The 72,089-nt window shown below is 43.0% G+C and overlaps 1 protein-coding gene across 1 annotated transcript; it reads left to right on the forward strand.

Annotated features, from left to right (window-relative positions):
* The first annotated feature begins 2,835 nt into the window (after positions 1-2,835).
* GPR182 (G protein-coupled receptor 182) lies at positions 2,836-53,717 on the forward strand. Its single transcript, XM_069230764.1, has 2 exons — positions 2,836-2,970; positions 50,562-53,717. The coding sequence occupies exon 2, from the start codon at positions 50,596-50,598 to the stop codon at positions 51,706-51,708; it is 1,113 nt and encodes a 370-aa protein (XP_069086865.1). The 5' UTR covers positions 2,836-2,970; positions 50,562-50,595; the 3' UTR covers positions 51,709-53,717.
* The last annotated feature ends 18,372 nt before the right edge of the window (positions 53,718-72,089 follow it).

Below are 72,089 nucleotides of genomic sequence, written 5' to 3' on the forward strand. Positions count from 1 at the left end.
CTCTTCAATGACCAAGCCTGACTGGATTCCTTCATTCCATCAACCGGTATGGCAGCAGAAATTGCTACATGCAGCACCCAGGGGGCGACTTTAGTGATACCGAATGAGACAAGCTAAGAGGTGAAAAGCCCAGGATTTTCAGAAAGCTGAAATAAATTGAGATAGGGGGTCATTTGAGCCCATATATTAAACTAGGTGCCTGCTTGGCCCAGAGCTATCATTTAGGACCACTTCTAAAACTGTTGTCATTCCTAGCAACAAGACATTATGCACCCCAATGAGCAAATACCTAAAACTATTAGGACAAACATGATTTCTTTCAGCAGAAATCCTCATTACTAAAGGCCTCACATGACAGAACAGAGGATGAGGGCAGCACAAGGACTGTCCATTTGACCCAAAGTCAGGCACTCACTATGAACTATTTGAAATGCTTGAATGTGTCAATGACAAGAGATGGTGAAAATGGAACATCGTCTCAAAGTTTGCAGGCACCAAAACCAGAGTTGGAACCCTCGAAAGACAGTGACTGCAGTGGAGTGCTTTGGACACGTTTGCCATTATGAATCTCAACTAAATCACACTCTCCTAGACAATGTCGTGTGGTTATAACACATATGGATTCTGAGACTGAGGGCCTAAAAACCCGACTAAGAGATAATAGAAGCCGAGTGTTGGGCTTTGTTCCCCTGAATGAAGTTGAAGCTATAGCAGCCACCCTGCAGATTTTTATACAATCGGAGGTCCTACAAAATGGAGGGGTCCTGAGCTAGTGGATCATAAAGCTACCAGGTTTCCTGTGAGAGTTCTAAAGCAGGAGTTGATAGGACAGGAACCATAATTAGAGAGTTGAGTTCTGCTTCACATACTAGAGAAGGCCAGATGAGCCCTTCATGGACAGCACTCTGCCCCCCTCTTCACAGTATCTACAGTATGACGTTTCAATTTAGCAGTGTACCCATACCTGAATATGGTGAGCGTTAAAGGGAGAACCAATAGGAGGACAGGGACCATCAAGTTTAGAAATATAAGGTCCTTAACCGTGGTTTAAGAAGGTGGGAAGCAGAGGGTTCAGTTAGCAGGAAGAGCGCGGAATTAAATTAAAAATATCAAATGTAGGTTTTTACTCTCTTGGAATATCTATTTCCTATCCAGAAAATTGTGTACTCTGCCTCTTAAATTCAACTCAAGTCGGGATTAGGATTACCAAAACTATACCTTACGCCTTATCCCTGCCTGCTACAACATGGTAAACCAATAAATGTATGTAGCAATCTGTCTCCCTCCCTCACTTCGTAATTACTCATGTTTGTCCAAAACCGTTTTAAATTCTGTTTCTATTTAGCTCCACCACTCTTACAAAAAGTCAGATTAATGAATTCGGAAATTCTTTAAGCAAGAACCTTGTTCTGCTGCTAACTCACCTCACACAAAAATTCCACAGAAATGTTCTTATTAAGGCATTTGCAAAAATTCCATAGGCTTAAGTTGTAGCTTAGTTCTTTACGGACTATTGCCAAATATTTTTTTAAATGGTAAATATGCTGCTATCTTTGGAATATATTGTGTGCTGTGAGGGAACAACACACATTTTGCTTAATCTGTGTGTAAGAGAGTTGTCTACTGTACTAACATTCTATCCTGCAAACAATATAATGTTGTCGCAGGCTGGTAAATGCAGTGTGAATGGAATAACAACTGAAGAACAGTGAGTAACCTGCAGTTTTTCCAAAATCTGATTTGAGTTAAGGCACCTAAACATTGTCTAAAATATTTTATATGAAGTCATATTTGTCCCACTATGCTTTAAAATTCACCATTTGACACTGTCAGCCACAAAACATAAACCCAAAAGTTCACCTTTAACCAGGTCTACAGGATCGATGCCTTAGGATGCAACATTTGTAATTTATTCTGTGAAAAATGATTGAGCAAGATTCCTAAACTCACTGTAAACTTAATTTTTTTGTGATGTTGAGACTAATGTTACTGGTCTAGAGCACTTAAAAAATAAATAAACGCTACATATTGTATTGACAAATCCAATTCATGTTACGTACTACATGGGCACAATGAAGGGATGCCCACAAATAATTTTGACTGGAGCTCAGACGATGGCTCCGCCCTCATTATGCAAAGTGTTAGCCCCCCACCAAAGTACGGTCTAGATGCGCCCCTGCTGTCACTCAGCTCAATGGTACTCCTCTCTTTATTTTGCGCTAAAATGTACGTCAGAGTCGGTGTTCCCAAGAAGCGAATTGGGGACTCTCATATTTGTGTAACCAGAGCATGAATTCCCTGACCTGCTCCATCAGCAATCAGAACAGGGCTGCAGATCCGCGTTGGAGTTCGACCTTCTACTGGGGAGCGCAGGGTTTATGTGTACGAACTTGTGTCAAAACAAGCACTCAGTTCTGATAACCACTTTTACATTTTATATAAAAGATGGGGGGTCTAGTTAGAACCACGTTGTCAAACATCTCACCAACACGTTACAGAGAGCCCTTGCTCGGCCCGAAGCCCTTCTGCATGTGAGAGGCCGCAAACCCCTTACCTTGAGGCCCCACAGCAAACTTTGTGGAAAGTCACATCATTTGCCTCGTCCCTGTGCCCACCGAATTCTAACGCCAAGTCCTGATATAGTGATATAGGTGCAGCTGGAAAGGAAGATCCGTTGAGAAGTCACTCCTAGTAAGAGCCCGGGGAAATGCATGAACGGAGAACCATGCGAAGAGCGACTCGCTGAGAGCGCGGTCAGCTCAGCTCCATTCTAGCAGGATGTCACGTTTCCGGGACGGAAGAGCCTCTTCGCAGGGAGTGGGAAAACAGAAAGTCCGAGCAACTCCAGCCTCAGATCTTGGAAGGCTGGCACTGAGCGCGGGGGCGGCTGTACCGGTCCGCCCTGGAGACTGAACCCAGCGAGCAGAAGTAGCGCCTTGAGCGCCCCGCTCTACACACCCGCAGCCTCAGGTGAGCACTTTTTCTTTCACCAATGTTCTCATTTTTTTCTGGAAACTAAAACGAACATCTTCGGCTTTGTATATGATGTAGCAATACGGGAAAGCAATTCATACATCGAAGCAGTCCCTGTATACCACGCCTAAAGGTGTGGGGAGAAATTTTTAAAAATGCAGTTTCCGGGCAGACGCGGTGTACAGTACACTGACGCATCTCCGCGGTGACCTGCAGCATCCTGTACCGTTCTAGCAGTGGGTCACACGTGCACCTCTGGGGACTCACCCGACATATTCATGTACCCGGGCCTGCACTCCGCTGTGGCAATGCAACGCACCTCGGTCCTGACGAGCAGCGCCCTCTGCCATTGCAGAACTGGCACTCATTGGCATCGCCGCCGATGCCCCTGAACGCACACCCGATGCACTTTGCTTCTCCAAAAGTGGCCCACACACAGCTCTGCCAATGATCCTCAATGCTGACCTGCAGCGCCAGGTTCCCTAGTGCTGACCCCCACTTTAACTCTTCTAATGTCCCTCTTCGTGACCTGCAAACCCCGCCCCATTCTTTTCAGTTGAAAGGACCAACATGAAGGACTTGGATATGCGGCATTATCTGGCATGCACAGGTCATTACCAAAAATAATTTGTTAAAACTTATAAGTTAATTTAAACATAATCTTAAACATGTAAAATCTTTACGTTGTTTAAATAAACATTTACATGCGTGTTCCTTAAAATCATTAGTTAAATATTCCATTGCTTCACTCTTTAAAAAAATGCACAATTGCAACTTCTACTTTTATCAGTTCGTAATACTGATTAATAATTAAAATCCACTACGACTGTTCTACTGAAGGTTCCTGGAAATAAAAACTTCAAAAACATATTTTTCCCTTTCTTGTATTGCAATAGAACATATCAGCAATAAATGCTTCATCCCAGACTGTTGTCTGCTTTTCACAGTTTCTTTTTTCTCTTCTCTCCCACTCTTTTTGTTTCTTTGTCTCTGATCTATTTCTTACTTCTGTTCTACACGGAGTGGCTGTTGTTAATGTATTTATTTGAGTCACGTTATGTGTTTAACCTGCTCTTCTACTTGACACAGTACAGCTGGTTACATAATCACATTATTACTGTACCCTGTATTGCCAGGGCTGTGATAATTCATTGTGTGTTTTTTCAGTGTTTTATGTCTGGTCTGGTTGTGTTCTACTATTGCTTTAGTTGAGCTCTATGCCAAACAGATTTTCGTCAAGGTATGAATGTGCTGTCTTTTACTACTCTGTATTTTATTAATATCTCTCAATAAATTGTTCTGAAAAAAGCAATAAAGGCATCAGTTCATTTCATCCCCTTTTCCCAGACGTGGACATTGAGTCTTTACCAGTGTTTTTCTCTTCTGCATTACGAAACAAAAAACGCCAATTTGAAAGTTCTGGTTTTGGTGGTTAGGGGATTCGCAGCGTATATTCTGCAATGCCCATACCACTTTTACTGAAAGTAAATAAGCTAAGGCTTGAGTTTTTTCTTCGATATATATGTGTTACTGAGTTATAAAGTGAACTCTCCTGTGCTTTCCTTCTCAAATTAATTTTTATCCCAAATTTAAGTCACAACTTTTCAACAAGCATATTGAAGTTGCCCTGTTCTTTTTCACTACCTTACCTTCACTAGTCTGCAGCTCTTTAAGGCAGTAAGGTGCAATCTGTACAACATTGTTGTTCTTAATGTGCATTAGGACATTGGAATGTTGAGAGCCCCATTGAAGACCGTGGAGCAGCTCCGGGCTTATAATGGTTGGTATAAAGTTGGAGCTCAAACATTTCAATGTTTGTCTTCATAGTTCTCCCTTTTTAATTTTCAAAATTTTACCCTTAGTGGGTAGAATGCTCTCATGGTCTTATGGCCCTTTTGCCTCAGGCTATACCAGTTATTAAGGGCACTCTCCCTCGTTATAGTTCCTCACCACAACTTGGGTTCAGGGCCTTTAACAACAGTTATAGCCCTCCACAGCAGACTATATTTCTTTAATAACAAAAATAATTCCAAGGATCTCTCCAGCTATCACAGCCCTTCCTATCCACGTCCACCTTGACTATCAGCACCCCCTGCTTTTCCAGTTCTCGGACCATGCAGATATCTGTCATTGAACCCCAGTCCTCACCTGCAACAACCTCAGAGATTCCAATACTCAAAACAAAAGACATGGTAAAGCCTAAGGACTTCAATATTAATATGCAGCACGCCCTGCTCTCCCAAAACTGCACATGCTAGCTCTTTCAATGCCCATCAAACTTGACCTTCAGCATTCTGTGCCACTTCATAACTAAAACACTCGCAAAGCTCTACTTGTAAACCAGTTCTGGCCTACAGCACCTGCGACTATTGAAACAGAGGTGTACCCCCAGCTCTGCCAGTGCCTCTCAACTGAGTAATGCTGCACTCCATATCTTCCCATACTGCTGCCTAGGGCACAAGTCCGAAGAAAAACTGTGGGGGCACTAATTATCAAATTGCCACAATTCCTCTGTGTCCTTCGTGTGCCAGATTGACGACATGTTTTCCAAGAGCAATGTGAATCACAATTATTGTATTTTGCAGTAGGATGCCTCATGAGGTCGCAGCTAACTCGTTGTATGTATGCAAGAAGAGAGATCATTCTTTGGCATCTACACCTACTGGTAGGTATTCATTGTCAATGTTCCGCCAGGTTAGTTTGTGTCCTTTGCTCGACCACCACGAAGGTGGGGTCAGTTTCAATGGCTTTTAAGATAGCCTGAAGACACATGGACCGGGGTGCTGTTTGACTTGCAACGAAGTTAACGTATTGTTCTGCTGATGTGGTGTTTTTTCGTATTGTGGTTAGAAGGTGTCCAGACAAGCAGCCTGCAGGGCTGCTGCCTTTCCTGGCTTCAGTGTGATGATGTGCGAGTATTCTTGCTGGCAGATTCCCCATCGTTCAATTCACAGAAGCATCTTGGCTATCACATTTCCAAATATTGTTAAAAATGGCCTGAGACTAAGATGAACTTTTTCCCATAAATGAAAATGTGTTCGTGTTTGCACACCCATACTACTGCTTGTCTCTGCTTGTGAATATTCCCTCACAATGTCAGAATGACAGCTGCTGGCTTAGGATACAACGTGGTCAGGTCCAGTCACGGTCCTTTGCCTGAGAATGCGCATACATACCATTTTTGTGGTCTGTGAGAAGTCCACATGTTGCAGTATTCTGAGTTAGGTTTGTATGTAGTAAAGATTGACACACTTGCACTGGAGCGTCATTGTGTTTGTCAACGAAGGCTCCAAAATACTAGGATTTCATAATTGTAGTTCAGTGCATTGATGATGTGGCTAATCATTATACTGATGTGAACATCTCTGAGGCTGATAATTTTCCAAAGCATTCTCTTTTGTTCAAGAACAGACCAAGAAGCATGGTGGATGTTGTGATGTATCGGAATCTGTGCTACTTGATTGATGGCAACCCTTTTTGTTAAGTCCAAATTAGAGACTACTTGGGCCTCACACAGGAGTGAGATCAAGTCCGTTAAAGAGATTCTGGGTGTTGTTCTCATATGGCGATGTTGGGTATTCTCATGTCAACGGAAAGGCATAGCTTACCAGCTATGCTGCCTTGGGGCAGGATCACTAGTGGTTATCTATATAAATCAAGTGTGCAGCTCTGATGAACATGGGAAGCTTCACCGTCCACACTAAGGCTCTAAGAGCTTGTTACTGGTCACACAGCACCCCTTTCAGGATGCACAAGCAGCCACCCACTGAGGGGGCATGCCGCATCTTCGGGCCATGCTCCTCATTGGGAGGGCGTTAGAATGCCAAGTGGGCTCCTGAAGTAGGGCTCTGCTGGAGATATTTTCTTGTACTGTTTGCATGAGGGCTGAGAGCCTTCAGCAAACAACGTATGCCCTCTAGAGTTCTCTAGACACTCGTGGTTATTTCCATTGAATCGGCCCTCAAGATTTTCAGTGGTACCAGCTGGAGTTCCTGATCTACTGTTCTATTTTCAGTGATGTACAGTATATTTTTCAGTATTTTTTTAGTTATATATTTCTGTTTCTCAGTGATATTCACTGTAGTTCGCTGATTGTTTTTTGTACATAAAATGGCACTCTCCTTTGATGATGAGCCACGGGTTGATGTCCTTATCTATGTGCAAGTGTACTTTCAAGACGCTGATCTTTCTTAGCCCTGTGAATAATTTTGGGTTTCATTATAATTAGGGAGGATCTTTGTCCATCATGTATAATATGGAAAATTAATTTTTGTTGTTTAGCCGTGGGCAGGATGAGAAGACAATCAGCCAAGATAGATACGTTCATCACATGTATCTCACCCTCAACTGAATGATCTTTGTAAAGAAGTGTTGCCTTGAATTTGCTAAGGCATGTTAGTGGTTCTTTCGACGTCCATATGCATAACTGAACATCTGTTTGCTTTAGCCTTGGCCTGGGGTTTATCTTCTTGTTCTCAGCAGCACAGACATAATTTAAAGGAGCTCCACTTTCTGGAGCAAAACAAGTGGAATGACTCCCAATTAGATCATTTAAACAGACATGTTTTTGTACTTTATTTATCAGACACCACAAATAGAAAGTCATTATTCACCTGGGAATATAACAACAGTGAGCTTCTGTATGAGTCTTGGATGGTGATCTATGTGATTGTGATTGTGATACTTCATTTGACATTATGTGAGACATGGAAGAACCTCTACTCTTGTCTCTTATAACCCTTGCATAATGCCACCTTGTTGTGATTTGTTCTTTTGGTTGAATTCCTTTATCTGATTCTTAGTAGATTCTCTTAAAGTGATTGCCTTTGCCACATTGTTGACATTCCTGCCTCTTAGCAGCTAACGGGCCATCTATGACTGTCTTTTGATCTGGATTGTTGGGTATGTCCCTTGTGTTGGTTCTTTGGTATGGGAGTTTGTAACCAAAATGCTTGTTTTCACTCCTCTGCTTAACTTGCTTTCATTTTTCTGCTAAATCTTCCGCTTCATAACTGATATGTGTCAGCTGCTTGATTTTTTTGTGTAGCTTTTTATTAACAGTCAGGACCTGCCTGGTTCTGACTGATATCTCTCAATGATTAGCAGTGTGATGGTATGTTCACCAGAACGTGCTGAATTGCACAGTTAAACGAGTTGATGAAGGCAGGCGAATAATTCACTCACAGGTTCCCCTTTCTTCTGTGATACAAAGTTGAACATGTACTATTTATAGTACATAATTCTTGTGGGTAAAAATGTTGCCTTTAGTGTGTCTTGCATCTTTTTGTATGTTGCAGATTGAGAAGGCGATAGTTCCTTAGGTATATTTTTAAAATCTCTGCCTATTAGGTTCTTCATTGTCAGCAATTTTTGATTTTCATCTTTTTCTAGAATGCCTCTATGAAGTCATAAAAGTTATCTAACCATTCTATCTATTTATTCCCCATGTTGCTGGCAGTGATTTTGGGGAGCTCACTGGCGCCAACGTAGGTAGCTCACCTCTTCTTTGATTTTCTGGCAATAGACATATTTCTTTTTGTCTGGATTTTCTTCTCTATTTTTACTATTTGTTTGTTTATTCATATAGTTTATCTATTTTGATGCAGATTTTTAAATATGAAGGTATTTCAGGTGTCTTAATTGATATTAGTGTGGACTGCCTGATTTCAGTATAGCTGTTTAATAGATGTTATGTGCATTTGTAAAGCGCACTATCACCAGGGGTGGCATCCTAGCACTAAACAGGTGTGTGTGCCTAGTCCTACCTATGGTGGGTTGGTTAATTGACAAACCAGGTCTTCAGCTTGTTGTGGAATATAAATTGAGAGCAGGAGGCTCTGATGTGGAGTCGGAGGCCATTGCACACTTTAGGAGCGATGTAGGAGAACCCAATATTGAGGGAAGCCTCTGGGTACTGCTAGGGTCAGGGTATTATTGATCCCCTGATACTCACCATTGATGACCTCTGTCATCATCATCATCATCTTCTTCCCTACTGACTAGAGTAATCTCATTATCCATAAGGGTTGGGTCTGTGCAGGCTGTTTCCCAGGTCTGAGGGCTTTCTCTAGATCAGTGGTTCCCAACCTCTGGTCCGGGGACACCTGGGGGTCCGCGAAGCCTTCTCAGGGTGTCCAAAACTGCTTAGAAAATAAAAAAATCTTAACAGATTAGGTCCTCAGCTTTCAATAAAGACTTGGTGGGGGGTCCCCTGATTCCAATAAGGATTCAGTGGGGGTCCACGGGTTCCAGTAAAGATAAAGTAGGGGTCCACAGAAGTCAAAATGTTGGGAACCAGTGCTATAGATCCTCCTTCTTTGATGAGGCTCCCAAGCTGATCTTCCTGTCCTTGCACATGGCCCTCAATTCTTGATTCTGAGGGTGGACAGGGTGGCAATGTCGATCTCCATGTTTCCTAGTCCTTCTTACGACTTGTAGAAACTTTGCAAAAATGTGGACAAACTTTTCACAAAGCTTTCTAAACTTTCTCAATTAAAAAAAAAAATCTATACATTTTCAGTAAACAGTTACTTACGAGAAGTTAGAACTTAATCACAGGAACTTATTGTTAGGTGGACACTTGGTGCATTTTTGGCCATTTAAAAAAAAGTATGGTACTGTCAAACACAATTTCTCGATCCCAGTGCTAGGCACGCACCAATGTGAGGAAAGAGGTTTATTACATGATGTGGTTGAGCAACTTTACCATGAAGTAAACTCTAGTCAGGCTTGTTTGTAAAACCTTAGCTCAACTCTGAGTAGCTCTGGCTTCCAACAGTCAGGCTTAACAAGTGTAAATCATTTAGAAGTATCAAAACAGCTGAACAAGAAAGAAACACAACACAAATAAAATCTGCCACCACTTTTAAAAAATAGATCTTATTTTTATGAATTTTTGGAGACCAAAATGAGCAAAATCCACCACAGAGTCCTGAAGATATACATTTTTAAGCAAATTGTAAATCACTGCTTTCCAATCAAATCACAAACAAGCACTTGTAACTACGACAGTTAGCGGTTACTTTGAAAACATTTGGAAACATATACAGTTGTGTTCAGCTATTCTTACCCACTTTGGGCAACAGACTCCAACAGGGAGCAAGTCACACTGGACATTAGGGCTTGGTAGTTCAGTTACCTTGCAGTCAAAGCAGTCTGCAGTCCAGTTCCAGGTTTTATGGGCGAACCGTCATAGACTTCAATGGAGTGGTCCTGATGCAAGGGATACAGAATGCTGAAGGATGCTGAGGAGGCTGATCTGGTGACCGGGGTGAGGCCACCCCTCAGTCCACAAACATGGTTGGGTGACTTGGGCCACAAGGATTGATATTCCTCAAGGTCCTGATGAAGTCCAGCCAAAAAACACTTACCGGTCTCTCGTCAGAGCGGAACCAGCAGTGCCCTTTCACTGAGGTTATTGTCCATCTTGGGCAACCAAAGTACACTCTGATGACTCTCCTGGGTCCAGCAGACTTGGGTGCAATTTTTCAGTGTGAAGACTTCGTCTCCTGGGCTGCAATTCTGCAGTCAGGAATAATCAATCAATTGTAGCTACCAGTAGTAATAAAATATATCTAGGTCAAGGTGTAGTTCTTGTGTGGACCACCATTTGCTCATCAAAGGTGGCTTTCCATCTTAAGCTTGCCTTTTGGGCTCACTGAGGTATGGTTAGCAGAACTGAGTGCACTTTCTGAGTTGAAAAACCAGCAACATCATTCAAATTTGCTGAGGGTGATTATGCACAAGCAGGCTTTTCCTTACACCTACTGCTGTCCTCACTACTACATTGGAATGACACATGGCTGGGGAGTAGTTTCCACCAGCTGTGATCTGTTTCAGGTCTCCATCCCCAGCTACTCCTCTGCTTCGTGTGTTTCCTCTCCACAAAAGGAGTGGTGTTGTGTGGCTTGCCTTGCCTGTCCTCGAGATCATATGCTGCACAGCCTGACAACATGACACAATTGTGACAACATTCAAAGGAGGGCCCCTTTAAGCTTTAAACAGAATTGTGAGCCTCTGTCCCCTGAACTAATGCATCCATGGGAGAGATATATGTGCAGATTTATGTCGCATGTCTGGATTCTGGACTAGCCCATACAGCATCTCATCCTTTCAGGTCGATAACACCACTCATCAGCTCATAGAAATCAGTCAGTTCGTAAAGCCTGCCATATTAATGTACTACCTATTGCATCATTTACATTGCTCACCTACAAGTAAATCTAATTGTATTTATATAGCATTTACTAGTGGATATTGCTACAAATTATTGGTTTCAAAATAAACTGAAAAAACTACTGTGCATCTTCCCAGATACGGAGTCTGTCTGATGTTCTATCGTCCTAAATGTAACAGGAGTGCACTTGTTTCAGTGAGGTAACAGAGGCCCTCACAGGGGGGCAAGCTCCAGGGGGCCCACTCATCACTGTCCTCCGGCATGAGAGCTCCTGAGTCTGGAGGGGTGTGTGTGTGTGGGGGGGGGGAATGGGGGGGGGATAATCTTTCGTTACGCCACTTAGTTTTGTTCGCTGCATTCTTCAGGTTCCATTGAGGCGATTTGGTCTTAGAGATAGAAAACAAGAGACCCGAAATCTAGTCACACTTTAAACAATCTCAAAAAAATGTGTAACCCTAATAAAATCCTTATCATCCTCGGTCTCCTTTCACTTTTCTAAACAAAAGGTGCGGGAGTTGATGGGAACACTTCAGTACTGTTCAGGCTGGGGGCATTTCAGTTCTCCGGTGCTCATCGCGTCGCCAGCTGGCGAGATGGCTCCACGAGTTCAACAGTCACCCGCTGTGACCTACAGGTCTGAGGTTTAAATCCGAGCAAGGCCACGTGATCAGGCTGAAATCCGTAAATAAAATAGAAATAAGTCGGGCAGGACTTTATCTACTATTTACTCCGCTTGTAAACGGCACCTGAGTGCAAACGATATTCACACTCACCTTTCTTATAATAAAGATCATAACGTCACTCGCATCATGTTCTTTGCAGTCCGTAACACCAAACTCACTTTTTCCTGCTATTTTTTCCATTCCCAGAGCTGTTAAATTGTGACTCTAGGAATGTGGATATTTTTCCACGAAAGTCAGCATGTAATCCCCTTTCCGCAAATTTAAAACTGAGAGCTGTGCCTAAAAAAACAAAGATAACAAAATGAGTACAGGCATAAAACCACTGCTGAAATGAGATTCTGGAGAAAACAAACCTCCCCTCCGATGACAGGCCCGGCATGGGAGAGGAAGCCGTGATGGATGCTTTTCACTGATAAGAACAATACACAAGTACTGGTTCTTACATCTCACAGTGATGGCAATGCTGCCTGGAAGTCATGGTTTCTGATCCAACTTATGGGGTACAAGAGAAGAAGTCAAGGCTAGACGGTTTTGGGGAGCATATCTATATCATAAACGGGCCTCAGCGTGGATGTGGCTCCCCGACAATAGCTTCAAAAAAGAGAAACTCTACAGTCCGATTTTAAAACCGGCAGTATTTTTAAGGTATTGGACATTGGCCGCTCTTTCTAAGTAGCATTAAATGGTGCTATTAAAAGCAAAATCAAAAAAGAACATTGGGCATGTTCAGTAAATGAGCGTCAAATGGTGGTTTGAAGGCACTTCCGGGCACTAAGATTGATGACTAGAATTTAAAAGCAATTCTATATGGGGTTGCACTTTGGGTGAACTCTGTGGCAGATGCTGCATTTCTATCCATATTTTAATAACGACCATTGATAATAATTGAATGTGTTTTAAGGCAATTTAAAATATGTTTGCGCAGTTATGAGTGCAGGGACATGATGCTTAAAAACATTGACTTGCCTTGTTCCTGCGGGAGAGACAGCTCTGGGACAGTCGGCAGCATAGGAAATGAAGCTACCATTACACACTAATGGGGTTACCCTCAAAGCCAACGGACCTGGGTATAGTGCCATACATACAACAAAAATGGTCCAAACGGACAATCTGGATAACCTAAATCAATGAAGTTATCCGTACACAGTACAGTTTCCACAAGTAATAGACATGTCTCATTTCTCAGAGGGGAAGAGTAAACACAAACACACACATCACAAAAAGACAACTGCAAAGTGAATGCAAATTCTTTGAATTGTATTACAAAACAATAGTATTTATACATTATTCACATACACATGGTTGCTCCATTCAGTATAACATAGAGCTCAGAAGAAGTGTATGTGTAAATATTAAGAAGGAGAAAAGAGAAAGGGGAAAACCCATAACAGAATCACTCTTTCTTTGAAACAATGCCTGTCCATGTATCCAATCAAGCACTTCAATTCTATTCCACACTTAAGAGGTTTTTGCTTGAGTGAATGATGTCCCCTTTTGGATGGTGTGCACAATCCAGTCTGTGAAAGCAGGAAATTGTTGAAGTTTCAACCCGAAAAAAGCACAAAAGGCCAGGTAGGACCTTAAGCACGGGTCTTCATCAGGACCAGATAAAATAATGAAATGGAGGAGCAACCTGGAGCCATTTAACCTCCAGTGTGGCGATAGATGAATGAGTTACTACGACAAAGGCCAGCCGGCTCCTCGTCTAATGGGAACTCTCCTACCTCTTGCACAGTACGTCTCCAAAATTCTGAAAAGCAGCCCTGCGTACATAAATCACAGTCTGCACAAACAACCAGCGTTACTCTATTATGCAGAAGATGAAAAAACCCTTCTTAAATGTATCAATAGTTCCGGTCTCTTAAGTTACTAAGTATCCAGAGTTTACTCTTGGTTAAGAATTCTTGTGGAAATCGTAGTGTCAGGATACGTTAATTGATTTAACTTATTCAGATTGTCTGTTAGGAAATTAAGCTAGGAATAAATTGTTGGGGGAGCATGCACAAATCTATGGGAGTGAGTGAAGCAATGTAGCCACGTCCACTAGTCAAAGGACATAGAACGAGCCAGGCTGTCATACATCCATCGATTAAGAGCCTAAACCCAGTGCCTAATTTGTGCAGGTGGTTGGAGGTGGTAGGCACCAACATTTATTTTCGGGGAGCTAGACCTCATTTTCATCATCAGATTGTGCCCAAACCAAAACACAGAAATTAATACTGAAGTTGCTTCATTTGTAACAGAATATGTATTGGGGCCCTAGGATTTGATGAAAAGCCTGCTGTCTGTGCTACTGGATGACAAGGCTGCCAAATACCAAGGCTGAATAATCTGGATTGCATACCTCATGTCTCTTTAATCCACCATCAGTATTCCCAGCCATTGTCACTGTGGCAGTAACCCTTGGCAGTGTTTCCCTGCCCAGTGTCCATGTCAGTGTCCCGGTATCAGTCCTTGGGTCCCCAGGTCAGTGTACCCGTGTCAGTATCCAAGTTCAGTGACCTATGTCAGTAAAAACAAGCCAGAACCCAGTGTTTTGTCTTTCCAGCCAGTGCACCTTTCCTAAGGTCCCTGTGCCATTTCACTGTCCTGGTATTGTGTCCAAGCATAAATACATTAGATTGAGTATCCTAGTGTCTCTGATTCAATCTCCCAGTGTCACTTCCCCTTTCCATATCCCAGCATGGACGTGTGTGCACCCTTTAGCCATTTCATTATCACTGTTTCCAAGCCAATGCCCCCATGTCAGTGTTGGTGTTCCTGTATCTGTTTCCATTTAGCAATGTTGCCGTGTTATTGCTGGTGCCCCTATGCCAGTATTCCAGTGTCTGGGTTAGCATACCTGTGGCACTCTCCTAATTTCAATGTTTATGACCTTATCAATGTTCCAATTTAATTTTCCCCTATGGGTGAGTTAACCCCTCCAGTGTGTATTCAGGACCCGTGAGGTCAGCGCTGGCAGCTCCTGCCCCAGTGCCATTGGGGCCCCCAGGATCCACTTCTGGATCTGGACCAACGCTGGTTATACCATTTAGACCTTACCTGATGCTGGTCCCGATGCCACCTCCAGCGCCCACTGGCAGCTCCAGTTTAATCCCCAACTCCGATACGGAGCTAGAGGGGCGTCACTCGATGCCATAGCTGGCGCAATCAGGATCCTGAGGCCTATTCCTATGGGCTTGGACTGGTGGAGTAATGGGAAGGGGCTGCTGGACTCTGAAGAAGTACAGCGCTATGAGCAAGATATGGACTAGTTTGAGGAATCGGGAGAAGCTTACGGCCTGGATACTTTCCCAGATGCTGGCATGCTTTCTCCTCTACTGTGGTTACAGAGGAAGAGAGGGCTGTGGAGGTCCTCAACCTTCAGTTGCCGTCAGTAGCAGTCAAGATCACTGTCATGACAGAGGTGCTTCAACCAGGAGTCTCCCCATCTGAACCACTCCTCCCATTTAATGAGCCCCTCACAGATGTCATTTTGGGTTCCTGGCCCAAATCAAACCAAGCATTGGCATAGCCAATAGGTCTCTCCTTTAGGACGTATTGGCAATTGCTTTTTGTGGGACCATATAGCATTGGGACAAACGCTGAGCAGCATCTTTACTCGGATGACCAGTGCCTAAAGGTCACTTGTTTCAGATAGGTGCTAAAGAAATTTACTAACGATCTCACTCAATGCAAATGCTACTTAAAAAAAAGAATACAAGCATTTAGAAACATTCAATCAGTTGCAGATCATAAAGTAATGAACAAGTGTGCTTACATGTTGCCGTGGAGCTATATTTAGTGCATCAGGAGCAGTGGCACCAGGTACCAGGAGTCTTAGGTGGCATCTGAACTCCAGCTACGGCTTTATTTTTATAGTCCACCAGAAGTGCGGGTGTCCATTTTGACTGCTTGCACCAGGGCATCTGTTACACTTACTGCTCTACCGAGAGCTGCCCACAATACAACACAGCGTACTGAATGCCATGACTGATTCAGGGAGCTGTGCCCTGCTGTGCTATCATCATTTCTATTAGAAATGCTTTAGTTATCAGGCATGACGAATCATGTCGAAGAGAGCTGTGGTAAAACATTAAAAAATGTGCGGCAATGTACACGAGGATTGGCATGAAGTTTTTATTAGCGCTCTAAAGAGGTGTCCTGATTTCGTGAGCGCCATACAATTGCAAGACAATCCATCAAATATTATCACACAAAGAGAGGGGAAAACAATACTTAAATTTGTTCTAATTGTTGTAAATCCCATGCACTTGAACTTAAAAACGACTCAGAGTGAAATCTGAAAGTGAACCAGTGGCACGGTTTGTTGTTCTCTTTAAAATGTGCTGTTTCATGACATGCTTTGGAGACTAAGGGCTGATTTAGAGTTTGGCAAATGGGTTACTCTTTCACAAACGTGACGGATATCCCTTCTGCCATATTATGATCTCCATTGGCTATAATGGGATCATAATACGGCGGACGGAACAACCGTCATGTCTGTGATGGAGTAACCCCCTCTGCCAAACTCTAACACAGGGTCTAAGGGGCATATTTATACTCTGTTTGCGCCGAATTTGCATCAAAAACGTTGATGCAAATTTGTCGCAAACCTATCACCATATTTATACTATGACGCCCGACCCCACGAACGTCAAAATTCCTCTGTGTGCGTCATTTTCTGGATGCGGGAAACTGCCTTGCGTTAATCACATGCAAGGTAGGCGTTCTCGTCCAAAAAATTACTTTAAGGCCTGTGTGGCTTATTAATACTGCCACATCATTTTGACGCACAGGAGGGGGTGGACTTTAAAAAATGGCGCACAGCCTGATGTGCGCTGTTTTTTTAACGCCTGAGTGAAGGCAGGCATTAAGGGGCCTGTGGCCTTACTTCAATGGTCTCTGACCATGGAAGCAGTCCACAGGTGCCCTTCCCTGCCCCCCGGGACACCCCCTGCCACCCTCGCCCACTCCTGGAGGACACCTATGGATGGGGGACCCATCCCAGGTAAGTAGAGCTAAGAAGAGGTAAGGATACATTTTTTATTTTTTAAGGTGGCATAGGGGGGCCTAACTTGGGCCCTCCTACATGTCACTGTGCCCAGTGGCCATGCCCAGGGGACAGAAGTCCCCTGGGCATGGCCATTGGGCAAGGGGGCATGACTCCTGTCTTTGCCAAGACAGGAGTCATTTCAATGAGAGTTGTACGTCAAAAAATGGCGCAAGTCCAGTTAGAGCCATGATTTTTTAATCTAACCTGACTTGCTCTATTTATTGACGCACAACCTTCATTTTTCCCTACGCCGGCTCTGCCTGGTTAGAGTCATTTTGTTTTACTCTGACCAGCCCGCAGCGGCGACTAACGTCAATCCATAAATAAGGCACCCGCCTGGCGCGTTGGAATGGTGTTAGCCGGCGGTAAATTTTTTGACGCAAACCAGCGCCGGCGCTGGTTTCCATCAAAAAGTATAAATATGGGCCTAAGTTTTTTATAGAGACATTCCTTAAGTGTTAATGCTCAGATAAGTGTAAGACTGGCTATGGATCCTGTTTGCACAGACCCACATGCAGCCTTTAACCTTGCTAATGGACAGTTAAGCAGCTTCTTTTTGCAGTTTTACACAGCACAAACGTGACCCAAAGGTATTGTATCGCTTTACATGAGCACCAGTTACATTACACAAGAACACAAGTTTATATTACACTGCTTTTACAAGTCCTTTCAGAAATAGATGTCACCTACATTTTCACCTGCACGGGAAGGAGTATCCTTGATATTTTATGCAGGTTTTACCCAGAACCTGACAACAAGACTCCTGGGGACCAATGGGTCTCAGGTTGTCACACAAAGTCACTGCGAAGTAGCTATGTACATATGACTACTGAAATCCTGATGTGGGGCGCTCCACTTTAGATGTTCTGCCGGTAATTGCACCCCTAATAAGGTGGACATCTGATTAGGCGCATGTACAACGCACTTACACAGATACTGCTGAAACATTTGAGCAACAGTAAGTATAGGCCTGCAAACTGGCAGCAGACAACATACAGCTATATTACTTAAGCTGCACAAACTTGTGCAACTAGGAGAACTGGCAGAAAGATGAAGAGTCCTGGAGGAAACCAGGAGGTACCATGGCATTTACAAGAAGGAAAGGGAGTCAACTGGTCCCAAAGACAGCCAGATGGGTGCAGGAACACATTATTTCATTACAAGACCAGAGGCTACCATTATGCATCAACCCTCTTAATTGCTATTCCTGCAGCACCTTTAAAGAATTTACCAACAACTCAAACGGCAGAATCGAATCTTAACAATCCATGAATAACACTGCTGCAGAACACTCTTCCTCTTTTAAATGCTGCTCCTGCCTTACACTTTACCTTATATTTTTTGCTGTTAGTAGTAAAGGATGTATTGGTATCAGGGTCAAGCTTCTAATTTTCAGAAGCACTGTGTCTGATTAGTTTGAGTAGTATATATGTTTATTATAATATTTTCCTATTAATTTGATTTATAAGGGTTTAATTTTTAATGTGTTTTTTTATTGTAGCGACTTTGTATAGGTTAATAACATTTGTGGGCATTTAAAGAGCTTTGAAGCTTAACCCCTTCGCTGCCAGGCCTTTTCCCCCTCAGCTGCCAAGCCTTTTTTTTGCTATTTGGGGCAGTTCGCGTTTAGGCCCTCATAACTTTTTCTCCACATAAGCTACCCACGCCAAATTTGTGTCCTTTTTTTTCCAACATCGTAGGGATTCTAGAGGTCCCCAGACTTTGTGGGTTTCCCTGAAGGAGACCAAGAAATTAGCCAAAATACAGAAATGATTTCGTTTTTCCCCCCCAAAAATGGGAAAAAAGGGCTGCAGAATGCAGCTTGTGATTTTTACCCCTGAAAATGGCATCAACCAAGGGTTTGCAATGCTAAAATCACCATCTTCCCAGCTTTCAGTAACAGGCAGACTTGAATCAGAAAAGTAAATTTTCAACACAATTTTGGCATTTTACTGGGACATACCTCATTTTTACTATTTTTTTGTACTTTAAGCGTCCTTCCAGTTAGTGACAAATGGGTATGAAACCAATGCTGGATCCCAGAAAGCTAAACATTTTTTAAAAGTAGATATAATTCTGAATTCAGCAAGGGGTAATTTGTGTAGATCCTACAAGGTTTTGCTACAGAAAACAACAGCTGAGATAAAAAAATATTGAAATTGAGGTAAAAAACTGCAATTTTTCTCCACGTTTTTCTCTGTAACCTTTTCCTGCGATGTCAGATATTTTAAAGCAATATACCATTACGTCTGCTTTACTCCTCTGGTTGTGGGGATATATATAGGGCTTGCAGGTTAATCAAGAACCCTAGCTACCCAGAGCCAATATATGAGCTGCACCTTGCAATGTGTATTCATTCTGTACCAAGTATACAGCCATTCATTTGCTGAAATATAAAGAGTGAAAAATAGGTACCAAGAAAACCTTGGTATTTCCAAAATGGGCACAGGATAAGGTGTTGAGAAGCAGTGGTTATTTGCAGATCTCTGAATTCCGGGGTGCCCATACTAGCATGTGAATTACAGGGCATTTCTCAAATAGACATCTTTTTTACACATTGTCTTACATTTGGAAGGAAAACATGTAGAGAAAGAGAAGGGGCAATAATACTTGTTTTGCTATTCTGTGTTCCCCCAAGTCTCCCGATAAAAATGGTACCTCACTTGCATGGGTAAGCCTAATGCTCGCGACAACAAACGCAACATGGACACATCACATTTTTACATTGAAATCTGACGTGTTTTTTGCACAGTCCCTAGCTGTAGATTTTGGCCTCTATCTCATCCGGCACATAGGGAAACCTACCAAACCTGTGCATTTTTTTAAACTAGACACCTAGGAGAATCCAGGATGGGGTGACTTGTGGGGCTCTCACCAGGTTATGTTACCCAGAATCCTTTGCAAACCTCAAAATTTGGCTAAAAAAACACTTTTTCCTCATATTTCGTTGACAGAAAGGTCTGGAATCTGAGAGGTGCCACAAATTTCCTTACACATAGCGTTCCCCCAAGTCTTCCGATAAAAATGATACCTCACTTGTGTGGGTGGCTCAGGTGCCTGCACCAGAAAAAGGCCAAAAACCTGTAGAGATTGAGGGGATAGCACACCGAGTTGATAAGCACATACTTTTCTTTTATAAATCTTTAGGCTGACTCTGCTTTGAGGACCCACACAAGTGAGGTATCATTTTACTTGGGAAACTGAGGGGAACGCTGGGTGGTAGGAAAATTGTGCTGGAGGGGTGATCCTACAAAGACAAGTGAGGAAAAAATGCTTTTTTAAGCAAATTATGTGGTTTGCAGAGGAGTCTGGGTGAGAAAATGTTGGGGGATCCAGGCAAACCACACCTCCATGGACTCCTTGGGGTGTCTAGTTGTAAAACATGTCTGGATTTGGTAGGTTTCCCTAGATGAAGGCCGCACCTGGGACCAAAAACATAGGTTGCCCTCCCCACCCCCCCAAACACAGGTAGTTTTGCAATTGATCATTTTGATGTGTTCACGTACTTCTGTGATGTTCCAAACACTAAAAGTGTGAAAAGAAACACACTTAGGTTATGTTAAAAAGACCTGCTAGTGCGCCTGGTCCTTAGTAAGTAAACTTACAAGGGGACTCGTATAGGCCGATGAACCTTTTGGATCTCATGGAGTATCCTAGCTATGTAGTAACTGATGACCATCAATAATCAATGTACTTATCAATAATCAAAACACTACTCATCAATCGGTAACCTCAACATTTCATGAATAACCACAACTCAATTATGCGTTCTATCATTTCTTTTCCCTATTAGTTACAATACTAGTCCATTGGTTAATTCAAATTTTATTCAATCAGCTCAGAATTAGTCCATTAATGACCACCAATAACATAATCTAATCAGAACCTGAGAAAACATATGATCGAATGCTTCAGCATAAGCCAACAAAGATGAATATAACAACATTAATAGCAGAGTTCAGCAATCAGTTTGTCAATGATTTGTCACTGTCAAAGTCACCCAAAGAAACCTTACCTAACCAAGATTAGCATTAGCATGTGGGACTTCATGCGAAAACAATTTAGAACATGAATTTAGAAAACATCTAGCTAAAAGAAAAACGTATTCAAACAGCGCAGTTGGTACTCAGAAAGAAAGGCACAAAGTTAACAGTCACATTGTCATAGCTACCTATCCACAGAATGGATCAACAACAAAGTCAGTCTTTGTCTTCGGGTCATCACTCGATCAGCAACGCATCAGACTCTCAAGAGCATGAGCCCAATGACAGAATCTCGAATCGCATCTTGTGACATCTAATATCTGCATCAGTTCTCCCCTCGCATCGTCTGAAGTTTATACCCTTTGTCATGACTTTTTATTAAGGTTTTCCAGTCCATCCCCTTAATTCCTAGTTGGTCACCCAATCACCAGTTATTACTCTAACCAATAACTCTAATTTTTCAAATCAATGAATTCTAATATTAGCCGTTCTCAGTTCGTTGATTGGTTCACTGTACGATGTCCTCATCATCCGGCTCATCACGTTGCAGAAAATTCTAGCTGAGCAGATTTTATTAACATACGCAGTTCATGGACAGTTCAACGCACCAGCTTCTCTGCAGTGCGCTAGAAATTCAGCTCCTGTATGAGGCCTGGTAACTAGACCACAACTTAAGCTAAGTTAACTCTACAATATAATGCAAAACACACGTTATACATCTCAATATGACACACCACTACATTATTTTGGTACATTTTCAATATTTTATGCATTTTTAATCATTTTAGTACAAGTTCGTATAAATTTGGCTGTCACTCTCCGTGGGCACATTTTCAAACGTGCACATAAATTTCTCTACGTTTAGATTTCTTGTTAATCAAAACACATAAACATTAATTAATAATTTCTAATTAGCATATCTGTGTCAGCAAGCCCTCCTCTGATGACTAAGTATGTCATCACACTATTCTTTCTCACATTTCACAATTCGGTTTCTTCTGTATTCTGTCTCCTCCTCTAGTCTTCTCTATAGATTCTTTTCCTGTTTCGTTCTTCCCTTCTCTGATTGTTTTTAGACCTTTCAATTTAACCTTTTGACACAATTTACATGGACCCCATAATCCTAATATGCAAGCAATCATAATTAATATTCCCTGTACGATTTTTAATAATACCCCATTCCAAATTTGACTAAGCCAATTTCCCACTGAAGCAAATCCTTTTCCATCCTTTTCCCAAACACCCGGTTCTTTCAATTCCTTTAAATCCTTACTTGAGTTAATCAGGTTAGTAAGCAAATCTCTTATCTCCTTACTATTGTTAGGAATGTAAGAACAACAATGTCTAGAATTAATCATCTCACAGACTCTGCCGTCTTTCGCTAAAAGAATGTCTAAAGCAAGCCTATTGTGGAGCATCAAAGCTCTATCCGCGCCTAATTCAGTATCTATCAGGAGTATTGCTCCTGTAAAATTTGTCAGCATGTTATCCACAATAGTAGACAACTTCGTATCTTGATCGAATTCAGGATGACTCCCACTGAAGGAATCACTGCACCAAAGATATCTCCCACAACTGCAGAAGAGGTTTCCCTCCTCTGTCATTTATGATGTAATTCAGTCAATTTTGGAAACTTCTTCAAATCATCTATCTGATAAATCTTTGGGAAAACTATCCCCAAATAACATGTCCCTTACCATCCTCTTGGAAGACGGTAATAAGCATTTAGTCCACAAATATAATAAATCCTAGGGATCGCAGGGTCCTGACCATTCAGCATGAAAGTCCACTTACTCTGAAACAAAAACACATGCCTACATTCAGTCGTTCCCACAAATAAAGTGTCAGTGCATGATTTTGGCCTATATATACGAAACTGCCCTACGTGTAATGCATCTAATGCTAATTTCCCTTGCATTTTAATAGCAGTATAAGCATAATCATTTTTGTAAGTCCTTTTCTCTAAACCTTTTTCTAATTTTTCTTTTAATGCTTTTCTCCTATCATCAGTATGCCCTATGAAGCTCTTCTCTAAAGGTGTAAGCAAGCATGTTAGGTTATTTGTATGCACGTAGGCTGTTCCAAATATTAGTGTAGGCTCAAAGAATCCTCTAACTAATACTATATCATGCTCTTTAGCTACTCTACTCTACTAATTATAGGAACAAATGAAAACACCAAGTCATAGTTAGAATAAAAATACTGTATGTACTCTTGATTATAGAACCTTGTTAGTAGCAAGCTACAGCTTATTTAATAGGTTAAAGATAAGCTGTGGTACGTAACTCCTTCCTCTACTGATGAAGGAATTTGCGTACACACAAGACAATCCCTTGCATCCATCGTTTCAACATACTCACTCAACAAGCGATAGAAGACATTAGAAGAAAGCTCTCCTTGAGCATTAGTATAGTCATGCAAGTACTTCTCATCTAACTTAAACTTCTCCAAAGCCATTAGTGTAGTAGTTTCAGGAGCAGAAATATGATCAGCTCATTTCATATCAAGAACAGACATTCCCACAATCATCACAATGAACAAGATTCCACATATAATTGCCAATCCAACACTCAAATATCTAAAGCGTCTAGTATTTCTACCATGATTATTTAGCTCAGCCATGATCTGTTAAAGAATCAGAAAGCAGAAGTAACTTCTTTTATAAGGTGCAGTAGAAAAAATCAAAAATAAAGAACAATTCTTCTCTCACAGTTGTTTCACATCCTGGAACCCTTTTACTTTGTCAAAATCGATTAGCAGCTTGTCACATCCGGGTTTTATGTCAAATCAGGTTATCAATGTCTTTTCTAGTTTATTTTCAACAGTCTCTTTTAAGGTTTTCCAGATTAGCTCAACAAATCAGCTCTCTGTGCACCTTCAGGTTACATCAAAGTACTGACTTTCTCTACCAAAACAAAAGGACATAAACTCGTGTTGCCATTCATTTGTTGTTGCATACACCCATTCAGGACCTGCGTTCACGCTGACTTGCTATTCTCCTTCTTTTCAACTTTCGATCACCCTTTAGTTCTCCTTCACTCAATTTGTCTTTTCTCGTAGTATCTATTTCTTCCTCTATTGTTTCATTTTTGACCAATTCATTTCTTCTCCCTACTTGCAACTCAGGCCAATTATATCCTTGTCTCGATCCTTCTGTTAGTATTCTTCTCAGGTTTGGACTCTTCTCCTTCTCTTTCTCGATGGTGTTTTCTCTTGATGGACCTGCAACAGACTCAGGAGGAGTTGGTTCACCTTGACTTTGATCCATCTCAACTCTTTCCCCCTCTTGGTCTGGCACTTGCTCTGTCTGCTTTTCAGCACCATCTGCTTCTGGGAGAACATCTTCTGAGCTTGGCTTTTCTGCTGTAGCTAGTGAGATTGATTCTTCTGCAACTTCCTGTAATTCTTCACTATCGTCTCTTACAGGGGTATTAGAACCATCTTCGACAAGCTCTGTCTTTACTTCAGGCTCTCCTGGCTCCTTTTCTGATTCAGGTGCAGCAACCTGTTTTGCTGTTGTTGGTGCTCTCAACAATACCTCTTCATGATCCTGTGGACATACCACTCTCTTGGTATGGCTCGCGTGTATCCAGTATGGAAGTCCTGCACACTTCAAAGCTGTTGTGGTTGTTAGGACCACCTGGTAAGGCCTTCTCCAGCGTGGCTCTAAACACGTCTTGCGCACATGTTTCCGGACAACGACCCAGTCACAGGCTCTAAGATTCTGCCCTGGATCGTGGATGGGTGGCAGGGTGGTGGCCTGCACCTGCTGAGAGAAAGAGCGAACCACATCAGCCAGACCCTTGCAGTAGTCCAACACCATATCATCTGTAATGTTTACAAGTGCATTTGCTGGAACTGCTGGCAGTCTCATTGCTCGGCCCATGAGAATCTCGTGGGGAAACAGCCCTGTCTTCCTGTCAGGTCTATTTCTCATCAATATCAACACCAAAGGCAATGCATCTGGCCATTTCAGATTCGTAGCTTCACACATCTTTGCAATTCTTGATTTCAAGGTACCATTCATCTGTTCCACTGGTCCTGATGCTTCAGGGCGGTAACTACAATGCAACTTGTACTCAATGTTTAGTGCTGCAAATAAGAGTTTAATCACCTCGTTGTTGAAGTGAGTTCCCCTATCTGATTCTAAAGAGATCGGAAACCCGAAACGTGGTATCAACTCCCTAAGTAACAGCTTTACTACTGTGAGACTGTCATTCCTTCTTGTAGGGTATACTTCAATCCAGTGACTAAAAACACACACAATCACCAATACATACTTCAAACCTCCACACGCAGGCATTTAAATGAAATCCAATTGCATTCTGCTGAAAGGACCTCCTGCTCTTCCAATGTGGCTCAAGTTCACCACTGTCCTTTTTCCCACGTTTAGCTGCTGACAAATTATACAGCGATGACATACTGCCTCTGCTGCCTGCCTAAACTTGGGATTAAACCAGTCGATTTTGAACAACCGAACCATGGCATCCCTACCAATGTGTGCCTGACCATGGTAATACCTGGCCATTTGTGACAATAACCTATAGGTCAGGACCATCTGACCTTCCTCAGAAACCCCAATCTCATTGGGAGGTTGGACACATTTTAATTTGGACCAGAGACGTTTCTCTTCTTTGTCAACATTATCTTGAAATGTTTTCAATTCTTCCAAAGTATCGATAACTTTCAATGCAAAACTTGTACATGAGTTATCTTCTTCAGCCATCAGTTCCTACTCATCTGTGAACGATATACAGTTCAATACGCAAAACCTTGCGACTTGATCCGCATATCCATTTCCTAGTGAGATGTAGTCCTGTGTTTTTTTATGTTTACTGCATTTTACCACAGTAATTTCTTCAGGTAACTGTATTGCATACAGCAATTCTTTTATTCTGTCGCCATTTATTACTGGTGAACCAGTAGAGGTCAGGAAACCTCCTTGCGCCCACAACTGACCAAGATCATGAACAATTCCAAATCTATATTGGCTGTCAGTATAGATAGTGACTCTCAGTCTTGCAGAAACATGGCACACCCTAGTAGGAGTTACCAATTCTGCCACTTGTACAGAATATACACCTCGAAGCCAGGAATCTTCTAATGTACCTGTGATTGTGCATACAGCATATCCTGCTCTCAATGTTCCTGTACCATCTCTAAGACATGAGCCATCAACAAAGACAATTTGGTCATTTTCTTCCAATCGTGTATCCCTAATATCAGGTCTTGGTTTTGTGCACAATTCAGTTAACTCAAGACAATCATGCTCAATGTCTTCCTCTTTTTCAATCTCAACAGTATCACTTGGAAGTAACGTTGCTGGATTCAGCACTGTACGTCTTTTCAGTGTTACATTTGGAGCACCTAGAATGCTCGTCTCATACCTTGTCAATCCGGCACCAGCCAAATACTGTGTTTTCGTCCTTGTCAGTAAAATCTCAACAGAGTGAGGAACCATTACTGTTAGAGGGTATCCCATCACTACTCCCTCACATTGAGAAAGGCTTTGACCAACTACAGCAACTGCCCGCAAACAACCTGCTAATGCTGCTGCGACTGGGTCCAAGGTAGCTGAAAAATAGGCTACTGGGCGATAAGCACCTCCATTGACCTGTGTCAAGACAGACAAAGAAAAAGCATCACGTGCATGACAGAACAATGTGAATGGCTTCGTGTAATCAGGCATTCCCAACGCTGGAGCTCTGCACAAGCTCTCTCTCAACTCAGTGAACGCTTTCATCTGATCCTGGTCTAGTGTAATGGGATCTGTGACCTCCTTATGTGTCAGCTGCTGCAATGGTTTGGCAATCTCAGCAAAATTTGGAATCCACTGATGACAATAACCTACCATTCCCAGAAACATCCTGACATCTCTCTGTGAAGTCGGTAGACTTTTCTGCAATATCATTGTAATCCTCTACCTGGAGATTCTCCTCGACCCTTTCTCAATTTGATGTCCCAAGAATTTTACTGACTTCTGACAATACTGCAATTTCAAAGGTGACACTTTGGGGGTTATTACAACTTTGGAGGAGGTGTTAATCCGTCCCAAATGTGACGGATATACCACCAGCCGTATTACGAGTTCCATAGGATATAATGGACTCGTAATACGGCTGGTGGTATATCCGTCACTTTACCGTCACTTTTGGGACGGATTAACACTTCCTCCAAAGTTGTAATAACCCCCTTTATGTCCAAATTTTCCTAAATGATTCAACAGGGCAATCGCGCCGTACTTACACTCATCCCTTGTCTTAGATGTGAACAGCAAATCCTCAATCTACTGCACTAGAGTCGATTGGTACGGTAAGTCCAATGACTCCAGATTCTTTTCCAAATTTGATTGAACAGAAACATGAATCCGTGTACCCTTGAGGAAGCCTGCACCAGCTGTAGACTGTCTAGGAATTTGAAACTTAAAAAGAAACTGTCGTAGTTTGGACTCTTGCTCTGAGCAAGACTGCTGGTCTCAGGATGACAGTACTTTCGTTTGTAGGTGACTATGGGGGTTATTACAACTTTGGAGGAGGTGTTAATCCGTCCCAAAAGTGGCGGTAAAGTGACGGATATACCACCAGCCGTATTACGAGTTCCATAGGATATAATGGACTCGTAATACGGCTGGTGGTATATCCGTCACTTTACCGTCACTTTTGGGACGGATTAACACCTCCTCCAAAGATGTAATAACCCCCTAAGTCTCTTCCTACAACTAGTTGTAACTGTTGTCCAAACCTTACCGGCTTAATAGCAGTACCTCACCAGAAACACAATAGTAAAAGGTGATTTGTAGCAGTCGCTTACGCATGGACTCAAAGTATAATATCTCAGGGTTGTCGTGGTTAAACGGAAATGACCCTTTTCTCACAGATTTATTATGTCTCATTGAAAAAAAAGCAATAACACAGATGCAGTGAAGTTATAATAGTTTTTATTCAACATAACTGCAATTTGTGATAAGTTGCATGAACTGCAATGATTAGGATAATGAATATACCAAGCAACAGTATTGTGAAGAAGAGAGTCATTGTTATAAAGACTCCCACCATTGTGCAATATATGAAAGAAATATTTGTATATGTATAAGATGGAATAAGACCTAATACCCCAAGAAGAATAGGTCTAACCTCCTACCTAAAAGGAGAGCTGGGTTTGTTAAACCTAATCTGCCAAAGCCGTGTCCATGAGAGGAGCCCCCAACCCTCGTTACCTTGGAATGAGTTCTCTATCTCAGACTCCGCAGGGACACGAAGTCTGGGTCAGCGTCAATATGACTGCAGCATCGGTATCAGCGATGGTGGCGATGCCCTCTGGTCGGAATCCCTCTGATTATCTGTCTAAAGTGTGATGTATTTATACAGATCTACAAGGTCCCCTGACATAAGTGTTATTCATAACAATAGATAACAGGCATGCTTGGGACGGCAATTCATATCAACAATCCCTCAAAAGTATAGAGAGGGAAAATCCCTAAGTGTGAATACCTACTGTATGTTTGTCTTTCGTGCTTGATCTTGATGCCTTGGCGCAGTGACACTGATAATAGAACTCATAACAAGTGGCCTAACTATAAACGAGGCCGCCATCTTAAAGGAAATAAATAATTAAATGGACTAAGACAGAGCAAGCTAAGTAGGTTAAAAGTCACTGGGTGACGGGGGCATGAGTTTACAAGCCTACGGCTAAGCTAACTCCTGTTATCCCGTTAAAAAAACTAGGATTCACTACAAAACTGACTATCCTCGTGGAGAGGCACAGAAAAGAAAGCTTGTGACAAATCAACCACCATGAACCACCCAGCATCGCATGGAATCTGAAACTATATTACTGCTGTGTTTAGCACTACAGGACAACACCTGACTACCATATCATTCACTTTTCGCAAATCCTGCACAATGTGCACTTTCCCACACGGCTTCTTTAAGGCCATTATCAGTGAATTACATGGACCTCGCAACACTTCTTTCAAAACTCCTGTTTCAGAAAATCTCCAATTATTTGCGCCACTTTCATCAGAACATCTTGTGCCATGTTATACTGTGGAAGCTGCGGAAACACTACATTTGGCTTCAGAGTGATCTTAATCGGTTCCACTCCCTTGATCAAACCCACTTGTTTACCTGTCAGATCCCACACATTTTCCTGTACTATTCCTTGTAAATCTGCATGCAATTCTTTCACAGTAAACATTGGGAAAAACTCAATCAATGGGTATTCTTCATTAATGCATTCAGTCTCAGTTTCAGGAGTTTGTTCTTCCTTATCTTCACTATTCGTCTGAACTGCTATTCCAGCAGTCAAACAACTAATCGAACATCTGGTTTTGCACAATAAGTCCCTTCCCAATAGGGATACTGAACTTGAGTAGCAGTCTACAAACTTATGCAGTCCCTGGAAGTTGCCAATCTCAACCTGTACTGGATCTGTGATCGGATTTATCAGCTGTCTGTTTGCTACCCCCATAACCTGAACTGTTCTGCCTGATAGAGGTAAGTTTGGAACTTCTGCACGTCTCACTGTAGAGCACGTAGCTCCTGTGTCTACTACAAATGAGACCCTATGACCCATCACCTTTCCTTTTACAAAGGGTCCTCTCTGATCTACCTCTAAGGACGCTGCAAGCATGCATGGCTCTTCATCTGAACTAACACTCATACATTCATCGTTTATTTCATTCTCACTATGTAATGGGAATTGGTGCAGTGTGTCACTACTTCTTTCTTGACTCTGACCTGTGACCTGCTGAGTAAACATCACCTATTGCTGTTCCATCGGGCTTGAGGTATCTGCATTTGCTGTCTAGGTACCATGGGAACCTGCTGCTGCATTGGTTGCATCTGTGTCACTTGTGCACGCAGCATTTGCACCTGGGTTGAAAATTCTGCACGTGATTCTGAAAATTCAGATTAAGTCCTCTCATTCTAGGGACTTTCACAGTTTGAAATGTATTGACATCACCACTTTGCTGAACAACACCATCCTGCACCATCAATGGACACTCCCGCTTCCAGTGTCCAACGTTTCTGCACTGATGACACACTAACATCTTCTTCATCCCTTGCACATCATTCTGAACCACTACAGTACTCAAATCCGGACCACGATTCATGTTGACTCCACGACCCCTACCTCTCACCTGAGGTTGGAATATAACAGTTCCATGCTGCTGCGGTATCTGCTGCACTAAAGCTCCCTGCACTCCTGTTTGAGCTGCCTTGATTTGCATCACCATTGCTTTCTCCTTCAGCTTTTTCTGCTTCAACTCAGTCTCATGACTACAGTATTTCGCATACTGCAACACCTCATCAATCGGTTTTACTTGCCAGCAAGACTTTTAATCATGTGACCTATTTCAGGTCTCAACCCTTCTACAAACCTGAACAAAAAGTGCAACATATCCTTCGGCTCAATTGCTTCCTTACCACTGTACTCCTTTACCACATTCAGCAATCTCTCATAATAGGTATGTATCGACTCCTTTACTTCCTGCACTGTCCTGTCAATCCTCTGCCAATCAATATTTTTAGGTGAGATTCTCGTCTTCAGGAACTCAATCACTTTATAATAATGTTTCATCACTTCAGGTGATGGGGCACCTGTAACTCTATCCCTTTCTGGTTCACTCCTCAGCCAGTCCACTGCTCTCATGCACTCAACCCACAAATCAGCTAGAACCACTACCTCCAACAGAATATTAAAGTCTTCCCTCAGGCATTTCGAGAGCTTCACAAATCTATCTGTCTTCTGGTACCACTCAACTGGTTTCTCTCTCAATTTTGGATAATCATTTGTGAATGACAAAATATCACTCCTGTGCCAAGGTACATGAACAAATTGCCCTCCTGGAATTTCCCTCATTGGTAAATGTTTTACTCGATCCTTTTCTGAGCACTCTCAGACTCTTCTTGTGAATCTCGTTTCCGTTTAACCTTCTTCTTCGCCCATCTGCCTTCCCACTTCTCTAATGCTTCGCAAATCTGAGCACTCTGCAATAATTCTCTGAGGTGCGCTTTCATCCCTGCTGACCTCATGTGTTTAAAATCTTTTGCCTCAAAATCTAATCTGTAACTTCATTTCAAATGCTTCGTTTTCTCAATTTCTTTGTCATGTTTATCTGCCAGATCTGCCAATTTCTGATGTATCTTGCCACTTCTTTTGGACACAAGTATCTCAGCTCTTCTTCTGTATAGGATTCTAACCTCTTCACTCCCATCGTTCCTTCAATTAGCTCCATTATCTTTGTAGCCAACCCTACACAATTAATCTGCTCTTCACCCTTAGTTGTGTTTCGGGGAGTATTCAGACTATCCGAGCACTAATTCAATTGCTGTGCTGTCAATCCCTGTAATGAGATGTTACTTGCATTCAGCAATGGCGCCTGTTGTACCATTGCACCTGGAGTTTGCGGTGTCAAAAGCTTCAAGCTCTGACTTGCACTCAGGCCATTTACCGTATCTGGAAGTGCAACAAGTGGACTAAGATCCATTAATGGTCTAGATCCATCAAAGGTCTGACCCATATATGATATTACCTGCACATGATCTCTCATCTCCCTCCCCACGAGGCTTTGTGACATTTCACCCTGTTCTCCTGCAATCGGCTTATTCTGTGCAAATAATGGTACCGCTGGACCAACAGTAATTGGCAACGATATTGAATCTGGTGCCGCTCTAACACCTGCATTTTGTGGAAGGGCTACTCCCATGCTCTGATTCATCACTGGTGTCATGTCTGACAGTGTCCCTGTCACTGATGTGAACTTCGGCAAAACTTGTGGCTGTGCCTGAGGCAACAACATTGGAGTCAGCTCAATCTGAACTAACATTGGCCTCAGAACCACTTGCTCCATCGGCACCACTAAGTTCGAAGTTGTCTCAAGAATTGGTACCTCTGGATACATTCTCTTTATCTGTGGAGGGTGCATCTGCGCTTAAACAACCAAAGTAGTTACAGCATTAGGAGTACTCTGCACTACCTATTGTGCCTGTCCATTTTCTATCTGTACTGGTCCTGCTGTCCCTGACACTTGGGCTGGGGCAGTTGGAACAGAACTAGTACTTGGACCCCACTCCTGCACTGCATATGGTGGAGGTTGGACTCTCAACACCTGAGTAATAAGATCCTCAACATCTGAATCTTCTTCTTCTACATAGGTCTTTTTCTTGCCCCCTGAACTCTTTTCACTCTTACTAGCCACCTCTTTCTCTTCTGACTCATCTTCCTCTGTGCTAGCAGGAAACAACTTTACACCTTGCAATGTCTCAGTTCTCCACTTCTTCTGTTCCCAATCCCATCTTGCCTCTGCTAGAGACTTATCTACCTTCCTTATTCTCCTCTGGAATTTCATTTCTTGCTGTTACAACAGTCTTGCTATGAGCTTCCAAACCACTAAGGCCTCAAACTGTGCTGGTCTTGGAAGTGGCTTTGTTTCATATAATGTCATTCACAACTGATCCAAAATTCTCAAATTGAACGTTCCATTCTCTGGAAACGCTAAAGCTCCCTGTTTCTCTGTCAATTTGCACCACTGCTTTAACCAAAGACATGGCGCAACTCCACGCTCCTCCATCACAATATATGGCGGAGAATTTTCCGGTGGGGTCGGTTCCCCAACTGTCACCTTAATGTAGCTATCGCCCTTCATGGCACTCCTAAACACTTTGAAAAACGTAATTTTCTTTTCTGTATTTATTCGATTCAATGCGGAAATGACTTTTACTCCTGAGATTCCTTTCACCCGCTTACTCAACCAATTGCCTCTTACGGACGGCTGCCAATCTGCTTGCGACTCTCCTCACTAACCAACCTATCCCAGCGTGGCACACTCTGACGTCACACTCACACACTGTGGCTGACAAAGTCTTGCGGCTTGTCCTCCAAATCTTCACCCAAAACTAATACAAAAATATTGCGAGCACTAACCAAAAACCAATAACCAAAACAAATCAGCTGGTTTACTGCAGGAAGGTACACAGTCGCTTCAGAGATCTTACAGATTTTCACTTTCGCTCATGCAGTTATTCTTCTTTCTCAGTCTCCCACATTCGCAAGCAAAATTTGACCTGCGAATTTCACTCTCAACTGATCAATGGGACTGTCCTGGTGCACATAGGACTCGCCAAATCTCGGTCGAAAATTTCCCTTACTCACTTAACTTACACACCGACTTGTACACCAGGCCCGATCAACCTACTAAACCAGACAGTTTACAACATATCACAAAGGGTCTCCTACACTTGTCAAAATACTCCAGAGTCTTATACCATGCAGGGTCCGTACATCACCAACAACCACGTGGACAATTTTTGAGCACAAAGCGCCACACACATATGAAGTTCGACAACTTCCCTACTCTCATAATGCGGAGTATGCACACTCCTTCTAAACCTCAACTGGAGTAAGCAGACTCCCTACTTCCCTCACATACATCACAATTCACCTCCGGTTTGCATAAGCCTCTGTAAGCGCAACCTACTACTTTCATACCATCACTAAAACGCTGAGAACATACCCATCTTTACTAGCGGGATCCAGGATCTGGGAAAGTCATTTCTGGGCTTAAGGGGACATCATCTATGCTACAATTACCATTACAAAAATAAAAATACAAACCTCATAAAATGAACAACTAACCCTAACTTAAACTACCACCAGAACCACCAATCACCACATAACTAGTCCTCCAAAGAAACTAACCATTAAGCTGCTACCAAAAACTGCTAGTGCGCCTGGTCCTTAGTAAGTAAACTTACAGGGGGACGCGTATAGGCCGATGAACCTATTGGATCGCATGGAGTATCCTAGTTATGTAGTAACTGATGACCATCAATAATCAATGTACGTATCAATAATCAATAAGCAAAACACTACTCATCAACCGGTAACATCAACATTTCATGAATAACCACAACTCAATTATGCGTTTTATCAATTTTATTTCCCTATTAGTTACAATACTAGTCCATTGGTTAATTCAAACTTTATTCATTCAGCTCAGAATTAGTTCATTAATGACCACCAATAACATAATCTAATAAGAACTTGAGAAAACATATGCTTGAATGCTTCAGTATAAGCCAACAAAGATGAATATAACAACATTAATCATTAATAGCAGAGTTCAGCAATCAGTTTGTCAATCATTTGTCACTGTCAACGTCACCCAAAGGAACCTTACCTAACCAAGATTTTCATTAGGATGTGGGACTTCATGCGAAAACAAATTTAGAACACAAATTTAGAAAACATCTAGCTAAAAGAAAAACTTATTCAAACAGCGCAGTTGGTACTTAGAAAGAAATGCACAAAGTTAACAGTCACAGTGTCATAGCTACCTATACACAGAATGAATCAGCAACAAAGTCAGTCTTCATCTTCAGGCATCACTCGATCAGCAACGCATCAGGCTCTCAAAAGCATGAGCCCAGTGACAGAATCTCGAATCGCATCTTCTGACATCTAATATCTGCATCAGTTCTCCCCTCGCATCTTCTGACGTTTTTACCCTTTGTCGTGACTTTTTATTAAGGTTTTCCAGTCCATCCCCCTAATTCCTAATTGGTCAGTCAATCACCCGTTATTACTCTAACCAATAACTTTAATTTTTCAAATCAATGAATTCTAATATTACGTCGTTCTCAGTTTGTTGATTGGTTCACTGTACGATGTCCTCATCATCCGGCTCATCAGTTATCGAAAATGTTGCATCTTCTTCTCCAGTTAGTGCTTCTATTGTTCAAGTCCTGGGAAAGTACATTGAGTCTGTCTTACACCAAAATTGTTACATACTCTAGTCCCTCGTCTCCTGTTCGTCAGTACGTTGCAGAAAATTCTAGCTAAGCAGATTTTATTAACATATGCAGTTCATGGACAGTTCAATGCATTCAGCTTCTGCATGAGGCCTGGTAACTAGGCCACAACTTCAGCTAAGTTAATGCTACAATATAATGCAAAACACATATTATACATCTCAATATGACATACTACTACATTATTTTGGTACATTTTCAATATTTTATGCATTTTTAATCATTTTAGTACAAGTTTGTATACATTTGGCTGTCACTCTCCATGGGCACATTTTCAAACGTGCACATTAATTTCTCTATGTTTAGTTTTCTTGATAATCAAAACACATAAACATTCATTAATAATTTCTAATTAGCATATCTGCGTCAGCAGACCCCTCACCCACCAACCAAGTTGGTAGCATGCTTCATCATCGGAGTCCCACCCGAGACACCTAGCGTGTCAAGGGTGTGCTGCGATGTCTGATTACAGCGGAGCAGGTTTTGTCATTTTTACCACACATACTAGTTGGATTTGGCACGAGGGTGAGTGATGGTTCAGGAAATCAAATTTTATTAACAAGAGATTTGACAAAAGTGAAATGCACTGTTAATAACTGAAAGGCCAAAAAACTGAACCAATGGCTCACAGCTCGTGAGCTGTAAAGCCGCGTCAAGGCACCAACCGCTTTACAGTCCATTCACACACCTTTCATACATGACATGCACAAGACCATTCACACCGCCAGCCACGGGCCCAGCACATTACAACACTGGCATCAACAGACAGCGCCATTCAAGGGCCCATCACTTTCATACGCCCACATGCCTGATACAGCAATCACACCAGCTGATGGGAGTGTGCGGACTGGCGTTTGGCTGGCACCACCAGCCAAGCGCCACTCCACGCACACCACCAGCCAAGCACCATCCACACACACCGCCAGCCAAGCGCCACCCCACACACACCGCCAGCCAAGCGCTACCCCACGAACACCGCCAGCCAAGCCCCACCCCACACACACCGCCAGCCAAGTGCCACCCCACACACACCACTAGCCAAGCACTAGTCCATGCACATCATCACTTTTTTTGTTTTTAAACAACAAAGAAACCACAAATTATAAATAAGTACAAAGCTACAAACACAAAAGCTCTAACTGCATACATCACAGTAATGCCAACCGTGAAACTGAACATATGAAAATATAAAACAGCAGTTTATGCTCACTGTATTTTCCAATAATTCTTCTGTGTGTGGTAGCTCCTGAAACAGCCACCCACACACAGCCCAGACTTTGAAGGACAATCATGGCAGTACATCCTAGTCTCCTTCCTGATACCCATTCGAGCACAGACTCTACATCTCTTAGCAGGAAAGTCTTTTTTGGCCGTGGGAGGAATGTGCTCAGCAAAGTGATGATCTTTCAATCTACCCACATCCTCCACCACTGCTTCTCTAGGAACTCTTGCCTGTTCCAGCACAACAGGCTTGCTATGATAGACTCCTGAAATTTCACAAATGTCATCTTTGACTCTGAAAGAATTATCCTTGAACACAACAAAAGCAATAAAAGTTGCCAAGTGGAACAGGTGAACCGCTAACTTCTTATAGCAAACATAAGCCTTACGAGCAGCAGTGTAAGGTTTCAACCTCTGATCTACTCTATCAACACAACCCATGTGCTTATTGTAGTCTAAAATGCACACAGGTTTGCGCACTTCAGCAACTTGACCCCAAACAGCTACAGGTGAAGTACTCTCATCATGGATGATAGTTAGCATGTACACATCCCTCCTGTCTACAAATTTCAGAGCTAGCAGCTCAAGATTCTGCAAGGCACTGCACTGTCCCTTCTCAAGTTTTTTACAGCAAGCTCTCTTGGATAGCCTTTCCAATTAGAGCGGATTGTGCCACAAGCAACAGTGTACACTCTGAACAATTCCTTGAATAACTGAACTCCAGTGTTGAAATTATCTACATATAAATGGTGACCTTTGTTAAACAGTCGTCTACCAAGTTCCCATACAATTTTCTCACTAACTCCAAAAGTGGGCAAACAACCAGGGGGGTCAATACTGGAATCCCTATCAGTGTAGACCCAGAAATTATAAACATATCCTATACTACTTTCAGACAGCATATACAATTTAATTCCATACCGTGCCCTTTTGCTAGGAATGTACTGTCTAAAAATCAAACAACCCTTGAACAGTACCAACGACTTACCTAGATATTTCTTTGCCTGGAACATAGATCTCTGAAAAACGATCTACCAAATGATCAAAGACAGGTCTAATCTTAAAAAGACTGTCAGAATAAGGGTGATATTGTGGCAAGGCTAGAGCATTATCTACAAAATGCAACATCCAATGAAGAAGCTCATACCGGTTACGACTCATGATTGCATGAAATATTGCAGTTGCCATCAAGGGAATAGTAGACCAATATGAAGACAGTGATGGCTTCCTGATCAGCCCCATCAAAAAAGTTAAACCCAAGAACTTTTTCAACTCTTCCAGATTTGTGGGACTCCACCGGCTAGTTCTAGAGTGTGGCCTAAGTCTGGCAACATTGTCCCTCAAATACTGCTCTGCATATAAATTAGTCTGCTCAACAATCTCTTCCAAAAATATATCATCCATAAACAACTAAAAGAAGTTGACAGGCAAAGTGTTTTCTGTATTTACTCTACACCCTGGGAAACCAGTAAATGCAGTTAACTGTGGCTGCTCCATGTTTGGTGCAACCCACGTGTCAGGTCTTCCAGTGGAAAGCCTTTCAGCCGCTGGCTGCTGCACCATTGGCACATTAGTGTCCTCCTCTAAAACAGGCACTTCATCAGCACTGAGAGTGGCTTCATCATCAGATGATTCCTCTCTGACAGAAAATTAACTTCCAGAATCTTGCACTTCCTCCTCTGCCTCAGATGCAGAGTCAGTCTCATAATCATGGTCAGAAGACGACTCAAAAAGCACACCAACAACCTGCTGAGCGATCATCCTATGGCTAGCCATGATCCTTCCTACAAAAAGTAACTGGACAAAGGCACCACCAACAACCAGCACTATGTAAGATAAGTAATAAACAAACTGTAGCTTTATCACTAAGAGTTATAAACTCAAAAACTATTCCGCTCACTTTCCTAAAAAAGCTTGACTCACCAGCAACTACTCTGCACAGCCACAGTAATCACCAATGATGGCCGACTAAAAAGAAAAATGAAAAGCAAATTAGACATAAGACAACACAAAAATCATTGTGCAGAAATCTAAGGACAATTTCACACACAATCCTGCATTTATTTACTTACCTAAAACATGCAATTACGCCAACCGCAGGACAACTACTGCCAATGCCGCAACAAGCCACAGCAAAGGAAGCAAAAGCTTTGAACTAGAACAAAAAGGAGAAATAAACTGTTATATTCACAAATGCAAATACTTCGCCAGTTGACAAACATCCCGCCACCAAACATTTATAAATTCTCCCTGGTGTCTAGTGTTCTCTGCCCCTCTTGGGGGCAGATGGGCCTAAAACAAATAAGCCGAAATGGCATAGAATATACTGCCCCTTTTGGGCGGTGACCCTTGCCCAAGGGGCCACCCCCCCACACAAAGCACACACACACACATGAGTCGTGGAGCTATGTGGATTCTGCCCCCGTTGGTGGCAGATAGGCCTAAATAAAATAGGCTGATCTGCCAACACCAAAAAAAACAAAGGAAAAAAAAAAATCCTTGGCGTCTTTATGGCTTGGCCCCCCCCCCCCCCCGGGGGCAGAAGGGCCTAAAAAAAAATAGGCCGATCTGCCCTCAAGCAGGGCAGAACCGCCAAATAGTGCTTTTTGCCCCTTGGGGGTGACCCTTGCCCAAGGGGCCACACCTCCAACACAAAAAAACTAAGGAAAGAAAAAAATAATCCCTTACGCCAATACATCCAGTAGAAGCTCATTTGAAAGGCTTTATAAATACGTTGGGGTACAGTTAAGAGCCCTAGTGTCACCGGAGCGTCACTTTTCGTGACGCTGTAGTGGTACTATGCCCTGGACTGTATTTACAAGGTGGCGTTAAGTCACTTTTTGTGGTTTAGCACCACCTTGCAAATACGGCCCCTTCACGCACAGCACTTTTTTGCGTGGAAGGGGTGTGCAATGGGTGTTGCTGTGGGCGTGCCATAGCAACACCCATTGCATTTTTAAGCTACCCCAGATTTACAAGTTTTCATAAACCTGAGGCAGCCCCAAAATCTAAAGTCACCCCAGGAATGTTGTTACCAGGGTACAACTAGGAGAAATACTTTTAGTTCTCCTCATTTTTTGCTCTTTCTAGGCGTGCTGCATTCTGCAGCACTCCTAGAAAGAGCAAATCGCCTTTGAAGATTGTTTTTTGTGTAGGAAGGTGTCCCTTCCTGCACAAAAAACAATCTCCCCCTCAACGCAGCCACCCTTGCACTTTGGCGCAAGAGTGGTGTGAGAAAGTAGCCTCTTTCCATCATGTTTACCCCCATTTTCGGCCTGTTTGTCTATGTGTTTTAACTGTGTCACTGGGATCCTGCTAGCCAGGACCCCAGTGCTCATGGTTTGTGGCCTACCTGTCAGTCTGTTTCACTGTTTTTGTCAGTGTGCTTAACTGTGTCACTGGAGTCCTGCTAACCAGAACTCCAGTGTTTATGCTCTCTCTGGTTCCAAATTTGTACTTACATACTGGTAACCCAGTATTGCACTACAAATTGGCATACTGGACCCCCTGAATAAGACCCTATTATATGGTCTATAGGTACCCAGGGCATTGGGGTTCCAGGGGATCCTTATGGGATGCAGCATTTCTTTTCCCACCCATAAGGAGACCAGCCAAAGGCTTCTTCAGGACTGCCATTTCAGCCCGTGTGAAATAGTGCATTCACCATTTTACAGCCATTTTCACTGCACCAGGTCACTTATATATCATACCTTCAGACCCTGAAGGCTGGGTGCACAGTACCTATGTGTGAGGGCACCCCCACGCTAGCAGAGTTGCCCCCATGTTGTCCAGGCCCAATTTCCCAGACTGAGCCAGAGGTAGAGGAAAGAAAAAGAAGGGCCCTTAGGTGTCATGCACACCTGCTCCCAAATCAAGTGCAGTGTAACTTGGCACATAATAAAAACCAAAGAAGGTGTGTGGATGGAAATAAGGGCAGATTAAGTGTAACTATAGTTATTGAGTATAATGACCCACAGTTGAGGAACCGCTTTGAGTCCCTTGTAAACTCCCATGATAATTACAGCGGGGGGAATTGAGGGATGTGGACTAGGAATTAAGCTCTTTGTACAGCCATCAGATTTTTTCCTGGAATTTAGGAGGCTATAAAAAACAATTAAAACAAGATTCATTTAAAGGAGAGCTGGGAAAATGCGATATAATGTGTCTCCAGGAAACCTGGTTGAGTGACGAACCTGGACCAGTAGATGGTTTTATGAGGCTCTTTAGGGGAGCAACTCGGCAAGGTTCAGGAGGCCTAATAACTTTGGCCTCAACTAGAATAGCGAACAGGCTTACAGAGGTAAAAACTAAATGTCGCTGGTTACTCACAGGCCAGATAGATCTTTACAATATAATTGGAGGTTCCAGACAGCTTATGATAAGTAATGTATACATACAACCGGGGAATACGCATGATTATGCCATCCAGTGGGGTTTGTTTGAGGAAGACTTGGGAGCAATATTTATAGGTAAAGCAGGGCGCTTGATTTTAATGCTGGGAGATTTTAACCATAGACTTGACCCCAATAGCAGTGATAAATTGCATAAGGAGCTGCTTGTAGCTATGAATACGGATGGCCAGGCAAAACAGACCTTTTGTATAGGCAATCAGACATGCCCTATTGACTATGCCTTTATAAATACTTGGCATTTTGGAGCAGTATTGGACTTTGGAGTTGCGCATATGGAGGGCAGCGAACATTGGCCCCTACGGTTAACAATTCGGCCAGCAAATAAAGCCCAAAAAGAAAGAGAAAAAGCGCTGATAGTGCAGGTAGAGTACCCTTGTAGGACAACTACCCGAATTACAGAAAGTAGTTTAAAAGCGCTTAATGAATTGATAGTAAATTATACAAACATCAGAATGGAGGAAGATCCAAAAGACACGTTTAAGGGTTACAACAGGGGAATTGCGCTAATAGTTGACTGGTTAAAAGTAAAGTTAAAAACAATGCAAGAGAAAAGATGAAGGGATAAGCATTTAAGATCAACAAGAATAATATATGGTTCAACCAGGACTGTAGGAGCCAGAGGCGGAAGGTGTGGAAATTGGAAAGGGAATATAAGAAAAGACCCTCTATTGAAATAGAAGAGAAGCTTCGCCAGGCAAAGCAAATTTATAAAATAATTATAAGACAGAGGAAATGGGCATATATAAATAGGAATTGGGAGACAATGACTGAGGTGATAAGAACACATAATATTTGTTTTTTTTGGCTGTTAATAAGGGAGGGGAAAACTACAGGAACCATGCAGTGTTTGGTTGGAGAAGAGGATTAGAATAAACATCTGTGTAATGTATATAAAGGAACTGATGCAGAGGGAGAGTTACTAGGAAGATAGGTAGGGACATGAGATCAGCTTTTGCCCTACAAAAGATAAAATAAATTATTGTATCACTTAAGCGAACCAAAGCTGCGGGCCCAGACAATCTTCCAGCAATAATAATAAAAAATAATATTGATTGGTGGACTAAATTCTTTTATGCTACGTTTTATAAAATCTTTGATTATGGCTGTTTCCCTGAGAATTGGAAGGGTGCCATCATAAGACCGATTTATAAAAAAAGATGACCCTATATAACCAAATAACTATCGCCTAATAAGTCTATTAGACGTAGGCGAAAAGGTATTTACAAAGTTATTACTGGGGTTAATTAAATCATGGGCAGTGAAAAATGACTTGATACCAGTAGAGCAAGGCAGTTTTAAAGAAGGACACCACTGTTTCAGCCTGTGGTCATTAGCAAAAAAATCAAATGAAATGCAAGGAAGTTTGTTTTGCTGTTTTTTTTTTTTCTTTAGCGCCACATTTGATTTGGTAGATAGAAAATTACTATGGGACATGTTAAAACAGTTAGGGATTGATTCAGATCTATTATTTCTCTTTCAGGGTCTGCATTCACAAAACTGGGCCCAAGTAATTTTAGACACGAGTGGTTCACTATCAAAGCAGATCCAAATAAGGAATGGCTTACGTCAAGGATGTGTTCTGGCTCCATTATTATTTACTATATTTCTGTCATACTTACCAGGGTTGTTGAAGGAGGCTAAAGGCCTATGCCCAAAAATGGATGGGGTATATATTTCCTGCTCACTATATGCGGACGACCTAGTGGACCCCCCTTGTAAGTCACTAGTATATGGTACCTAGGTACCCAGGGCATTGAGGTTCCAGGGGATCCTTATGGGCTTCAGCATTTCTTTGCCACCCATAAAACCATACAAAGGCTTCTTCAGGATTGCCACTGCAGCCCATGTGAAATAGTGCATGCAATACTTCACAGCCATTTTCACTGCACCAGGTCACTTATAAGTCACCTAAATATCAAACCTTCAAACCCTGAAGGCTGGGTGACAGTACCTGTGTGTGAGGGCACTGCAGCACTAGCAGAGGTGCCCCCACATTGTCCAGCCCTAATTTCCCAGACTTCGTGAGTGCGGGGACGCTATTGTAAGTGTGCACTGCACATAGGTCAGTACCTATGTACAGCTTCACAATGGTAACTCCGAATATGGTCCTTGTAAGGTGTCTAACAACTGGAAATCGTACCCCAATGATGATTTCAGCATTGGTTTTACAAATCCAGAAACCCTGGGGGCTCCACCATGTGCCCCCAGTACTACCATACCGGTCTTCCGAGGTTTTCACTGCAGCCCCAGCTGCTGCCACCTCACAGACAGGCTTCTGCCCTCCTGGGGCTTGGGCAGCTCAATCCCAGGAAGGCAGAGCAAGGCAGTTCCTTTAGGAGATGGGTGTTACACCCTCTCCCTTTGGAAATAGGTGTTACAGGCATGGGATGGGTATCCTCCCAGAGCCTCTGGAAATGCTTTGAAGGGCAAAGATGGTGCCCTCCTTGCATAATCCAGTCTGCACCTGTTCAGGTACCCGGGTCTCTCATCTGGGTGTTTCTTCAGATTCGGATTGCAAGACTCCAGCAGGAATCCTCTGCATCCTTTACTTCATCTTCTACTAACGGATCAACCGCTGACCGCTCCAGGAACTCTACAAAACTGCAACAAAGAAGCTAGGATGACTTCTGCAACATTGTATCTTCATCTCTTGACAGCAACTGCAACAGTTTCCAGGTCATGCATCCCCCGAGGACTGCCTGTCTTCAGCCTGCACCAGAAGAACCGAAGGAATCTCCCGTGGAGTGATGGAGTCACTTCCCTGCTTCAGCAGGCACCTATCTGCATCGACGACCAGTGGCTTGGGTCCGCTCTCCAGATGACAGGTGTGGATCCAGCGACACTGTCGGTGGCCTAAATGACTCCTGCACTCCCAATGTCCTGCTGTCCAATTTTGGTGGAGGTAAGAGCTTGCCTCCCCACGCAAAACAGTACCCCCATGCACTGCATGACTTGCAGTTGCCAAGGCTTGTGTGCGCCCTTCCAAGAAGTTCTTCAAGCACGGCACAGCTTAGGTCCCCAGCACTCCACTGTGCAACGCACAGCTTCCTGAGTGGTTCTTCGGCGGCGTGGGAATCTTTTGTGTCATGCTGCGTGGGCCTCCATTTGCACCTTCTTTGTCACCATGCTATGGGACTCCTGTGCATGCTGCCTGGTCTTCCGAGGACTCTCTGAGTTGGTGAGAGCCCCCTCTGTCTCCCCTTCCTGGGTAGAGGCCACCAGGTCTCTCCTGGTCCTGGGAAGTGCCATTTTCCACTAACCGCGAGCTTTGCGTTTACCAAGGCTTGTTGGCAGAATCCAGTGACGCAAACCAGACTACATTCATCCATCCGGCGTGGGACATCTTCTGCACCAACCAGGAACCCGCATCTGTCTTCTTTGGTGCAAAACTGACTTTGTCCTCTTACCAGTGGTTCCACTTTTACACATTCATCTGAGTTAGCAGGGGCTTCTGTTCTCCCGGGACTCTTCAGTGCTTCTTGAACTTGGCCTCCTTCTTTCACAGGTCTTCAGGTCCAGGAATCCATTGTTGGTGTCTTGCAGCCTCTTCTGGTTCTTGCATTATCTTCTATCACGACTTCTAGTGTGTTTTAGGAAACCTGCTGTGTTTTACTCCTGCTTTCCGGGGCTCTGGGGTGGGGTACATTGCTTACCTTTGGTGTTTTCTTACACTCCTAGTGCCCCTCTACACACTACACTTGCCTAGGTGGGAAACCGACTTTCACATTCCACTATTTTAGTATATGGTGTGTGTTCCCCTTATGCCCATTGCAACCTATTGTGATTTTCACTAGTTGCAATGTTTTACTACTGTGCACTTACCTGTTTCTGGTTACTAGTTTATATGTTGTGTGATTTACTTACCTCTTACAGTAGTATAGCCTACAAAGTATTTTTGGCATTGTGTGACTAAAATAAAGTACCATTTTTTTTGTAACACTGAGTATTGTCTTTCATGTGTGTAAGTACTGTGTGACTACAGTGGTATGGCAAGAGCTTTGCATGTCTCCTAGTTCAGCCTTGGCTGCTCTGCCTACAGCTACCTCTAGACAGCCTGGCTTCTAGACACTGACTACATTTCACTAATAAGGGATAACTGGACCTGGTATAAGGTGTAAGTACCTTAGGTATCCACTACAAACCAGGCCAGCCTCCTACAGGTGGCTGCGTTGGCGCTCGGTTGCAAATTTAGCACCAGCCCAGGGGACAACACAAGGGTGCCCCATATTCAATTAAATAATGCACATCCCTGCGTTGTCAAAATGACAGAGTGCAGCACTGCCAATTTTGGCGCAGCATCGTGCTCCGTCATTTTCCCTTAAATATGGGCATTTGTTTTTAGTAGAAAAAAAGGACAAAGGATGGAGGTCAGTAATAAACCTAAGAGTACTGTATCGATTTCTTGTTTACATGCAATTCAAAATGGAAGGAATCCATTTGTTAAGGGATATGCTTCTTCTAAAGGACTCTTTGGATTGGAAGACGCTTACTTTAGAGTGCCAATGAAGGAGGGAAGTCAGAAATTATTGCAGTACACATGTGGGGAACTCAGCAATATCAGTTTCACTGTCTTCCGTTTGGCCTATCGTCAGCACCATGGTGCTTTACAAAAGTGATGCGGGCTGTAGTAGCTCATTTGCAAGAAAAGGGAATTCATCTGATTATTTATTTGGATAATGTTCTGGTCATATCACAAGAAAAGGTGGAGTTGGTGGCACAATTGGAAAAGGTGAGAAGTGTTTTGGAGGGAGTAGGTTGTCTTATAAATGATGAAAAGTCCATTGAGAATTCATTTCAAACTATGGAATTTTCTGGTTTCCAGATAGACACAGTGCAATTGAATTTATTGTTACCAAAAAAGAAGATACAAATGATAAGAAAGGAAGATGCACGAGTGTTGAGAAGAGAGAGCATAACATTGAGGGACTTAGCAAGAATAACAGGATTGTTTTCATCATCAATCCAAGATATTGTTCCAGGGCTCTTACAGTATCGGGCTTTGCAGTGAGTGAAGGCAGAGGCTTTGATAAAAAGATTATTTTATGCCGACAAGGTGTGTTCATTATGGAAGCGTAGGAGGAGTTGAGTTGGTGGATGCAAAACCTAGAGGCGTGGAATGGCATAGCAATATTTGAGTGTGTCCCAGGTTACAACTGGAGACAGATGCCAGCCTTTATGGTTGGGGAGCTCGGAGGTGAGGAGAGAGAAATGTCAGTTAGTATTGATAACTCATTTTTGGGTGTCGCAAGCATGGTTTCCAACAGTTACGGAATGAGCTTGCGAAATACTGTTGTAGATTATGGCAGAGGAAGGTTTGATAACAAACAAGGTAGGAGAAGAGCATCCTTTGGTAATGAACTAGAGTTTGGACCTTTTTGTTTGGAAGTTGTTAGGGGATCTATAGCATTCGAAGGTCTTTCACAATGAGCTGCAGAATTACTCGAAGAATCTTGGGCACCAGGGACTAGACAAAGCAATTGTTGGTGCGTGGAAAGGAATTTGAATCCCATGGAGGCACCTGTGGTAGAGATAGTTCATTTCTTAGTAGAGCAGCTTAATAGAGATTTAAGTTACTGCATGGTAAATTGTTATAGATCATCAATTTCTGCAAGGCGTATACCAGTTGGAGGAAAATCAGTAGGGCGTGATGTGTGATTTGCAGAGTGATAAAGGGCATGAGACTTAGGAGACCTCCAAGAGTTAGATATGATGTGTTATTTAATGTAGATTTAGTTTTGAAGCAGTTATTGTCTTGGCCAAAAAACAAATACTCGAGTCTAAAAAAACCTCCCAACAAATTAACATGTCTTGTGTGTTTGATCTCGTGCAGAAGGGTGTTGGATGTGAAATGCTTGGTGGTAAGACACAGGACTTTTAGGCGAGATAGAGTTTTCTTTGAGATTCAGAAAATGTCAATGCCCACATCTTTGTTTTATGCGAAATTTGAGGAGCGTAAAAAATTGTGTGTGGTACACAGTGTGAAAGAATATGATTGTAGGGTACAGGAGAACAGAAGAGATGGTGATCACCAATTGATAATTTTATACTCGGAACCCTTCAGAGCGGTACGTACTGCTACAATTGCAAGATGGAATGTGGATGTCATGAAATAAGCTGGGGTAAATGTGGAAGGATTTAAAGCGCGTTCTTTAGGAGGAGTTATGACAGGCAAGGCATGTTGGTCAGGTGGAAAACCGGAGAGTATTATGAAGGCAGCTGATTGGTCAAATGTAGGAAGTTTTGCAATACACTATCTTAGACCCATTGAACACGTCGGAGGTAGTGTTGAAGGGCTTTCAACAGCATAATGGTAGTCTTCGGTCTTGTAATGAAATAGAGATTTTCAGATTAACATTAAAAGAGAAATAGGATTTCATTAAAGGCACGGAGGCTAACATCCCGTTCTCCACTCCCATGGTTGTACAAAATAAATAAATAAATAAACATAGAGAGGATATGAGAGAGAAACATGTCGATTTTTTCTTTGATTACAGTTCAATTACAGTTTATATGTTGTATGTTTTAATAGTATTACAGTTTTTAAGTTGCATTTTTGTTGGTGACATATTTAAAATTACTGATCATGGTGAGTAATCTGAATTTTATTTTTCAGAAACACTTTAACAACAGAAGGACGAATGAAGGATTTACATTACAGATTTCGAGCCAGTTTTTTTCACAGTCTCAGTTTTAAAAGAGGAAGAGATTTGTGCTGCAGTGTTATTTATGGCTTGTTAAGTTTCTATTCTGCTATTTTAGTTGCTCAATTCATTAAACGTGTTGCAGGAGTGGCAATTAAAAGGGTTGATGCATAATGTTAGCCTCCCTGTCTTTCATGAAATCCTGATTCTCCTTTCATGTTAATCTGAGAATTGCTATTCTAAGTAACAGTTAACCGACAGAGAACATAAGAGTCAAACATGACACACCACCTTTTCGAACATAGAACAAGTGCAGTACAGATCCTGCTTTTAGAAAACATTGGAAGACATACTAGTTCTCCCTCTAGGATTGCAATAAGCTTTTCTTCTATGAAAACAACAAAATAATAATGTCTACCAAAGAGTTAGAGACTTGTGGTATTATTCATGGGTGTGAAATATGTATATTCTCTTCTGCAGCTGGCAAAACTGGGATTAGTGAAATTAAGTAGAAATTAGAAAATGCAGCGCTCCCCCACCCATCTGTAAAACAGGACAGGGGTGTTTTAAATGAGAGCCTGAGATGGGTGTAGTGAAATGAAGTAGAAATGAGAAAAGGCAGCCCTCCCTCACCCATCTACAAGACAGGACTGGGGTGTTTTAAATCAGAGCCTGAGCAGACTTGTCAGCCTCGCTGCCTCTAGTCACATAACAACAAAAAATAGACTGTTGAAATTCAATGCTGGTGAGTGATACAGAAATCACTTGTTTTACCGTAAATCACATGCACCATGATCAGAACACAAGAAAATGTACAGTTTTCAAGAGACAATCTACATCTAGAGAATTAATTTACAGTGTGTTTGTGGAACATTTGGTATTTCACTTTAAGAAATGTTATTTTTCACAGTGAGCAGCAATGAAACGAGTTAAGAGTGGACAATGGTAGGAAAACATGTAACCGGTGCCAATCGCAGGGGTGTGCGTAAGAGCTGGGGGAGCCACAGGGGGAAGGCGACACACCCATTAACAAAAGTAACAGAGATTCTCCCGTCAGCCTGAACGGATGCTCCCAGGGCCACATGCACTACAAGGAAGACAAGGACGTGCAAGCGCTTGGAAGTGGCTGGAAAGCAGGATTTTTGCACTTTAAATACACAGATAAATTATTTATTGAAGGACTATTAAAAACTTGTTATTGCACACTATGCCAAATGAATCCTTGCATGTTTCTGTCAAGAGACTTGAAGGCTGCATTCATATTTATTTACTTATCGGTATACCGCTAATACTCTATCAACTGACCGCTTTGGAGCAGTGGAGGGGGGTGGTGTGGGTGGGGGGGTGGGGGGGGGGGGGATAAACAGCCTGTTAGAAGGGCACACAAATGAACCTAGCAAGATTAACCCACAACAGCAAGCGTTTCTCCTCTAGGATATTTTTAGATGCACCTTAAGAAATATCAGATGCATTCGAAATATGGACGTCAGAGTAAGTGTCTTTAGTGTGCCAAATAAATGCTTTTAGTTGTTCTCATTTTTTGCACTCGTGGTGCCTGGTTCTTGCAGAACTATTTATGAAAAATTACCTTTAAGGCATCAAAGGTGTGAGTTTGTGATCTGTACACAGAGAGCTCCGATCTCCAAAGAGTCTCTTGCTCTGTGTATGCACTGCTCCTGCAGGGGGGGCTCGGCCAGATGGCAGGGGAGGGGCTGGATTGACAGGAATTCGCAGGCAGCAGAGAACCATTTCCTGCTCCTTTCAAACAAGGGAGCTAAGTCAGGAGGGCTCCTGAGGGATGGAGAGGAGGAGGGCGAGTGGGTCAAACCTGAAAGAAAGAGGGCACTAGCAACTTTTCCATGGTTGGACTGGCCATGATTACTGTGAAGGCAGCTGACAAAGCTGAACAGTGCGAACATTAGCAGGATCACCCTACAAAGGCAGAAGTAACACATAAGCTGTCTGGATTCAACTCATTGAAATCCCCAGTGGCAACAGAATGGTCCAGCCCAAGGTCATGAACTACGTTTCGTTTTATACGATAAAGATGAAGGTGTTTTATCACAACAATGTTGGATCTGACGCCTGGGGATAACTCCAAGGTAAGGGATCTGCAGCTAGATGGGGTCTCTGTCAGATAAGGAGTTACCAGAAGTAATTAACTTGTAATGCCTTATCTGGTAGAGAATCTTGCTACAGATTCCATACCAACCACCCATCCTCCCTACTCTGAGGACAGATTTTAGATTCGGGGCTGTTCTTCATTTAGGGCTCTATTTTCACACACAAGTGGTCAGTACTCTTTGTGGCTCTGTGCTTCTTGCACAGAAAATTGTGAAAAGAAGCTGACGTCAGCTCGCTGGGTGAGGCCTATATAGGCACCATGCATGTCACTTCTGGAGCGAATAACGCCATGCAGACCCTAACGATGCCACCTGCAGGGTTAATGCTCACAAAAAAAGTTTGGATCTGACGCCTGGGGATAACTCCAAGGTAAGGGATCTGCAGCTAGATGGGGTCTCTGTCAGATAAGGAGTTACCAGGAGTAATTAACTTGTTTATCTTGCGGTGATCTCAAACCCTGTCCCAGGGTTTCAAAACGCTGCATTAAGAAAATGGTGGCAATAGCAACCATTTTCTAATTGTGCCAGAAATCAGGTGTCAGTGACTTTTGAAAATTCTGCCCAGCCCATAGTGGTCGACAAAAAAAATGCTTTTTTAGGTAATCAGATTTGTTTGGAAGTTTAACTATACTTCAAAACTGTATCGCAAATCAGACATTTTCAAACTATTTCCAAACCTTTTACAAACATTTTAAATCTTACTGGCACCCTTTCTTGTAACTCAGATATCTCAAGTTATTAACACCATACCAAAATAAGGACCTATTCTTGTTGAAATTAATTCTTCATGCCACGTTAATTTTTACAGTAGGGGAAAGCAAAGATTCTTAGGGAACTTAAAATGCCTCATGCTTATTTAACTTGTGGAAAATAATCAAACGTCGGCAATGTTGTTAGCAAAAGTATAAGTGACATTTTCTTTGTAAACACCAGCATACATCTAGTCACTACTGCGACTCTTTAATATGTATTTATGTTAGCACTGCTAGGGTTTCCACAAACAGACTGGATTTGTGAGGCCTATGCAGACGTGTGCAGCAGCTCACAATCCAGATAGACTATAAGGCTTAAAGACCTCACTGAGAGACAATGGTTATAGAATTACCAATTCCAGTTGTATATGATATTTTATGATCCCATCAGGGAATGATAAATGTTTTAGTTCCATTAGCCAGATGGTTGATGTGTCAATCACATGTGAAAATTATGCAACAGTAACATTGACACATTAATTCACTTGACTATTTACATAAATCAGTTTGCACACACATTTTAATGCGTTTTGCTTACTGGGATATCCCATTTATATATGTACTAGATACGGAACAGGCATGGGGGAACTCTTTGTGCTTTATGACTATTATCCAACAGGTATTAAGCATTTTGTTTACATGGAGCTATGTTCATAAAGATTACTGTGGCCTAATGATTGAATAGAGTGGGGTGTTTTATAGACCAAACTGATAAACATATTGTATCTTTGTTTCCTTGACTTCATAGATTTCTATTGCTTACCTGCAGACGGCAGCTCCAGATGGAAGGACTGACGACAGTGGCTCCGGAGAGCCACACATACTTTGCAGAGTTTGCAGATATTCACAACTGGACAGACCTTCTCGAGTTCCTCAACCACACTTTTGCCTTCTGTGACGTGGACTTGGATGAAAATGCCAAGAGGGTAGTAATCTTCATCCTCTATCTGATAATCTTTGTTGGAGGGTTGGTGGCAAACCTGCTGGTGGTGTGGGTCAACTGGCAGTCCTGGAGGAGTCGGAGTACCATCAACATATATATCTTGAACATGGCTCTAGCAGACCTTGGGGTGGTGCTTTCCCTGCCTATCTGGATGCTGGAGGTTGTGCTGGACTACACCTGGCTCTGGGGTGGGTTCCTCTGCCGGTTCACCCACTACTTCTATTTCGCCAACATGTATGCAAGCATATTTTTCCTGACAGGCCTCAGTGTAGACCGCTACCTATCCACGGTCTCTACATCGCTCTTCTGGCGACAAAACCAAAAAAAAATCCGCTGGGCCATCTGTGCAACCATTTGGGTCTTGGCTGTCCTCCTTCCTTTGCCAGAGGTGGTACACATGCAGATAGTGGACACAAGCGACCCAATATGTCTCTTCTTGGCCCCATTTGAAACATATGATGAGTGGGCCCTTGCTGTCAGCCTACTTACTACTATAATTGGATTTCTGATCCCTTTCCCAGTCATCGCCATTTTCAATATCTTAACTGCAAGGTACATCAAGTCTTCTAACAAGCCAGAGAGCAGGAGACATTGCCGTTTGATATATGCCTATATACTGGTGTTCCTCATCAGCTGGCTACCTTACCATGTGACACTAACCCTCCTTACCCTGCAGGGGTCCCACATCTTCCTCAACTGCTACTTTGTGCACCTCCTTTACTTCTTTTATGACCTCATAGACTGCTTCTCCCTTCTCCATTGTCTGGCAAACCCTATCCTATACAATTTTCTCAGTAAGAACTTTCGGGGGAAACTCATCACCGCAGTGGTCAAGTACATCCCCAAGGAGCACATGACCAAAAAGGAAGGAGAGGCTTCCACATCCACCACAGGCCACTCCATTGTCATCACCAAGGAAAACCTCCAAAGTAATTCTGAGAAGTGGGGGTAGGCAGGACAGGTTTCTAATAAGCCTTGAAGGCAACCTTATGCTTCATCAGAATCTACAGCCATTGACTTTAAAATTTCAGAAAGAGTGTATTCACTGACTGGAAAATTTACTCAACATTATAAACCCATTGAACATCCAAGGCACTCAACGGCTACATGCACTGAAACTGAACTGGACAATATATAAATTGATCAGAACATATGATTAACATCCCATCCAATCAGAAGATGGTCCTGCTAAGACTCACATCACCACCCTAATGATTGCCAAATAGTCTAGATTATAAATTAAACAATTTAAGTACCATTTGAAGGACAATGAAATAGAGGAGGAAGCATTTATGATTTACAAAATCAGTGGCAAAGTCAAAATATCATATTCTATCTTTTCAGCTTTGCAATGGGGTTTTGCTACAATAATTCAATAGTCTAGAACACATTTTCAACTGTAGTACACTAGGTCTGCTCATGTTTGTGAGAGACATTTTGTAAGAATGAGGTAGACTAAGGGTCTGAGCTTCATAGCCATAATATTATTGTAAACAAACTACTCTTCTCCTTTTTCCACAGCTGCAAGGGGGATTTAAATAAAAAAAAATGGAACAGTGGCAATGCAAAGAAAAATACCTCCATCTTGTTGAAATCCAGGTAAACCCCATGCCTAAATTCACAGCTGTCCAAAATGTATATATACATACATGTATTTTTATACAGGGGTCAGTACTGGAGTTTAGCCTGTTGCGAGGTGCTCCCAGTTTTGCTAGATAAAGGAATCAAGGCAAAGGAAGATTAAATGATTTGTAGAGGATCATACAATTTGGCTGGTGAAGTTAGGATCCAGGATTATTACTCTATCACTTGGTTTCATAGCCACCAGCTTATCCACTAGGCTGTACCTTAGCCTGGGAAGCACAGATCTTTTAAAGCCACATAAAATGGTACCCAAATCTTCTCCAAGACATCATAAACCTTAATTTTGTCTCTCAGTAAAGACCTGGCTCCACTCACGATTGAATGAGTAGGTCACTTAGACTGCTTTGGATCTCTTACCTAACAAAACTTTCTAGGTCAAAGCCATGAGGTTTTTATCAAAAGATCATGAAGATTGCAGGTGTAGACACAAGGTATGGGCCAGTATCTTCAGACTGTAAGCAGGTGCATGTAACAGAAGATTGCCGGCTGCCTAATCCTCTCTTCAGACCATTGGCATCAATGGTGGCCAGTCGAGGAACTGGACAAACTCACAAACTATGTGAAATTCATTCCCTGTTTTGGTAGACTTTTAACATTATTTTTCTGCCCCTGTACCCTACACATGATTTCTTGCAGCTGTGTGAATTCACCTTCAGCATCCATGATGGACTTGCATGCCTACAGTGGTTCGTCAACGTGTATTGGGAAGGACAGGTGTGAACAGCTGCATTTCAGAGGCACATTGGAGTAAAATTAGGTGTAGCACATCTGGCTTGCTGCTTGGTCCCATTATCTCTGCCCTTGCAACCTCTTGACCCTGTGAGGAAGCGATCAAGGTTTTAAGACACCTACCTGCTTTCTGTACTTTCCAGTCACAACCCTTTTCCCAGCTGCTCAGCAGCAAATAGAAGCTCGTTGAGGTGCTAAGGGTGAGACATGGGGACTATGCTGTGATGTCATTGGGAAGGATCAAAGGATGTATGAAGCCACTTTTACTCTGCGTATTTTGGTGATCTAACATTCCAACAGTCACAGTTTTGAGGACAGTTTGGGGCTGATAGACGTTTTTTCCCGGTCACTCCATAGTCAATAAAAGCCTCGCCTGCTGCATGAATGGAAATGAAGAAGCTCCCAAAAAAAGACCAGCGGAGAAAGCACATTGTGGGAGTCATTTGTTACCACTTCAATGATGTGAACATAGTTTATTCTATATTTATGATTTTATATATCATGATGATGCTGTATTGAGGTGTTTGGATTGAATATTCCAGAGTTGTGCAATTGTATTGAAAAGATTAAAAACTAATTACGTGTGACAAATGTACATGGGTTCTGTGTGTCATTGTTTCTCATGCTTGCATCTGTGTGGCTGCAGTTGGGCCATGGACTGATCTGTACTGGCATGGATGCGAGTGCATTTTGTCAAAATAATAAACATTTAACATTGGTTCCCATTTTTCGACTTGCAAACGTCTTTGGTAAATCTAGTTGAATCCATGCCAAAAACAGTAAATTGAATAGAAGAATTTTGTACTTGTTCTGAATATGTAGGTATCTGGAGGGCGACATGAAAAATCATTTAAATATAGAGCCTAAGCTGTGCATGTAAAAAAAAACATATTTACATCAAGATAATGTTGTACAGTAACATGGGGTAGTTCACTATCAAAGATATGTGGGTTACTAATTAGAGAGGCTTTTAGACTCTGTTTACCCTCTTCTAGGCTGTGCAGTGTTTGTTGGATTAGTGGGGTGCAGGAGGAGCATTGTATTCTGCAGTTCAGTTCAGTCCTACTTGCTTTATTTTCTAGGACTTGAGTCATGGCACCAGATGCATACTATGTACTTCTGGGAGAGGTTTTGGCTCAAGTATGTTGGTCTCTCATGGTTCGCAACCTAGATGCAGATTAATGTGACTATGACTGGTTATGTTGATTAGCAGTACAGAAGAGGTGCTAGTTATTGAAGAATTCAGCAGAGTCACATAGGGACTTTTGGGCTGCACCCTATCCCAAGTTAAATCTATTACCCAAAAATAGTGCACTCTAGGTTATCATAAGTCATCATCATCATACACAGCTTTATTCGGTTGTATTCAGCCATCAAAGCAATAACGTCATAAAAAATACAGAGATAAAATCAATTTCAAAAAGAGAGGACACAACTATCATGCTATCAGAAATAACTTAGGAGGAGAATAAAAGCATAAATATTTAAAATCATAAACATACTTCCCCGTAAGTTGTATTTAACCACCTGAAAGCCTATTTCTCTTAACAGTCTCATTAACAGCTGGTGAACAATCACAGTAATCTTAAAAGACATATATTAGTCAGAAATAAATAATTAAAACTATAAAGCTTAGAACTAGTCAATATAGTTTTTAGATAGCGTGTGCATATGTACGCAGAGAACAGGGAAGTGGAGGTATCCCTCATCATAATCCTTAGGGCATCTTTGCAATGTCTTATGCCCATATTCCTACAAATTGGGCGTAGCCACTTCCGCCGTGCAGTCCTATATGCGCAGCATATAAACATAAAGGGCCATATTTATACTTTTCGACGCACAACTGCGCCAACGCAGTTGTGCGTCAAAAAACCTAACGCCGGCTAACGCCATTCTGAAGCGCCATGCGGGCGCCGTATTTATTCAATGACGTTAGCCGGCGTTAGCCGGCGGAGCTGCCTGGTGTGCGTGAAAAAAAATGACGTACACCAGGCAGCGCCGGCGTAGGGGAATATGGAGCTTGGGCACCAAAAAATGGGGCAAGTCAGGCTGAGGCAAAATTTTCGCCTCAACCCGATTTGCGCCATTTTTTTTTACTCCCAACCCCCATTGAAATGACTCCTGTCTTAGCAAAGACAGGAGTTATGCCCCCTTGCCCAATGGCCATACCCAGGGGACTTCTGTCCCCTGGGCATGGTCATTGGGCATAGTGGCATGTAGGGGGGCACAAATCAGGCCCCCCTATGCCACAAAAAAATAAAATAAAAATTACTTACCTGAACTTACCTTATGTTCCCTGGGATGGGTCCCTCCATCCTTAGGCGTCCTCCTGGGGTGGGCAAGGGTGACATGGGGGGGTCCCTGGGGGCATGGGAGGGCACCTCTGGTCTCCTTCCGAGCCCACAGGTCCCTTAACGCCTGCCCTGACCAGGCGCTAAAAAACGACGCAAAAGCGGCTGGACGTCATTTTTTTTGACCCGCCCACTCCCGGGCGTCATTTTTGCCCGGGAGTGTAAATACGGCGCACATGCCTCGGAGTCACTTTTTTAGACGGGAACGCCTACCTTGCGTATCATTAACGCAAAGTAGGTGTCCACGCTAAAAAATGACGCAAACTCCATGGACTTTGGCACTAGAAGCGTCTAACGCCAGAGTATAAATATGGAGTTTGTTTTGCGTCGAATTTGCGCCAAAAAAAACGACGCAAATCCGGCGCAAACGGAGTATAAATATGCCCCAAAATGTACTACGGATTCTGGAGTGCAATTACAGTTGGGACATAAATCAGTTATTGTAGTAGAACTCCACGTACTGTTAAAAGATTTAAGAGGTAAGCATCCATACCTAAACTGAATATATAAACTTTTGCTTAGCGGGTCAGAAATTGAATCCATAAATGGTTGAGATCAAGAAATTGGGATGTCAGTCTGCCATGTGACATATGTAGCAGGTAGTTTCCCCTGACATAAGTCCAATAAACTATTTTCAAGTGTTTCTTGTGGTCCCTCCTTAGAGTGTAAGGTTGACTCCAAAAGTTTTTAAGACCCAAAATATGAAGCCAATTTGAGACATGCTTAAGCAAAGGAATAGAAAGTGCATTGGGTCTATCTAGAATATCTTGGAGGGACTCCTTATATACAATTAGTTCAGGAGTAGTCCAGATTTGAACCCAAAAAAGCAGGGGTCTTAGGACAATTACATCTGAGATACGGAAAAGACCAAGGTCCCAAAACATTGGGATCAGAGGGGTATTCAGAGGACATGCCAGAAGCGATCTTATAAACCTATTTTCCCCCACAGAGAGTTTGCTTACATTAGAAAATTCCCAAATTTCTGCCCCATAAACCACAGCACCCTTGGCCTTCACCAAACAGATTTTGATGGCTGGAGGGACCGCTCTCTCTGTGGTGGATTTATGAAAACGCAAAATGGCCCCAGATCTGTGCGATAGAAGGGCTATGCTTTTATCAATCTGAGCCTCCCAATGCATATTATTGCTGATTCTTACCCCCAGGTAATCGATGGAACATAGCTTACTTAAAGGGGTCCGGTTGTGTATTGGTATATCTCTTAGTATTACCACAACACCAGGTCATAAGTTTGGTTTTATTGCGATTAAGCTCCAATCCGTAATTGACACAGAATGAGCTAAACCTGTCCATTAGGACCCGAAGACCCATAGGAGTTTTGGAAATCAAAAGGGAGTCATCAGCAAATAATAACATTGGGATTTTTTGATTGTTCAAGGAGGGCACGTCATTACAGCAATCAGATATGACTTGCACTGCCTCGTTGATAAACAGGGTGAAAAGAGTCGGGGCAAGGACGCAGCCCTGGCGTACCCCTCGCCTAATGTCTATTCTATCAGTAAGTTCCCCCTGGCTACCCCATCTTACTCGTGCATATGTATTCTCATGCAGCCTTTGGATAAAGTGCACTAGGTTTCCTGGGGTACCAGTTTTGTTTAAGACTTCCCATAGCTTCTCTCTCGGAACAAGGTCGAAAGCAGATCTTAAATCTATAAAAGCAACGTACAATTTTTGCTTGGCTAAGGTGACATATTTCCAAAATAGCAATGAAAGCTTAAAAACTTGGTCCATGGTACTGATTTTTGGGCGAAAGCCGGCCTGAAGAGGGGATAAAACCTGGTTATCCTGAACCCATTCCGTGAGCCTGTCTAAGACTTGCTTTGCAAAGATCTTTTGCAGGTTATCAATAAGGCTGATTGGCCGATAATTAGCTGGCAAACCCACATCACCTTTCTTATGTACAGGAATTATTTCTGCCCCATGCCACGAGTCTGGGATGGAACTACCTGCTTCTATAGCATTTGACAGTGTATTTATGTACCATGCCCATATGGTGGGTTCAGATTTAAACAGGTCCCCCGGTATCTTGTCAGGGTCAGGAGCTTTCGCTAGTCTCATGGAATTGATGGCTGCTGTTGTTTCATCTATTGTAAAAACAATGTCCTCCGCTGAACTTTAATCAGAAGCACTGTAGTCGACGCACCCAATATCTACAGGGTCCTGTTGAGCAGGAGAAACATAAATCTCAGAAAAGTAAGTCACCCATCTTTCAGGCTCAATGTACATGCTTATATTATCATTGCCCCCTCTTGATCTACAAGCCAACAACCTCCAAAAGGAACCATCATCTCGGTTCTTAACTGCATCCAACAACCTCTGCCAAATCTCATGTTCCCAGCTTTTTTTAGCTTGTTCCAGGGACCTAATATACCTGAGTCTGGCGTTCCTAATCTCCCCCTGTGAGTGATTTTTTAAAGCTACTTTTAAATTGGATCTTGCACAAGCACAATCCTTATTATACCATTCCCTACTTGAAATATTATCGGGTGTCTGTCTAGAAGAGGATTCCTTATAAAAGATACCCTGAAGGGTGCCTACCATTTCTGTATGAATAGCCATGATTGGAATAATAACAGCCTCTTGTTCCCCAAAACTAGAAAAAAATTCTAAAAATGATAAGTAGATTTCCCTAATCAAGTATGGGTTTGACATCACTTTTGGCCAGCTGACACAAGTTTGTCCAAGATTCAACTGGGGAGTCGGAACATCAGTGGTCTCTAGATGCTGGGCTCTTGCAAATGCATGATTAGTTAAGGTAAGGCACAAGGGATTATGATCGCCATCATGGCGGAATATTATTTCCATATCTAAGGTACTTGTCCATAGTCTAATATCCACCAAGAGATAGTCAATGGTACTAGAGGAAAGCCCTCGCTTAAAGGTGGAAGCACGGATGGGATCGGATCTTATGTGACCATTGCATTCTCTTAGCCCAAATTTTAAGCATAAAGTGGCCATCTGCATTGCGACGCGAGAAATAGAGGTATAGACAGTCTCTTTGGATTGGGGAATACCCCATTGCTCATCTTCCTCAATTGTCAGGCTACTAATAATGTTCATTAATGCAAAGGAACAATTAAAATCACCCGCAACCATCAGATAATCCGATGGATGTAGGAGCTCCAAATAGTCAGCTAACTGAGTGAGAACATTAGATTCGCTACCACGCGGGACAGATCTTGCATACACATTTATCATGATCACCTTGAAACCAGGCCGAAATGTGAGTTGTACACCCAACAGGTCATGAGAATTAAACCATATTATGGAGTGATCGCATTTCAATCTGTTATTCAACAAAATCATAAGCCCCCCTATCCGTCTACCCAAGCCCCCAGAAGCTGGTTGACCCGCAGAGAAGTAGGTTGTAAAGCCCGCTAGATGGATTGATTCTGCAGCCCAAGTTTCCTGGAATAAGCATACATCATAGTTATTAAGAAAAAAAAGACCCACTCGGGATCCTCTAGCTTTTGCTCTATTCCTGCTACGGTCCAAGACATGATAAGTTTTGGGGATGTAATTCCTGCCTTGGTTCTCATTTGGGGAGCCATTTCTAAGTTCCCTGGGCATTCTACTTGACACACCTCTGTTGCTACTTTTAACATCCCTACATAAGGGTCATCAGTTAGTCAGTCCAAGTCAGATAACGAGGGGGAAGAATTCTCTACCAGAAGTGGTAGATCGTTCTCAGGTGAAACTTCAACCCCACCTGCATGATCATTAAATGGACAGCAACATCTGCGTATATTTTCTCCAGGTGGATGTATGCAAAGATGAATACCAGTTTTCCTGCCAGCTCTTAAGGAGCCAATTCGGGTATTGAAAGATATAAGATTGTTCACCATGGTACTATCAGTAAAAAGGATAGAGACGTAGTCAAATTCTGCCCCGCTTGAATATATCTACGCACCTCTTAAATATCGGATCAAATAACAGAGAGACAATTCCTCTGTGAGCCTATCCAGTATATAACTTTGTTGGTGAGAGAGTCATTTGACTCTCTATGACCAGAAGGCAGCCTGGGAACCCCTGTAAAAAATAAATGGGCACCTTCTCTTCTCCAACCAGGTCTCCCCTTCATATCATGTGACTTTATTAATCTCGGTTGGCCAGAGGGTGAAATTCTAGGGTAACTAGCAGCTGCATGCACATCCGAAGCTGCCCCGGGGACCTTGTTAGAAGCTGTTTGACGAACACTACCTAGATCCCGCAGCTCAGGGATATGTCCATGTTTATTTGTGTTGAATTTGGAAGCTCGCCCGTTAGTTACCAGTACAGTCGGGCAAATCGGCCTGTCATTCGCTGCTTTGCTTCCAGATAAGGCCCTAGACCCTTTACGTGGAGAGGAGGTGGTCACTTTGCAGACAGTATTAGGTGTAATAGTCATGCTTGGTCCCGCAATCAGTTTGGAATTATAGACAGCCTCATTAAATGGTTTACATGTGGCCCTCTGTTCAGTGAGTGTTGAAATCTTATTCAAAAGTGTTACCAGCAAAAGCTTTAGGTCATCCAGTTTGTGAGAAATGATTGCCAATTTGGAAGCTTCATTGCTTTCCAACTTCCCACCCTGGTTCCCCTCCTCAAATTCATCTAAAACATGAGCTTGAGGACATTCTGGGCTTTCATTTGAGGAAGACAAGACTGAGAATCTATTTGAACAAGGAATGTCAATGGAAGCTAGGGCATTATGCCTTGGAAGTAAAAGGTTCTCGACTAGAATACGTTCAACGGATTCCACATGCAGAGGAGATCCCTTCGGTGGTGATGAGATTACGTCATAAATGTTTAGGGGGAATGAAGATCGACCTTTGCGTCCAATCTGGGCCTCTGGGCTTTTTTTTCCGAAAAGATCAGGGATCTTCTTGGGTAAGGGGATAGCAGAGCTAGGAAGGGCAGAACTGGAGGGACTCCTCAATATTGCCTCGACCTCCTCAAACAGTGAGTCAATGGTTTTAAATTGGTTCCTGCTGATAGCAGGACGTCTATCCACTTTCCCAGTCGGCCGCTTTTTATGTTTCTTGATGCCAGAATGGAGCACTGGCGTGTCATAAGCCTTCCGCGTCCCCATATCACGTGTGCAGTGACCCAATTAGGGAAAGGGTAAAAAAAAAAAAAAAAAAGGACAGCAAATAAATATCAAGGACCAGCCTATAGAACTCCTTACCTGGGCGCTTGCAATCCAACCCAAGAGTGCTGGCCCAGCCCAGTCTCCTACAGGCAATGACGGGCGAGATGGGCCCGTCTTGGCCCGGTCTTCGCCCGGGCGCGTCCCACGCCGCGGTGATGCCGGCCCTGGATAAGGGCCTCAGAGGAAGGAGTACTGGGGGCTGTAGTCCTCTGCCCCTCTGTTCCTGCTGCAAGGCACGTCCTACGCTGCGGTGATATCGGCTCTGGATAAGGGCCTCAGAGGAAGGAGTGCTGGGGGCTGTAGTCCTCTGCCCCTCTGTTCCTGCTGCAAGGCGCGTCCCGCGCCGCGGTGATACCAGCCCTGGATAAGGGCCTCAGAGGAAGGAGTGCTGGGGGCTGCAGTCCTCTGCCCCTCAGTTCCTGCTGCAAGGCGCGTCCCGCGCCGTGGTGGTACCGGCCCTGGATAAGGGCCTCAGAGGAAGGAGTACTGGGGGCTGTAGTCCTCTGCTCCTCTGTTCCTGCTGCAAGGCGCGTCCCGCACCATGGTGATGCCGGCCCTGGATAAGGGCCTCAGAGGAAGGAGTACTGGGGGCTGTAGTCCTCTGCCCCTTTGTTCCTGCTGCAAGGCTCGTCCCGCACCACGATGATACCAGCCCTGGATAAGGGCCTCAGAGGAAGGAGTGCTGGGGGCTGTAGTCCTCTGCCCCTCTGTTCCTGCTGCAAGGTGCGTCCGCGCGCCGCAGTGATGCCGGCCCTGGATAAGGGCCTCAGAGGAAGGAGTACTGGGGGCTGTAGTCCTCTGCCCCTCTGTTCCTGCTGCAAGGCGCGTCCCACGCCGCGGTGATGCCAGCCCTGAATAAGGGCCTCAGAGGAAGGAGTAATGGAGTCATTATTGATTACACACAGGGTACATTTTCTTATGCAGAATGCCTGACACAGGGTTTTTTGGAAGTTGAGTTGCTATGTTTATGATGGGGTATCTCAGGGCAATCTCATCTGAGATAACATGGCCAAGGGAGCCCTAGAGAGGGTGTCCTCATCAGAAGTAGGTTGTGGTTGCTATTAGTGCTGCTTTCTGGTGTCAAAGAAGGATGGAGCCTCCGTCCTATACTAGACCTTCTCATTGTCATTCTCTTTCTCAAGAAGGAGAAATTCAAAATGCTCATGCTCACTCATGTTCTGTTTGCCTTTGACTCAGGAGACTGATGGTAGTGTTAGACTTGCAAGACCCATATTTTCACATCCACATCCTGCCTGTCCTCAGGACTTACCTACAGTTCGCGGTGGGCCAAGAGCACTTTGCTTGCCATGTTCCTCTTTGGCATTACCAATGCCACTTGGGTGTTCGCCAGGGGATGGAAGTGGTTGCAGCACATCTGCAGAGCTCAGGGGTGGCAGTTTTCTCTTATCTCAATGATTGGCTGTTGGAGGTGAGTTTGCCCCAAGGAGTTGTCTCCCACCTCCTGACTACGGCTTACCACCTGTATTCACTTGGGTTCACTATCAATGTGCTGAAGTCCCACCAGGCTCCTGCTCAGACGCTTTCTTTCATTGGAGCTGTTGTAGACACAGTGCAGTTCCTCCAGAAAGGCAGGTCTAGCCTATTCAGGTTATGGCACCGATGTTTCAGCCTCCATCCTGGATTTCAGTGAGACTGACTTTGAGGCTGCTGGGTCTCATGGCCTCCTGCATTCTGCTTGTGACACACGCCTGTTGGCATATGTTGGCTCTGCAGTGGGACCTGAAATTCCAGTGAACGCAGCATCAGGGGAACCTCTGGGACATGGTTCAGATCTCAGAGGGAACTGCAAAAGACCTGCAGTGGTGGCTGACAAACCGCAATTGGGTCAGTGGCTGACCTCTCTCCCTTCCCAGAGCTGACTGTAGTGACATGCTTCACTCCAGGGCTGGGGCAGCCATCTGGAAGAGGTGGAGATCAAACAGCTGTGGTCCCTTGCAAACTCCAGGCTCCACATCAACCTGGTGGAGCTTCAGGGATCTGTTTGGCATTGAATGCCTTTCTTCCTTCAATCAGGGAAAGGCTGGTAAAGGTTTTCATAGACAACATCATTGCCATGTGGTACTACAACAATCAGGGAAGGGTGGGGTCGTGGAACCTTTGTTAACAGGTAATGCCCTCCTGTATGTGGCTGGAACACCAGGGCATATCCCTAGTGGTTAAACACTTGGCGGGGTCTCTGAATGCCAGAGTGGATGAGCTCAGTCATGAATGCCTAGTGGATCACGAATGGCATCTCCATCCGTAGGTGACACAAGGCCTCTTTCAAGAGTGGGGAGAGCCTTAGTTAGATCTGTTTTCCACCACTGAGAACATGTATAGTCAGCAGTTTTGTGTTCTGGAGTTGACAAGGCAGCTCTCACTCAGAAACATCTTTCATCTCGAGTGGAGCTCCAGCCTCCTGTATGCCTTTCTGCCAATACCATTCCTGCCCAGAGTTCTTAGGAAGATCAGCAACGACTGCGCCCGAGTCGTTTTTGTGGCTATGGATTGGACACGGAGAGTCTGGTATCCTGAGCTGTTGAGCATGAACATCAGTCCTCAGATCAGGCTGCACCTTCAGGAGGATCTTCTGTTGCAGCAACAGGATAGGGTTCTGCACCCGAGCCTGAAAATGCTTTGCCTTCATGTGTGGAGATTAAGCTGCGGCAACTGACAGCTTTCGACGTTCAGCCCGAAGTCTGCAATGTTATTTTGACAACCAGGCGCCCTTCCACCAAAATGGTATACACCTGCTTTTGGAGCAAGTTTGTGACATGGTGTATGCATAAACATGTTGATCCTCTATCTGCACCATTTCCTAGGTTCTTCTGTTTATTCTTTCTCAGCCTAGGTGGGCTCTGCTTTGGGCACACTAAAAGGTTATCTTTCTGCCATTTTGATGTTTCTACGATTGCCAGACCAACCATTCCTTTTCAAATCCCCTAGTGTAAAAAGGTTCCTAAAAGGTCTCCAGTATATGTTCCCACCAATGTCTTTTACTACGCTACAGTGGGACCATATCTGGTTCTTACATTCCAGATGTGTGCTCCCTTTAAGCCACTCCACTACTGCTCATTCAGACTTCTCACCATCAAAACAGCCTTTCTAGAGGGGATAACATATGCCAGGAGGGTCAGTGACTTACCGGCACTGTCAGCAAATCGTCCATACCTCACCTTCTTCACACACAAGCTGGTCCTTTGGACTTGAGCATCCTTTTTACGGAAGGTGGTTACTCCTTTCCACATAGGCCAGTCCATCACTCTGCCTAGTTTTTATGCTACGCCTCATCCCTTTAAAGAAGAAGAGAAACTCCACCAGCTGGATCCAAAAAAAGCATTGTCATTCTACTTTGATCGTATTTGTTCTGGGAGGACAATCAACTCTTTGTTGGGTAGGTTGCGCCCACGAAAGGGAAAGCAGTGCTGAAGAGGACCATCTTCCAATGGATAGTGTACAGCATCAAAATCTATTATGCCCTGACTAAAGGTCAACCCCCTGAGGGTTTGTTTGCTCATTCTACCAAAGCCAAGGCTGTAACTACTGTGTTAGCTCACAGAGTCCCGGTCCCGGATATCTGTCAGGCAGCAATGTTGGCTTCCTTGCACATGTTTATGAAACACTACAGTCTGGACAGTCAGGTCTTTGTGTGATGGTCATTTGACTGTTTGGTCCTACAGATTGTTTTAGTCTAATCTATATCGCAGCCCCAACTCTGGGGAGGTATTGCTAGGGTATCTATTCTAAAGGAAGGAATCTCTGGCTAAAAGTCTCTATCACATGAACAAGTTACATACCTTTGGTAACGCCTTTTCTGGTAGAGACTCAATCTAGATGCAAATTCCTTACTGACCCTCCTATCCTCCCAGCTCTGCTAATGGATTATAGTTGAAAGGGTTAATCCTTTTAAAGGCCTGAGCTTTCGACATAAGTGGTCAGTGCTCTCTGTGGCTCTGCGCTCTGGTGTGGAAAGTCGTGAAGAGAGACTGACGTTAACGAGCTGTGGTGGTGCTTACATAGGCACCACGCACGTCATTTCCGGCACAGAGGACGTCACGCAGAAACGAACGATGCCACCTAACTGTATGCAGAGATATTGCTCTTCAAAAGTTTCAGGTTCCAATGTGATGCCGGGGAATACTCTAAGGTAAGGAATCTTCAGCTAGATAGAGTTTCTACCAGATAAGGCATTACTGAAGATAAGTAGGTTGTTCAATACTATTAAGGGCAACGGTGAATAAGATCAGTGACTTTTACCACCCTATATGTGAATCATGTTGCACTTACAAGTTTTCCAAGATACTGAATTGGTTGCACTTAACCAGATATCAATTGCGTCAATAAAACATGTAACTACATTAACCCTCTTTTCTAGTTGTTTTTAAGGCAGATTCCTAGCATCTTTTATTAGTCAAATGCCAACATGTCTTTTACAATCCAATATTATGACTTCTTCAGGGAAAACTCTCAATTAAGTCCAAATAATATGTATCCGAGGCTCCCTCAATTTCCCCACGTTCTGTGAATTAAGAAAGAGGCATGGTAACACATTCATATTTCTCTGTGTAAACTAGACCCCATTGTAAATTCACCTGAATTACCTTATCACTAAGGCTCTCACTGTGATTGGCCCATAGTAATTCTTGTTATTTCTCTGCCTCAGAATTACCATTACCGCAGGTCACGGTTATTCTGCAGAGTTGGATCTTTCATAGATTCATATGTTTGAATATTCCTTGTCAGGCTTGGAACAATAATGTTAAATAGTGGTCTTTCTACTGCATCAACCAATATTAAACAACTCCATTGACTCCTTACAGTCTATCCACCTCATTATGTGACCCAATTCTTCACCAATGAGGTAGAGTGACAAAAGAAATAATGTTTTCTGTCAAGAGGCGCCAACTGTTGGATTTTCTGCTGCACATATGTGTGAGGAAATTCTCCGAAGCTCTACTCCAATTTTTATATTTTTTTGTGATTTCTTAACTAAAGCTAGCATTACTCTATTTTTATTACTAAAATTAAAAAGCAACAATGTCTGAGAACAATAAAAATGAATCTCTTTTTAAAAAAGAGTCCTGCTTGTGACAAAAGACATTTATGTGAAGGACAGACACATGCTATGCACACCTTGTCTTCACCCTGACTAGGAGCCCAAACAAATTGATATGTGTAGCACATTTCCAAAGAAGATCTTGTTGGATTGCGACAGGCACCTCGTGCTACGTCTGATGGGTGAGGACATTTTTTGTTAAATTTTTCTTTATTGACAGTTTTAAATATAAGCAATATGCCAAGTGATTATTTTGTGATGCCATGTATGGGTGAGGATAATTTAACACCTTAAAGCCCAATAACAAAAACGAAATTAAATTTTGAGTTTTCAAAGCTTAAAAAGTAAGCACCAAGATAAAAGAAGCGACCCACTGAGCCTTCTGCTAAGGTTCCATCACCTGGTCAACCCCCAACATCAGATCTGAGAATGACACAAAGAGTGTCAGCATTCTTCACATTTCAAGGGCACTTCAGAGCCGGAAAACATATAAAAAAGACTGACAGGACAGCTGATCCATGCCTGCCACCGAAATCCCATTAAAATTACAAATCATATCTCTCAGCTGCAAAGAAGGTATGCTACACATCAACAACAACATTATTACAGGCTGTTTGCCAATGAAGACTATAACAGTTGTTGCCCCAACAGTGACACCATCTGTTCCCACATAGCTGATAGATGGCTTGTGCTAAAGACACTGATGAAGAAAAAATTCACCCAACGGTGCACATCCCTCCGATGATGACAGTTGAGATTTTTACTGTAGACACAGTTATGAATATATTGTCAAGTATATTGTGTACGAAGGCCTGTCAGCAGTCAATTATGGAATAAGTAGACACTCGTCTGCCCCCTCAGCAGCAGGTCATGTTGACAATGGTGTGCATGCTGGTGCCAACAAAGGACCTCTCATCAACTGTGTTGCCATCATTTCAACTTTGACAACTTCCTTTTACCAGTAGTGATGCCAGTCCAATTTATGGCTGTAAGAAATTGGGTTATTAGTAGAGGGGTGTAAGTACCCACCTCCAGTATACCAAAAGCCTTGTCAGGGTGAAGCCTTGAAGTCCCCAAATTAACCTAAGTTCAACTCCCTGGTAGCTCTGGCATAGAGAAGGCTTAACTTAGAGGCAAGGTGTAATGTAGTTATCCAATACTAAAACAGTAATAAAGTCGAAATGCAAAACAATAACAATAACAATCCCAAAATGAATTAGAAAAATAGAGTGCAATTTAATAAACAAAATTATACCACAATAATAAAAATCCCATAAGGAGAACAGGAGATATGAATTTGTAAGGTTTTAAGCAGAAATAACACCAAGAATACCAAGTGCTAATGATAGTCAATAGTCGGGGTAGAATGGGACCTAGACCTAGCTGTGTGTGTGTGCTAAGTGTACTATGGTAATCCTAGTGCCTCCCACATCTAACACCAAACTCCAGTTTGAAGCAGTCACTGTACCCCTGATTAACCCAGATACATATGTCTAGTAGCACGAAAGCAGGGTTTTCCAGTAACCAGACAGCAGATACGCAGGAACTGCCTCAGCATATGGTTCCTGTCCTTTCAAGTGCACCCCACCCCTCAGTGTTATATGTAAACCGAGCAGACCAGTTAAGCAGGATTTGAAACTCTGGCATGATTCAACACTGCAATGTCAAAAAGGATGTTCCTAGCCCCCACCCTTCTATTGAGCTAAAAGGAGTTATCCCTGTTCATTCAGGTCAACCTGTCAATCATAGTGACCTATCTTATAGCTTCTGGGAGGAATGTCACACCTTATTCACATCTATTCAAATGCCAATTACTGGCTGAGAGAAGTTGGAGAGCAAATGTAAATTAGCCTCAATGAACTTCAGTCAAGGTAAAGGTAACTATCTAAATGTCACTTTCCCTTAATATTTATTACAACTCTGATTTCACCATTGATTTAGATTTTTAATAACTACTAAAAATAGTTGTTTGTTTTTCTTGCTAGTCCCATTTCCAAGAAACAGTATTAGGATTTTAATCGATACTCTGGCTTTCTACATACAACAGCTAGGACTGTTAGAGTGAGAAACAACTTTGGGTTTGCTAGTCACTGTAAGGACATTAACATTACATTGCTCCATGTCCTACTTTTAAATGCCATGCACACAGCCTTTCGAGGTATATGTATGTGTGACTTATTAATATTCAAAAGGGAGGTTTTTACCTGTCAAAAGAGTTTATTTTGACAAGCTGAAATACAGTGTTTAAACTGCCGCAGTCAGGCTACAATGAGAGGCCTGAAGCCATGATTTACTCTGTCACAGTAGCAGATCGCACAGTAGGTACTGTAGTCCACTACTGGCAGTGACTTACAGGCCCTGTGTACAAATATACCAATTTGACCATGTGTAATCACTGAGCACAAGCACTTTACCAATGGTTAGCAGGGTTAAAGTGCACAGAGGTCTGACGCCAGCAAGACTATAGGGTTCAGCAAAAGGCAAAAATATGGGTTGACCAGGCAGAAAATGTGGATTTCCTAGAACGATAATTGTAGAGACATCCTAAAGGCAGCAAATTCCCTTTCCACACTTACAACAAATGCTTGCAAAAACAACCTAATCAAAACAAACGCACCAAATCAGTTCCTCCTTTATTTGTTTCAGTTACTTAATCAGGCCTTAAATATATATTGTTTGTAGCAATAAAGGTACTTTAGGATTACTGTGCTTCTTTAGGATTGTTTTTCAAAAATATGTTAATGTCCTCAGGGTAGAAGACACCATAAATGCCACTTTGCATTTTTTTTAGGGAATTTAGTTTTTTTTAATGATATTCAGCATACCTCTTATGTCCAACTGCTAGTGTCCAAAGTGCAGCAGGGAGTTGGCCAACAGAATACTCATTTCAAAGCCCGCCAACCTCATTTTGTAATGCAAATATCTGAAATACTAATAAACAGATTTACACCAAACCATGTAGAGGCACACACTTAGGTAAAACTCTAGTTTCATGCCACCTTTAGTAAATTTCGAACAGCAGTTTTGGCTGTCGACAACAGCAAAAAGTACTATGGGAATCAACAGTAAAAACACTAATGGTGTAACACCCTCCCTTAAAATTTTCTCCCCAAGAGCGATCTGCACAAAACTTGAAATTCCAAAATGTAACTACTTACACTATTTGACTGAAACGTTTATGCACGTTTGTCAGATAGCTTCAAAAAACTATTAGCAAGAGTAATATTTGCATATTTGTGCCCCCCCCTTCTTTAACTGTTTTCATCCTTGATGGACCAATGTTGAAACTGGACAAGAATCTAAAATGTTTAAATGCTTGCCACATATTGTATGGTTTGGACACCCCTCCCTTAGAGTGGAGCCCCCTTTGATAGATCTGCATGAAACAGAGAATACATTGAGTAAGTGAAACATAGTGTCTGCTAAATTGTGTGCAAATCCATTAAACAATGGTAAAGATATTAGTGACTCAATAGATCTGTCAAGATTGCTATAATTTACCATGTGACGCTCACCAGCAATATTTTGTAGTGCCAAATTTCTCAAAAACTACTTAATGTGATTACATCAAACCAAGCAAAAGCACATGTGAATAAAGACTTACTTTTATTACATGCTGTGCAATTCTGTTAATAGTGTTTGTTGTAGTAGAGAACAACGTTTTCTAAGGAAAGCAAAATAGAAAACACATTGTTACTCCACTTGGGTGGACCTGAACTAAACTTGGCATACTTAAACATACTCAGACAGGCAATTGGAATGGAACATTTCATGCATATTCATCAAATAGTGTCAAGCTTACAAACAAATCGAGTCATGTTATCACAGGAAAGTTACACCCAACTACAGCTAGACACTGTTTATTGCTAGTGTGTAATATGTATATGTAATATTATAATCAGCAATAACAGTTCTAGGGTTACATTACCCTTCCTACAGCAATGGCAAAGTTTCAATCTTTAGGGAAGATTTGTTAAAGAGAAACAAAATTACTAAAGCTTGAATCATTCCCAGGGGATTTTGTGAAGGCCTGTCAAGTGGGCAAAAAGTTCTAAGGGTCTTGAAAGTGCTAAAAACCCATGTAAAAAATAGATTTTTGGCAGACCTGGACAAAATGAAGTGGGTGGTCAAAGCTGGGACCCCCTTTATGCGTTGGTGACAATTCAATTATGTTTATTATAAAAGCCTAAAAACTACCAGTTAAATGAAGTAAAAGGAATTATGGATGTGCAGAATGTTTTGCTTCTGTGTTGAATTTATAAGTGTCAATCAAATTCTGAACAGTAAAAAAATGAAGGACGATAGAAAATGTGTATTCCTTAGTCCAGAAGGTTAATATGCCTGCTGCAAAGAACGTGTATTATGCAGATCACAGCATTTTATGCGCATAGCTCAGTGGGATACTATTTTTGTCACGTAGCTCCTTTTGTTACTGTGCAGTTCATGAGTTACAATCATAATCTAGCACAGTGAGCTATGAACTGTTATCGAAGGGCTGCATGTGAACTGCATGGTACAAATTAGAAAGCTATGGCCCTCATTACAATCCTGGCGGTCAGTGTTAAAGTGGCAGTAATACCGCCAACAGGCTGGCGGAAAAAAAAATGGAATCACGACTATGGCGGAAAACGGCAACATAGACAGCCACTTTAACCCTCCGACTGCCACGGCGGTAGAAACAAACACCGTGGTGGTAAACGCCAACAGGCAGGCGGGGACAAAGTACCGCCCACCCTATCACAACAGGCCTATCCGCCACCTTTTCCGGGGCGGAACCAACGCTATCAAAAGCACTGCGGAAACAGTACTCAGAAGGGAAACCACTCACCCCTCGACACCCAACAAGGAACAAGGACGCCATGGAGCCAGAACTACAGGTCCTGCCTATGCTGCTCTTCCTCCTGCTCAATCAGGAGCAGGACAGACGCCGTCGACAACCACGGTGAGTACTGCACCTACAACACAGGGGAGGGAGAGGGAAAAGAGAGTGACAGACACACGCAACACGCAATACCCCCACCCACAACACCATACACACAAATACATGCAGCAACATTACATATACCCTCCTCCCACCCCCCTGAAGAACGCAAGGACAAAATTAAATAATTTTAACGATTGTAATCATAAAAAATCTGATAGTCAAAGTTCAAAATTCAGTATATACAAATATGTACACCAACTACACAAGTCCGGATAGTGTACTAATCATTGTCTGTGGACCACTGGTCCCAAAATGCATGGGCGAAGCCAACACAAGATACCTGATTGGAAATGGAAAGAACACTGCTGGGGCATCAGATCGGAAATAAACAGGCTCCTCAGGGGGAGGGGGAGCACCTCAGCCAGATGAACGCACAACACCACTGCTGCACAAGGGGGCTCCATGCCCACTGCTTTATCCTCGGGAGTGCAAAACCACAGTCTCTCTAGTCTCTCCAGTGGGTGGTTTGCCCACTGCTCTACCCTGGGGAGTGTAAAGCCACCGTCTCTCAAGTCTCTCCAGTGGGTGGTTTGCCCACTGCTTTATCCTGGGGAGTGCAAAGCCACAGTCTCTCTAGTCTCTCCAGTGGGTGGTTTGCCCACTGCTTTATCCTGGGGAGTGCAAAGCCACAGTCTCTCATGTCTCTCCAGTGGGTGGATTGCCGACTGCTTTATCCTGTGGAGTGCAAAGCCACAGTCTCTCAAGTCGGTGGTTTGCCCACTGCTTTATCCTGTGGAGTGCAAAGCCACAGTCTCTCTAGTTTCTCCAGTGGGTGGTTTGCCCACTGCTTTATCCTCGGGAGTGCAAAGCCACAGTCTCTCATGTCCCTCCAGTGGGTGGTTTGCCCACTGCTTTATCCTGGGGAGTGCAAAGCCACAGTCTCTCAAGTGGGTGGTTTGCCCACTGCTTTATCCTGGGGAGTGCAAAGCCACAGTCTCTCAAGTGGATATCATTCTCCACTGGTTCTGGAGGGGGCCTGGTGCCCAGAGTGCTTCATCCTGCCAAGGACTGAGGTAGTGGATGTCAATCTCCACTCGTTCTGGAGGGGGCCTGGTGCCCAGAGTGCTTCATCCTGCCAAGGACTGAGGTAGTGGATGTCAATCTCCACTGGTTCTGGAGGGGGAAAGGTGCCCAGAGTGCTTCATCCTGCCAAGGACTGAGGTAGTGGATGTCAATCTCCACTGGTTCCGGAGGGGGCATGGTGCCCAGAGTGCTCCACGTGCAGTGTGGCCGGTGCCATTCCCTCATCTGGGTGTGTGTCCACGAGATTGCCGAGGAACAGGTAAGCATGATACGCCATGGAGGCAGCGACATACACCACACTGCTGCGGCTTCGCCTTCCACCTGCAGGTGCAAACAGTGATGGAAGTCATGCCTCATGGAAGCTGGCCAGGGTCCAGGAAGTCTCCTCCAGCCTTGGACG

This window comes from Pleurodeles waltl, chromosome 4_2 (assembly GCF_031143425.1).
Source record: "Pleurodeles waltl isolate 20211129_DDA chromosome 4_2, aPleWal1.hap1.20221129, whole genome shotgun sequence".
NCBI lineage: Eukaryota > Metazoa > Chordata > Amphibia > Caudata > Salamandridae > Pleurodeles > Pleurodeles waltl.

Bases quoted from the DNA above. Each gene is read 5' to 3' on its own strand.
- GPR182 (XM_069230764.1), top strand. From the start codon at position 50,596: ATGGAAGGACTGACGACAGTGGCTCCGGAGAGCCACACATACTTTGCA.